The 62,356-nt window shown below is 33.3% G+C and overlaps 5 protein-coding genes across 6 annotated transcripts in view; 4 read left to right on the top strand and 1 right to left on the bottom strand.

Annotated features, from left to right (window-relative positions):
- The window catches only part of LOC139483326 (microfibril-associated glycoprotein 4-like), a 9,334-nt gene extending 3,495 nt beyond the window's left edge, over positions 1 to 5,839 (top strand). Inside the window, exons 5-7 of the mRNA XM_071267352.1 lie at positions 2,592 to 2,688; positions 3,355 to 3,519; positions 5,547 to 5,839. Coding sequence (XP_071123453.1) covers positions 2,592 to 2,688; positions 3,355 to 3,519; positions 5,547 to 5,794 — 510 coding nt within the window. The 3' untranslated portion in view covers positions 5,795 to 5,839. The remainder of the gene's footprint in view (positions 1 to 2,591; positions 2,689 to 3,354; positions 3,520 to 5,546) is intronic.
- A 3,894-nt stretch (positions 5,840 to 9,733) lies between these two features.
- LOC139483334 (microfibril-associated glycoprotein 4-like) lies at positions 9,734 to 21,214 on the top strand. Its single transcript, XM_071267362.1, has 6 exons — positions 9,734 to 9,960; positions 11,864 to 11,992; positions 13,467 to 13,597; positions 18,300 to 18,396; positions 18,977 to 19,141; positions 20,924 to 21,214. Exons 1-6 carry the CDS (start codon positions 9,849 to 9,851, stop codon positions 21,169 to 21,171), a joined length of 882 nt encoding a protein of 293 aa, XP_071123463.1. The 5' UTR covers positions 9,734 to 9,848; the 3' UTR covers positions 21,172 to 21,214.
- Positions 21,215 to 24,264: 3,050 nt separating this feature from the next.
- On the top strand, positions 24,265 to 33,894 carry LOC139512873 (microfibril-associated glycoprotein 4-like). Its single transcript, XM_071300819.1, has 7 exons — positions 24,265 to 24,490; positions 26,644 to 26,685; positions 27,725 to 27,853; positions 29,631 to 29,761; positions 30,961 to 31,057; positions 32,058 to 32,231; positions 33,197 to 33,894. The coding sequence occupies exons 1-7, from the start codon at positions 24,379 to 24,381 to the stop codon at positions 33,442 to 33,444; spliced, it is 933 nt and encodes a 310-aa protein (XP_071156920.1). The 5' UTR covers positions 24,265 to 24,378; the 3' UTR covers positions 33,445 to 33,894.
- A 5,580-nt stretch (positions 33,895 to 39,474) lies between these two features.
- LOC139518641 (putative nuclease HARBI1) lies at positions 39,475 to 40,332 on the top strand. The gene has a single exon (XM_071310139.1). It carries the CDS (start codon positions 39,475 to 39,477, stop codon positions 40,330 to 40,332), a length of 858 nt encoding a protein of 285 aa, XP_071166240.1.
- Positions 40,333 to 41,365: 1,033 nt separating this feature from the next.
- LOC139483343 (uncharacterized) lies at positions 41,366 to 45,600 on the bottom strand. Of its 2 annotated transcripts, XM_071267370.1 has the most exons (7): positions 45,125 to 45,246; positions 44,560 to 44,830; positions 44,155 to 44,412; positions 43,825 to 43,925; positions 43,255 to 43,515; positions 42,382 to 42,475; positions 41,366 to 41,796 (listed from the first exon to the last, which is right to left on the bottom strand). In XM_071267370.1, the coding sequence occupies exons 3-7, from the start codon at positions 44,302 to 44,304 to the stop codon at positions 41,503 to 41,505; spliced, it is 900 nt and encodes a 299-aa protein (XP_071123471.1). In that variant the 5' UTR covers positions 44,305 to 44,412; positions 44,560 to 44,830; positions 45,125 to 45,246; the 3' UTR covers positions 41,366 to 41,502. The 2 variants fall into 2 exon arrangements, with proteins under 2 accessions (XP_071123471.1, XP_071123476.1); XM_071267375.1 differs by having other exon boundaries at positions 43,280 to 43,515; positions 44,560 to 45,600.
- Positions 45,601 to 62,356: the final 16,756 nt, after the last annotated feature.

The following is a 62,356-nucleotide window of genomic DNA, read 5'->3' on the forward strand; positions in this document are numbered from 1 at the left end:
ACGAACGTGATTGCTAATATCGAAAAAAAAAAACGGAGTCAGCATTCGCTATAGATTAAAACAAAAAAACAATACAAAGGTGTTCAGTCAGGATTATTATAAACAACGGAAAGATAACAGATGAACACAAAGGCGAAGTCTGCAAATGGCAGGTAGAGTAATACCTTAGTCGTAATTAATAAACAAATTAAATATTATACATACGAAAGACCGATGGTCTGTTATGTGTACCATGTGTAAATGCATCAATCAACAAGTCTTTCGAAAAGGTCATATAGATATGGAACTCTCAAAATATAAAATATTCGAAATACCGAACTCCAAAGAAAAATTCAAAACGGAAATTCTTTTAATTTCCATTTAAGTCAAACAGACTTAAAAGGAAATTTTGCTTTAAAAAATGATAACAGCAGTTTGTTTATTCAGGTTTCTCATTAAATGAGAAAGTATAATATAATGATGAATCCACCGGTTTTAACTGAAGAAGTTCTTATTAAAAAGAGAATAACATGTGTCATAGGAGTGCAAACATAATAATAATAAAATGTTCAAAGGTTCAGGAAAACACGGAAATTAATTTATTTTAAACATATTTTATTTCAAAAAATCATGTACGTGACATACACATATAAATACAGTGATACAATAATACTAAGGGATTCGGAAACAAGGTTTCCCTTATATTAATCCGTCTCCCTGTAAAAAAAAAGATAAAGGGAAATAACTGCAAATAAAAAAGTAGATTTTTTTTCGTCAGATCTTTCCCATAAATATATGTACCGGCGGCGGAGTGTGTTTACATGACTTTGTCAAGACTGTCTCACCCAATTACGATTCTATTCATGCACGAAGGACGCTATAAGCCAAATCGCTTCGAATCTACCAAAAATTGTTGCACTTGTTTAAACACGAATAGATTTTCCTCTTGATTGAGGTTATTGCGGCCAAATAAGAGTGTTTCTATATTGTATGGAAATGGAAATTTTTCTATCGTACGTTTTCGGACACTCGAGAAGAAAATGCTTACTGCTCTCGAATCTACCACAGGTACAGTTTTTACTTTCTACAAGATTTCTCTTAAATAAATGTTCGTTCAGATTGCTACAATCCATCCGAAGTCTAGCATGAAGTATCTGACCTTTCCTGTCTCCATAAAAATAATAATTTGGTCTTTCCTTTACATTTTGATTAAGGTAACGTTTAAGTGTAAACTTAGATGGACGTAATCTGATATCGTCCGGAATAGCATTCCAGGATCGAATAACTGAGGGAAGAAAAGATTTCTAGTAAAATGCAGTTCTACACTTTATATATTGGGTGTCATTCGTTCGTCTTGTGTCATAATTATGAATATTAAACAATTGTTGAGGGATAATATCGCTTAAATAATCAGGGGTCTTATTATGAAACATTTCATGAAATTTTACTATTTTGTGTTTTTCACGTCTTTCTGATAGTAACTCCCATCCAGTTTCGTCGTATAATTTATTTATGGACGATAACTTAGTACCACCAGTAACTATCCTAGCCGCTTCAAGTTGCATATTTTCTAGTTTATCACTTAAATAGTCTGGAATGTTGTCCCAAATAATATCTGTATATTCAAATAAAGGCCGGATAAAACTTAAATATATAGTTTGTAAATACTTTCTTTTCAATTTGAATTTCAAGGCACGATATAAAATAAATCTAGGTGTTATCTTTTCAATTATTGTATTGACATGAGAATGCCATGAACCATCCTCATGAAAAATTAAACCAAGGTGTTTAAGGCTTTCTACTTCTGAAATCATATCATCATTTATATAAAGAGGTGGTTGATGGGGTTTTACTGATTTCTTGGAAATTGTCATAGCTTCTGTCTTTTTTGCATTAAAGTTTACTAGCCATTGAACTGACCAATTGTTGATAGTCTCTATGTCAGAATTAAGTTTGCTCGCTGCTGCATATTCATCTTCAACTACTATGAAAAGGGAAGTATCGTCAGCATATATTTTTATATTACAGTCTATGTCGTTTACAATGTCATTTATATATTATACTAAAAAAAGTAAGGAGCCTAATATTGATCCTTGAGGGACGCCAGCATATACACCAAAAGTATTCGAGGATTGACCTGAAATAACAACTTTTTGTTTTCGATTTGATAAATAGCTCATAAACCACTTTAATAGGTTTCCTCTTATACCAATATTTTTAAGTTTATAAATTAGACCTTCATGCCAGACTCGATCGAAAGCACGACTTATATCAAAAAAGACAATACGAATCTCTTTTCCTGCGTCAAGAGCTTTGCCAAATAAATCTGTTATGTGTAAGAGTTGGTTAATTGTAGAATCTCCAGGCATGAAACCTGACTGGGCACTTGTTTTTATAACCTGACTGGGCACTTATTATTATATTATGTTTTGTTAAAAAGTTAAAGAAATGCTTAAAAACACAACGTTCCATACTCTTACCAATGATCGACAAAAGTGTCCACTCTTGCTGGAAATTAATTTCAACCAAAATGCTGTAAAATAATGGAAAAAATATATAAATAACCTTCAGTTATTTTTGTTTCACGACCTTTCGTTTAATTTGATTTGTAGGTATTCCAGCGAAGGATGAATGGTAAAATCAATTTCTTTAGAAAATGGGAATCGTATAAAACTGGATTTGGAAATTTGAATGGAGAACATTGGTTAGGTAATAACAATATTGCAAAATAATTTTGCTTTTTTGAATGTTCAATATTTTTTTCTTCCTCTTTCATCACTCACCAAAGAATTTGATAAAATATCAAGTCTTACAATACATAATAAATTAAGATAATTTCACCGAAGTCTGTTTAATTTCTTTCATTTACGATACGAAGGTTTGAAAAATATAGCTGTACCTTAAGAATTCGTATTACTAACAGGATAGCATATATTTTTTGACGGTAATGTTGTTAATAGATGTAGAGCTCGGCAATTAAGAAACGATCCATTTACACTTATTTGTTCTTTACATAAATAGATTTTTAGGGAATAGGGATACTATTTGATTAAACATTATAGTAAGATATTTGAAATTTTTGAGTTTTGTCAGTGGGTGTAAGACGACATCTTTATCCAAAATTGGAGGTTAACTAGATTGATATTATTTTTCCATCTATTAAGCTCTTAAAAGCTTATACTAATGTGTGGTGTTTGTTTTGCTCGGCTCTGAAAGGCACATTTTTAGTATCTTTGGTGGAAAATTGTCTTATTTGTAATAATATTCCTTATTCTAATTCAATTTTATTTTTCAAGCTAATTTGATTAAAACACCTTATTTCATTCCAATCTTTTAAAACCTTGAATTTACAGTGAAAAATGAATTATTTTACAGGAAATGAACACTTGCATAAGCTGACTTCACACGGAAAGTACTCGCTTCGGATAGACATGTCAGACTTCAAAAACAACCACAGACATGCTGTATATAACAAATTCTTTGTTGGAAGTGAAAGCGCAGGATATAAATTAGACGTCACTGGCTACTCGGGTGATGCAGGTGAGATAAACCTATCAAATTGAATATTAATACTACTAAAACACAAACTCTAGACTTTGACCGTTCTTCCGTTTCGTTCCGTCTAACAAGTATATTCCTTCAGGGAATTTTTCAGTCCAACAAGTATATTCCGTCACGGATTTGTTCAGTATTACAGGACAGAATGACTTCATATTTGACGAACAGCTTGGCAGTTGCGAAAGTTCTGGTAAAACACATGTGCAAGTGCCTGTGGTTATCTCTTTGTTCTTGAGAATTCGGTCTTGATGACATATTTTTTATAGTCGCAGTTAATCGCGTTTAAAACTTTTAAAGTGTTGGTGATTAAACGCTTGGTCTAGTGTATAAACACTTGTATTTTGTTAAAATTTGTAGATACTATTTAAAAAAAACCTTTAAAATATTTGAATCATTTGTCTCTCTCTATGGCGTTCACGTCATATATCCTTTTATCCACGAAAAACCCGGTCGTATAACTGTGAGTTAGGGAGGTCGTGTGCCAAATACAAGTCCGAGTCTGTAGTATTGTTATTTTTTAACATAACAATATCTTTATTGCATATTTGCTGTTACGTCTTAATTATTGGTATTTGCTGCTACTCCGCTATGATAGTTATCAAAGGTACCAGGATTATAATTTAATACGCCAGACGCGCGTTTCGTCTACTTAAGACTCATCAGTGACGCTCATGTCAAAATATTTAAAATGCCAAACAAATACAAAGTTGAAGAGCATTGAGGACCCAAAAATTCCTAAAAGTTGTGCCAAATACTGCTAAGGTAATCTACTCCTGGGCATAAGTCATTTAAGTACGAAGTTGAAGAGCATTGAGGATCCAAAATTTCAAAAAGTTGTGCCAAATACGGCTAAGGTAATCTATTCCTGGGATAAAAAAAATCCTTAGTTTTTCGAAAAAGGAGTAGGTTCAGTAAGACCCCTTTTTGGCCCCAAAATATAGCAGTTTTACAAAATTGTTAAAATGTAAACCTTTAGTTATTTATTGGACAGTAGAATGCTTCTGCTACATAAATATGGGCTGTTTTTGACAATACAATGCACATATATCCGGTACTAGCACCATTAAGTCATGCCAAATTACTGAAATCCTCATAATTCTAGCATTTTAGTTAAATTTTAGACGGTTTTCGTGTAAAACGAAAGTGGCCGCATTCGTGTTCATCCTTAATATTGAAATGTAAGTTGTATTTTATGATAATACATAACATATATAAAGATTGAGGATGAACACGGATGCGGCCACTTTCATTTTTACCAAAAACCATCTGAAAAGTGACATTTTCCGGCATATTAGGTAGAATTTTCATATTTGAGCTTGAATCGGATCGTTTTTAATGACCAAATCTGTTAAAATCTTTCACATAAACTAATTAATTCAAATAGAATAGACACTTAAGTGTTTAAAAAGTGGTCAAAATCATTCGTCAGATGAACCTGAAATTTGAGGCCAAAATCGGTCCTTACCGGACCTACTCCTTTAAAGTTTTGTAAACAGGAAATTTATAAAAAAAAAAAAATACCACATAATTGATATTCATGTAAACACCGAAGTGCTGACTACTGGGCTGGTGATACCCTCGGGGACGAAACGTCCACCAGCAGTGGCATCGACCCAGTGGTGTAAATAGTTATCAAAGGTACCAGGATTATAATTTAATACGCCAGACGCGCGTTTCGTCTACATAATGAACGTGATATTAAGAATGAAAATAAAAATAACCTCATTTCTGTGTCAGAATAATGTGTCCACCTTTACGATAACATGTCTTCCTGCAGACTGTTTCCTTTGTTTCAAACAAGTTGAAAATCAGGCTAAGATGTTGATCAAGTTCAAAACAGGGTTCATGGCTAATATAACAGTATCGTCTTAATAATCATGTAATATTTGTCACTGGAAGTTAAACATCATGTGATCTTTATCGTAATCTATTTATCCCGTAGATATAACAATATTATTCAATTTTATATATCAATTTACTAAACCACAGTTGGTATATTAAACTTCTAGGTGATTCTATGGCGGTGCATCAAAATGGAAAGAAATTTACAACGATTGATAAAGATCAAGACGCACATGGCGAAAACTGCGCTAAATATTATAAGGGTGGCTGGTGGTATGGCGCCTGTCACCAATGCAACTTGAATGGCCTTTATCTGAAAGGAAGCAGCACGTATGGTGAAGGGATTAACTGGTATACATGGAAGGGTCTTAAATACTCACTAAAGACAACAACTATGATGATTCGAAGATCATAAACTGATATACCTAATTCAAGAAAAATAAAGAGAACATATGATGATCGAAGTTTTTGTTGTAATTAATTAGATAAATTTGAAGTCATTCAAGCATACATTTTAGCAGTTGAAAAGGTCTTCGTACTTAGTTAGATCAACATTGTTGTCCTCTTAAACCGTTATAACTGTTTATCGCCATTTATGTTTTGTGATTATGACTTTATTGTTATTGGCATAGATCTAATACAATATTCCATCATGTATCTATTGATATTACGGAATCTTCATTTGGACGGTTATCTCAAACCCTACACTTATTCATGTTGCGCGTACAAATACCACATATAATGGTTGCATACGTTAATTAGGTTAATTTGTAATCACCTAAGCAACACGACGGGTGCCACATGTGGAGCAGGATCTGCTTACCCTTCCCGAGCACCTGAGATCCCCCCTAGTTTTTGGTGGGGTTCGTGTTGTTTATTGTCTAGTTTTCTAGGTTGTGTCATGTGTATTAGTAATTGTTTGTCTGTTTGTCTTTTTCATTTTTAGCCATGGCGTTGTCAGTTTATTTTCGATTTATGAGTTTGACTGTCCCTCTGGTATCTTTCGTCCCTCTTTTTTAAGCTTGTATGCTTTAGAATTTCTTTTGTCTTTTATTCTTTCCATATCTAAATCTTGTTAATCCTTTTTCATTATAAAAGAAACCCGATTAAGTTATTATGAAAATAAGAAGATGTGGTATGATAGCCAAAGACGTTAATTTCTGTGTCATTTGGTCTCTTGTGTCCTGTCCTTTTTCCTTTATTGTGACATTATTGAATGCGACTTATCACAGAACTTGCACTTATCATGCATGAAATACACGAATAAATTGGAAGTACAGAAGAACAAACTGATGGTGATTATGGGAGAGAGAGAAAACAAAACAAAACATACACAAAGAACAGCATATAAACACAAAAAGTGTGTCGCGTTTATGGAAAAGGATAAAAAAAATGCTTATAAGGACAATTATATGAAAGCTTTTCGGAGATCGATACATGTGATATACGTCATTTTGCTTCTGGTGTATAGTTGTCTAATTTACAATCTTATCACCTTTTTTTATTTTAATGCTGTAGAGTAGCTTAGATAACAAAATGCTTTAGTTTATAAATTTTGGCAGAAATATGAATGTGGAAAGTCCAATAACTGTGGAACGACGAATTTCAATGTGGACAATTTAATATAAATACAAGTTTTGAAAGTGACAATGAATATTATCCTAGTAAAAGATTATTTTCAATGTCTAAAGAATCGTCGTTGAAAAATCGGAGAAATTAAGACTTTACTCTGGTGTAGGTAAAAGTTTATTTTCTTCTTCTGAAGAATCAGATGCAGATGTCCCTGATGTAAACATCAATGATGTAGAATTTGTGCCTGACATTTGTTGGTGACCTTAGAAATAATAATATTGAAAATATTATAGATGGTGGTGAAAATGTTAATACGAGATCTAATAAAAACGAGGTAAATATAAAACTTTGAATTTATTTGGATTAGAAAAAATTCTAACAGATGATGAACTATAGAATTTTGTTAAAATTCAGGTTTATTGCCTAAAACTGTAAAATGTGATCAATGTGGAGATACTCTAAGTTAAGTATACAAAATTATTCGTAGTGGAAGAAAAAGACAACAGTTTAGATTCCAGTATAATAAAAGAAAGTGTAAACGGACAAAAAAATCCATATTCCTTTGCGTAAAAATACATGGTTTGAAAATGCATTTATGATTCTTTACGTAAAAGCTTATTACTTGTATACTGTTTTGTTCACAAATTTCCATATTATTTAGCTATCGGCGAAACTTCTATTTTTTCACAACTGACTCAGACAACGAAGTACAAAGTAATTTGAAAAAAAGAAAATTAGAAAGTTCAAAAGAAACTGTAAATGACTATTTAAATTATTGTCGAGAAATTTGTTGCTATGTAGTTGACAATATCAAGCCACAGAAAATTGGAGGACCCAGTTTAATGGTTGAAATAGATGAAGCTAAATTTGGAAAAAGAAAGTACAATAGAGGGAGAGTTGTGGACAGAAATTGGGTTCTAGGTGGAATTTGTAGAAAGACCAAAGAAATGTTTCTTATGAAAGTGGAAAAGAGAGATAAAGATACTCTAATTCCAATCATAGAACAACATGTTGAAAAGGGAAGTACAATAATAACTGAATGTTGGGCGTCTTATAAATGTTTAGGAAAACTAGGATATCAACACCAAACAGTTAACCACTCTGAAAACTTTGTTGATCCAACTAGTGGTGCATGCACTAACTTAAGTTGAGAATAGGTGGTGGTGCATCAAACGACAACTGCCAACCACACATACAAGATCTAAAACTTTTGATAAACATTTGATGGAATATATGTGGAGAACATTATATTCGGATAAAACATCACTTTTTGACAGTTTCATTCAGGACATGTGTAAAGTTGTAAAGTTCGTTGATTTGAGATCAATTATTGCACAATATAAATGAATTAATAATAAATTATAGTTCTAATTTTGTTTCATTTTTTCATATTAAATGTTATGACACATATACCTGTTCCAAGAAGTGACGCCCCCTATATCTGTTTGACACCCCCATTTTTCTTAAATCTTACTTAATACCTTGAAAAATAAATATACTAGTATTATTGTTGCACATTAAATATATATCAATTTAATTATATTTTTACAAAGTTTTGGGTGGGGTAGCCATATGGAACTCTTACCGGTTTTTTTTTATCTTACCATTCAGGTAGAATTCACTTCGTTTTTGTTGGTATCTGGATTAACCATTGCAGAATTTTTCAAATCAGAAGTTTTCTTTAAATTTATACAATAATTTGAAATGGTTTGACTTCTTCATCAGTCGATATAAACATTGTCAGGGTATTTTTGTTTACTTTTATCGGACCGATAACACCCCGTAGACTATGAAACAAAAATTCAGAAAACAAACAAAATTTCAAAGCTTTTGCATTAGTCTCAGCAAAGGTGAATGGTTTCGGAAGTAAAAGTCTCAGAGTATATTGAAAAATAATCATTGATCTGTTGATTAAAGTTCCATAACTCTTGTTCAACAATTTTTTTTTCATCGAAAGTGAACTTTCTTTCACACTTTCTCAATACAAGTTTCATGATAATTAATCAAAGCATTTTGTAATTTCTAACGTCAGTTGAACGGACGTACATTGGGACAACGGCAATACTCTACCGTACTTCGTCATGAAAGAGGGGTAAACAATACCAGAGGGACATTCAAACTCATAGATCGAAAATAAACTGACAACGCCATAGCTAAAAAGACAAAGACAAAAACAAACAGACAAATAATAATAGAACATAAGACATAACTTATAGAAAAAAAAAGACTAAGCAAGACTAAAGACACGAACCCAACAAAAATCAAAGGTTCATCTCAGGTATTCAGGAAAGGTAAGCAGATCCTGCTCTACATATGGCATCCGTCATGTTGCTCATGCTATATAAACCCGGTAAATATTCCTCAGAAATATTCTAATACGATAGGTCACATTCGTGAAAAGGGAACGGATTATAGTTACGACATTAGGAACATGTCCGATATTTGTGAAACAGATACTCCATAACGATCAATGTATTTTAAAAAATATCGAATTAGTTATGGTATTCATCAAGGGTCATATAAAATTACAATACAGCCTCCACACCTTCCTTTACCTTAATAGTTACAGAAGAGTACAAATAGTTACCATAATACAGTTATTTAAATCGATAATTTTAAGATATACTAGTATATCAGATACCTTGTAAAGTCTTTGTTATAATTTTTCATCGGTTCACCTTGTAAAGTCTTTATTATTATTTTTCATCGGTTCAAACAAGGTTTAATTGTAGAATGGACATTTACCGTCTTACCTGACTGACTCTTTGTTGTATATAAATTATCTCCTTTTGTCCTATGTTGTGCATAGTAGTATACAACAACAAAAAAGCAAGAAGGTGTGGAATATATCTCAACGCGACAAACAATTTAATGACAAAATCACTTTTAAATAAGGCATGAGCTACGTATCAATATTCACTAATGCTATTGTTGTAGCACTGATGGCCATGTATATATACGAAAATGAAAGAAGAATGGGGGAAATGTCAGTCAAGCTAAATCGAACAGGTAATGAGAAGTAAATTAAATCAAGGACAAACAATAATTTGTGAATGTATTCGACCTTCTTTTTTAAATCATGTTTGAATTTATATAAATAAAGTAAAATAACAAAAATACTGAACTCCATCGAGGAAAATTAAAAACGGAAAGTCTTTAATTTTATCAAAAGACAAAATCAAAAAACGAATGGAAAACAACAATCATATTTCCTTATGTAGAAAATATTATAGATTAACTATTGCTTTATATTCTTAGTCATGGTCCATATTCAGTTCAATCTAATAATCGATATGTATACTTCCTCGTTATAAAAAAAGTAATCAGTATTTACCTCGATGAAACGATCCATTCACACTATGCCTTTCATGTCGAGTTTATACAAATTAAAAAATCCTGGTTATATTTAGCTGGGACACCCACTAAATATTGGGACTATTATACTAGTATACTAGTCCCAGTATTTAGTGAGTTTTGGCCCCAGTCACACTGTCACGTTTCAAAAGCTACGTTTTACTACGTTTTGAAAGCGTAGCGAAACGGCAATATACGTAACGAAGCGAATCGAAACGTAGTGATCCTTTCTTCAAAACGGGACCTGCCCCGTATGTTTTGAAAATTCCACAACAAACGTAGCGAAAATTGAAACGAAGTAGAAACCTATTAAATGCATATCAAAGCCTAGCGGAACGTAACAAAACGTGCTTACTACGGATCGAAACGTATCAATGCGTGGTTGAAACGTGGGTCTAGACGTACTAATACGTAGCAAAGTGGGATAAGAACGTAGCACAAACCTAGTAAAATCTAGCTTTCAAAATAACGGCACACTTTTATTCAAAACGTAGTTGAAACGTAGCATTTAATAGTTATCAAAGGTACCAGGTTATAATTTAGTACGCCAGACGCGCGTTTCGTCTACATAAGACTCATCAGTGACGCTCAAATCAAAAATATTTATAAACCCAAACAAGTACAAAGTTGAAGAGCATTGAGTATCCAAAATTCTTAAAAACGGAATAAAACGTGACAGTGTGATTGGGGCTTAAAACCTTAAACCAGAGCAAAACTCGCCTTCTAAAGTGGAGTTATTGTGAGGTTCTTTACGGCTGGTAATCTACAGAAGTAGAACAATCGGTTCTGCAATAAAAATCGTGCTTTCCAGTTACGCTTGAGTGAATTCATTGACGCCGCTTCGCAAGGTATGCAGATTTCTGAAATCGCAATATTTAATCAGAATTGATCACAGTTGTTGTGTCGAAAAAAGTCACAAAGTAAAAGACTTGAAAAGAATATAACACTTCCCCTCACGCATTCATGATGTCTTCAATCGGAACCGATCCCATTTTGCATCAAATGATTAACATTTACAGTTTTTAGATTTCTTAAGACGTTTATCAACTTCTGACAGCGTGTAAAATGGTCAGTCAGTCCCATGGACAGAAAAATAAGCGCAACTAGAACTAGCAGGTCCATCTAAAGAAATATTTCAAAAGTTTAATGTCACATTTTTTTTTTAATTTCTCGTTGGATGATTTATTTTGCAGGAGTATAACTCCATGCACACTAGTAAACAATACATGTCTTTTAATGAAATCATTAATCACAGATAAGCATTCTTCTATTTGTAATATGTGATCTGTTGGATTATAAAAATTGTAATTTTAGAAATTTACATACCTTGCGAAGTGGCGACAATGACTCAAATCAAGCATAACTGGAAAACCCTCTCGCGATTTTCATTGCAGAACCGATTGTTCTGTTTTTGTAGATTATCAGGGGTGAATTAATTTAATGACACCTATTTGCTTACGTTAGAAATAACAAGGCTCAAGCTAGCAGCCACTCTTTCCTTTACTGTTGATAAATATGTCATTATTGTCGAAGAACACATTTCGAGGTTTCTTTGTAGGTGTAACCGTTCATGGTGAAACAGTAGACAAATTTGTAGAATTACTTTCGAATAGTTGTGGATGCAAACAAAACAAGGAGTTAGTTAACGATATTGAAGACTTGTATGAAGAGAAAGGACCGTGTAAAGGTAAAATGTATACTTCGTTATATACATTTATCAAATAGAAATGAATTTTTACATAAAAAATTATAACGTATTTTGTGACATTTTATTAGTAACACTAGAGTGCAAGTGATATGATACGACAAATACTGGTCAGGAAATTCATATAGGGTTCGAACTTTTCTCTCACCCATAAGAAATATACTGACGTCGTATACATTGTTTTAGGTCACTTGCACTATGTGTAACTAATATGTCACAAAATAAGATTGTACTGAGGGTAGATATATTACTAATAAGATAGAACAAGTTAACAATGGGAAAACCAATATCGTCATATTTTCAGTACGATTATTTTTTCAAGTTCACATATGTCAATTTCAAGAAAATGATCCAGGTATTATTTTAAGAGACTTTTCAGTTTATTTCAAGTTCACGTTGATATTTTCAATCCAAGCACTCGTTAAGACATATGTGAGTTAATGACAGGGCATCAACAATATATATCAACAAGAAAAAGGTAGGACCAATGTCACCTATATTTGTTCAAGCCACATAGTCAAGATTAAAGAGTGGTCAAATCTTTTCGGACTTCGAATATTCAAAAGTCTATTTGAAATACTTACAACATTTTTTCACAGTTTACAATTTCCATGAAATCAATATGTCATCCAACATTAGATATTGCCGTTGTAAATCGAAATTTGACGAATGTTGTAAAATTTACAGTTTTGCACTATATGTAGACCCATTGGTCACCTCTTTATAAATAAGCAACAGCACTGTTAGAATCAAAGAATACAAACATGGAGTTGAAAAACTAGAACATTCAAGTAGAGAATTTCGGAAACAGGTCAGGTGTAAAATGAATTCATAAGAAATTGCCCTACCTCATTTTCCCTTCCTTTTTTTAATTGTTTTTTAAGAGTTGTGCTTCAAATGTAACGCAACGAAGTCGACCAGTAAGGATGCATAATAAATAGCCCTTGGAATATCCACTGTAAGTTGACAGATTAGTTCTCCAAATATATTACACGAGTTTGGGATTTCGAAATATATTTTCAGATGTTGTATTTTTTTTTAAATTGGTATCATGTTTACGAAATGAATGAAATAGGAATTGTTCATAGTCGATATCTGAGTAACACAACTGGTTTTGAAGGCTCATCTTTTACTCTAGAAAGGATAGAAATTCTAAAATTATATGAGTCCTAGCTATAGATAAACTCTTCATAGATACCAGGAATAAATTTAGTATATACGCCAGACGCGCGTTTCGTCTACAAAAGACTCATCAGTGACGCTCGCTCCCAAATAGTTGAAAATGCCAAACAAAGTACGAAGTTGAAGAGCATTGAGGACCAAAATTACTAAAAGTTTTGCCAAATAGAAAGACATCTACTTGTGAATTATTTTTATTCTTTCATTGCTGTTAAAATTTATCAATTAACTGATCATTTGCGCTATAATCTGCAAATACTAAATACATTTATTATAGTCAAAAGACCATCTGACTGTATGGACTTAGATAAATCTACCTGTAAAAGTGGAATCTACACGATTTACCCTGAAAACACGTCCGGTTTCAACGTTTTCTGTGAAATGTGGGAGCATGGTGGGGGCTGGACAGTGAGTATAGATAAAATCAAATATTGCAATTTTTCTTTATTAATGTATTTTATGTTTTAAACCAAACCGATATGTTTCCGAGTTTAAGAGATATCATACATTTGCTGTATACCATTGTAACAAATAAAAAAGATAACAAAAATGATAACAAAATGCCAACAATAACCAAATAATTCAAATAAAAACTAGTACGATATGGACCTCAATTTCACATCATAAAATTAGTAGTTAGAAGATTTTTCTTAACAATTGCCAGGTAAATGGTGGTTGTTATCTAATAGTTCGTTTCTGTGTGTGTTGCATTGTCTTTTGTTTTTTTTTGTTCTGTAGTGTTTCTGTTCTTTTCCTCTTACATGTATTGTTTATGTGTTTCCCTTTGGATTTAGTTAGTAACACGAATTTGTTTTCTCTCAATCGGTTTCATGACTTTTAAACAGCGGTATACAACTGTTGCATTTATTAGGCACAATAAAATCGCAACACCGAAGTTTGAAAAATAATCGAACATAAAAATTGCACAAACTATTGATCGGATGGTGTGTCAGGTACAAAATGTGAATGCATTTACCTACAAGTATTCTAAAATGTCATGAAATTATGAAACTATTTAAACTGTTTTATAATGCATGAAAAAAAGTATTTACAAAAATGTCGAACTTTGAAGTTGATTCCATAAAACGTTATACTGTATCAATCATAGGCACGACTTGACAACAACTGTCATATTCCTGACTTGATACAGGCATTTTACGAAGAAAATGATGAGGGTACATGTAAACATGGTTTTATAGTTGGCCAATTCAATAAACAGTTGTTTATAGTGCCTTTATATTTACAAAATTTGGCGAGCAATGCAAACAGAAATATTAATTAAGGTGGTATCAAGCAGTCTGTTGTTATTTATGTATTATTGTCATTTTGTTTATTTTCTTTGGTTACATCTTCTGACATCAGACTCGGACTTCTCTTGAACTGAATTTTAATGTGCGTATTGTTATGCGTTTACTTTTCTACATTGGTTAGAGGTATAGGGGGAGGGTTGAGATCTCACAAACATGTTTAACCCCGCCGCATTTTTGCGCCTGTCCCAAGTCAGGAGCCTCTGGCCTTTGTTAGTCTTGTATTATTTTAATTTTAGTTTCTTGTGTTCAATTTGGAAATTAGTATGGCGTTCATTATCACTGGACTAGTATATATTTGTTTAGGGGCCAGCTGAAGGACGCTTTCGGGTGCGGGAATTTCTCGCTACATTGAAGACCTGTTGGTGACCCTCTGCTGTTGTTTTTTATTTGGTCGGGTTGTTGTCACTTTGACACATTCCCCATTTCCATTCTCAATTTTACCTTGACTTAAATTAATGAGGTTCGTTTAATTTTTATAAAATTTTGAAAAAAAACATTTTACTTTGACCCTTTGATAGATTTTTGTATTTTATAGTATATACGTTTTATCAAAGGATAATGCCGTACTAGTATACATTATCCCATTAAAGGACACATCTGGTAAAATATAAATGCATGGGGTAATTTACTTGACAAATGAAAGGGTAAAATGAAATGAGAAGTATATTGGCTTATACTGTGGAAGTTCATAAAATAAGGTACTAATAATATATAATTCATATGAATGCAAACAAATTTGTTTTATCAGATTTATCAGTTTTCAGGATAACCCGGAAATTAATTTCAACCAATCTTCTGTAACAGTATAGACAAAATATTATAACCAGTATATTTGAGATGACGTTGAGATGGTCAATTCAAATATTTCTTATATTTCAGGATTAGTTAAAGCAGTAGCTTAAAAAATAATTTGATGTCCATTCGTTTGATATGTTTTATCATTTGATTTTGCCATTTGGATTAGGGACTTTCCGTTTTGAATTTTCCTCGGAGTTCAGTATTTTTGTTTATTTTTTACTTGATAAAAAATTAATATAAATCTTCACAATTTTAGAAAAGTGTAAAGCAAATTATTACGTTATCCCATGAGGGTGACATGACAATTGAGAATTAGGGATTAGAGAGGTGTTATATACAAAAGGGATTTCTTCCTTTTTAAGATAATTTAGGTAATGTCACAAAGAATTGGTATTTGGGAAAACAACTAGTAAGTAGTTATCAAAGGTACCAGGATTATAATTTAGTACGCCAGACGCGCGTTTCGTCTACACAAGACTCATCAGTGACGCTCATATTAAAATATTTATTAAGCCAAACAAGTAAAAAGTTGAAAAGCATTGAGAATCTAAAATTCCAAAAATGTTGTGCCAAATACGGCTAAGGTAATCTTTGCCTTGGATAAGAAAATCCTTAGTTTTTCGAAAATTCAAAGTTTTGTAAACAGGAAAGATAAGTAACCAGGTCAGGAATCAGCACTGGCCTTGGGTATACGACATATGGCAAAATTGGGGTACTTTGCTAATTTGCATAGTGGCCATTTTGCCTTATCATGACGGCAGCCATTACAATAGGATTATAAAAAAATGCCAATATGCCAATTCTTATATCGAATCAACAATTTTCCGCATATAGGTGAATTGTACATATTTTGAGGATTCTGTCCGTGTACAAATGAACATTGTGTACTTTGAAAACTTTCGGCCTTTCTAGTTTGAAAATCGGAAGCGAAACCGTAGTAGATCGTAGTATAACTGCTATATAATGCCTAGGTCACACATTCACTGATCACCTCGCCGGATCCGCTACGGATTAAATATCACGGATGATCTCGAAAATGCAGTTTCCGTAGTCTGATACGGATCCGATACAGATGTACAACGGTATGACAACGGGTTTTGACGTTACTATCACGGATATTGAAGGACGGAGTTCATTTTGGCGACATGAGTGATAAGGGTTCTTACGGTAAGATACGGTTAAATACGGAAATGATACGGTATAGTACGCAACGACACGTGTCGTGACGTATGCACTGCTGATAAACAGCGGTTTGCTACGGTATAAGTAAGTACGAATGAGAACGGTCTTAAACGGAATAGTACGAACGGTCACATTTCTATAATTTACTTGTTATTTATCATTCCTATATGGCAGTTAATCGTAGATTATTTTTCGTTGTTGTTAAATAAATTATTTATCTGTCTGTATGTACTATAATGTGTTATTCGTAATCCTCGGACTAACAACATGTAGCAATTCTTGAAACATATTTAGGACTATTCTTTCAAGGTTCTTAAATGTAGCTGATTTTTCCGCACACAATTGAGTCATGAGGGGCGCAAACTAGCCATGGATAGGGAAATCAATACATAGACCACCATATACTCTGCGTATGTCATCAAGTATCTCGACCCTGCCCTGTCATTTTGTGCCATATCAATATCCAGTTCCAGCCAATTCATTGCAAGCACCAGTTGTTGGTTATTCATGTTGGATAATCATTATGTTTACCACAACGTCAAGAAACCGAATTAGTAGGACCCTATAGGTATGAAGTATTTATACAGAATCTAGCTTTATGTCAGTTTGTCGTCGTTACAGACGTAATACTGTGGATTCGTTATTATTCGTTGGATACAAATATTTGTGGGTTTTATGGGTTTCGTGGGTCTCGTGGGTCTCGTGGGTACAGGTGAACCACGAATTTAAATGTTCAATGAAAAACAATTGTATCCAGACTTTGGCATAACCACGAAATCAAATATCCACGAAAAGTCAAGGATTTCGCAATGCACGAAAATTGGTAACAACGAAAATAAAAAAAAAATCCACAGTATTCCGTATTTTGTCGTGTTGAAACGTAATAAACCGTAATAGACTTTCTGAACTCTGGCTGATACCTAGACTGTTTCTCTGTCCTTTATCTGTTTGGCTTTGGTACCCGTATGTTGCAAGGGAGAGGACCAGCCTAGGCTGATACCTAGCTATCCGTATTGCAACGTAATAAAATCTTGCCGTTACGTGACACATTCGTAACAAATCGTATTGTATCCTTACCAATACGTGGTGTAACCGTACTAGTACGTAGTTCTCCGAAACTAGCCGTAGAAATCATTCTGGTCTACGAATAAGTACGGATTAATACGCCGGGTTTTAATAGGGACTACAACGGATTAGTACGGTCTTGCTAAGGATATACAAGTACTACTACGAATACGTATGACTACGGCAACTATACGGATATCTACTGACTTATACAGATTGCCACGAATGATGCCGACTTGTATCCTTAGCTAATCTGGCGTCAAATACGTGAATGTGTGACCTAGGCATAAAATAACGAAAAATGGTGAAAAGGCAATATTCAAAACATAAATAAAGATGCAAGAATATATTGTTCATGATTAGTCCGCATATAGAGAAACATCTTGGAGTTAAATACCATTTAGCTTACCTGCATTCTTAAGTTTTCGGCCAAATTCTTTTAAAAAGATAATGATTTCAACCTTCTCATTTCGTAAAAAGACAAATTTGAAGCAAGTTGCCTTAGAGTTTGACAACATTTTTGTAAATATTCGCCTTTTTTCAAGACCACTTTAGTTTTAGATTCATGTCGAAAAAGGGCTGGATTATCCGCAAATTTTAAAAAATTTATATTTTCAATCTGAAACTAAGCGAGGTAATATAATCAAAATGGCCAAAGACACATGGTGCAAATCATATGAATAAAGTACCCTTGATTTTGACATATGATAACATTTGTTATAATTGTTTTACCTTTTGTTTAATTTGATTGATAGGTATTCCAGCGCAGGATGAATGGTAAAATTAATTTCTATAGAGACTGGGAATCGTATAAAAGTGGATTTGGTAATATGAACGAAGAACATTGGTTAGGTAACGATATGGATTGCAAATTATATGATTGTCGCATATCACATTTTCTAAACTCTCATTATTTTCCTCTCCCTTTTGATGTTTTCCGTATATCATTTTGATAGATATTTCATATTATTTTTTTTTAATAGAACTAAAATCTAATCTCACAATAAATCACATTTCATGATATTAACCTTTGCCGTTATGATATTTTTCATTAGGTATGAAAGGTCGGAAAAATGTTGAAGTGTCTGTATAAATCTTATCACAAACAACATAACATACCCAAATTGTTTTAACGGTGTTGTTTTTTAGCAGTGCTAGGATACTATCCATTTAAAACTTATTCGGTAATTTAACAAACAAGTTCTTTAAGGATATTAACTTGCAATTGTCGTAAGATCTATAAGTAATGAGGTACCTGTAAACAATTGAATATTTTTGTAAAAGAACACAACCAAACATGTGTTATACAATTGCTTTCGAGCTTTTTTACACATAAGCTAGCTCTTACTTAAGCTTCCTTTCGATACTTATATCTGGAATTTATTTCAGTCCTCTAGCTTGGATAAACATTAATACGTCTTTACTTTTGCAGGCAACGAGAACTTGCATCAGCTGACTTCACAAGGAAAGTACATGCTTCGGATAGACATGTCCGACTTCGAAAACAATCACAGACATGCTATATATAGCCAATTCTCTGTGGGTAGCGAACGCCCAGGATATAGTTTAGACGTCACTGGTTACTCGGGGGATGCAGGTGAGAAAAGCCTCGTATTACTGATCGTATTATATTTATGAATTCAATGTGCATGTAGTTTCAATGCGCTTCATAATACATTGTGCGCAATTTCAATACTTTTATAAACCTATAAACATTTGTATCTTTATGATTACAGTTACAAGCTAAAACAAGTAATCGCGTATTGAAACACGTTTATGATATATAGCTCTTCAATGGTTTCAGTACTTATACATCTTCGGATGTTTGGCTTTGAGCGTTCCTGATAAAGGTAAATCCAGAAAAGCGCTTCAGACGCAGGAAATTTTTAAACGTGTTTTTTTTCAATTTTTTGATAATGTTTATTTCAAAATATTGGTACACATCGTTATAAGGATTCGAGGACATAATGTTCTGTTATATAAAAGAGGTTGCCTTAACTTTAATTGCGACATTAAACATAACTTTTAACACCACGTGATGAAATGTTCTAGTATGATTATATGTCATCATGCTATGACACAATTTGTGTTTTATCAATAACATAAACGGTACCAATCTTAGTGCACTAAATAAACATTTTGACAATACAACGGGAATGTTCGAGGCCAAAATATTTCAAAATCCTAAATTTATTTACAAATTTAGTAGCCTATCAAGCAAAACAAAATAAGACAAAAAGTGTAGCCAAATCTGAGAAAAGCATTAGAAGTTTGATAGGAGAAATATATAATTCCATAATGTAAATTAAAAAGTGTGTTATTCTTTATCACGTGCGTGAGACATTTTATTTTAAAAACAAACAACAAAAACAACAATGGATTAAAATTAATGAATCAGGTTTTCTCGTTTAGAATTTATATGCATTTTCGCCTCTGTTGTACAATCGTCATCATTTTTTGCCTTGTTTGAAGGCCGAATGATATTCTGTGGATTGTAAGGTCTGTCTTTTACTATTTGATTGATAGCTTCTCTTTGCGAATTTTACATCATCTCCTTACTTTCATTTGAAAAAAAAATTAAACAAACTAAAAATAGCGGGTTGGGTCTATTAGTGTGCAATAAAGGGAGCTACATCGAACTAATTATGTCGAAATCAAGGGAAAAAATAGTGTAGACAGCAGATGAACTGTGATAAAAAAAATGCTGGAAATTTTAAATCGGATCGAAAATCGATTGCAATCTGATTTATACCTATCTTTGTATTTTCAGACCGTATTTAAAACCATGTTTATTACACTATTACGATAAAAGATCCTTTCACTTTATATGTGTAAAACAAAATCGTGTTCGACTTTTTGAAAAATAATCAAATTATAAAAAAGACAAATAATAGTTTTGTCAGTAAATGCATCATCATGTGGCTGAAAAGCCTATATACTGTACGACGAACGATAGATTATGTAGAATATAACGGCATGTTATTTTCTAGATCATGCTAGTTTAAACCCTATTTTACAACCTGAACATATGACAATTTCCAGAGTTCATAAACAGTGTCAGTGTTGCTAGGTTGTCATATGGTCAAATAGATAGTTCAGTGGTGATGTAAATTATGATAGTCTCGGTTAATTTCATCCACTACCGTATATACTTGGCTGAGTAATGAGCTTGATTTTCTAGATACCTGTATGTTGCAAGTATAATTAAAAATATAGGTGGTGTTGTTATTTGTGTCAATACAAGGCTCTCTCAATCATGAACGTATACCTCACATTTATCATTTTAGACAGTATATAGTACAATGTTGTTCAGCTTTATACTAAAATATAATCCATTCTCGCTATTGCTTTGTTAAAAAAGTATATGCTTAATATGTAGGAGATGCTATGAATACCCATAATGGACACAAATTTACAACGATGGATAAGGATAATGACATGTATACAGATAACTGCGCTGTATTGTATAAAGGTGCATGGTGGTATAATTCATGTCATCATAGCAACTTAAATGGCCTCTATCTAAAAGGAAGCAACACAACGTATGGTGAAGGTATTAACTGGTATCAATGGCGGAATCAGAAATACTCACTAAAGACAACAACTATGATGATCCGCAGAACATAACACAACATACCTTATTCCTGAAAAATAAAATAATAGTTAATGATCTATGTCTTTATTGTAATTAATCAAATATATTCAGTCATTAAAACATACATTTTAGCAGTAAAGAAATTGTTAAAAATGCCTTCGTGACATCAACATTTCTATTCTCTTATATAACTTTTTATTGCTTTTATTCAATTTAAAAGTATTCCATCATATATCTATTAATATTACTGAATTTATATTTGAACCCTACATCTCACATATAACATACAATGTTTGCATCCCTTAAGATTGTATGCTTTGGTTTACAATTTTGTTTCTTTTGTCTTTTTTCATATCTATGTAGTGTCTTACGCATCCTTTATCCCTAAAAAAGAAACCCGATCACGTTGTAGGGTTATGATAAACAGAAGATGTGTTATGTTTGCCAATGTGACAACTATCTACCAGAAATCAAATGAAATAGAAGTTTACATTATAGGTTGTCGTACGGCCTTCAACAATGATCAAAACCCATAATACCGCATAATCGGGTATAAAAAGCCCTGAAATGCCAAATGTAAAACAAATCAAATAAGACATATAACGGTATATTTTATAAAATGCAACATATGGGGATCTGATTATCCTTACGGTGCACCTGAGATCATCCCCAGTTTTGTTGGGGTTCGTGTTGCTTAGTCTTTAGTTTTCTATGTTGTGTCTTGTGTTATACCATTTGTCTGTTTGTCTTTTTCTTTGTTAGCCATGGCGTTGTCAGATTATTTTCGATCTATGAGTTTCACTATCCCTCTGGTATCTTTGCGCCTCTTTTAAATACAAACAATGAAACAAAAATAAATATGATCTACAGAAACAAACAACAACAATAATTTGAGGCTCTGAATTTGGACAAGCACATACTGAATGCGAGTTGTTTAAACTAGTTTGTTGGAACATTAAATGACCGATGCTTCACTAAATTATATTTGTATACTTGTATGTCAGAGTCGGCTATTCTGTGATGTCTGATCAATACATTCACAGGATTAGCACGTCGGCATTCGAGTCGAATTAATATTGAATTCATGTACACAATTATCGCCGGGTATTTAGAAAAATTGACATTGCCCTTGGACATATAAAATATGTGAAACTCAGGTACATTTAAAATCAGTTCTTTTATTCTTCTCAAAATCAATGTGAACAAAAGTTTGTATCCATACGGAGCTCCTTACGCCATTCACCAGGTTGTAGTTGATGTGCTCATCCTAATAGTCAATTGCCTAGTGTACGATTAAAGGATCCGTATTTTGGAGAGATTATGCAATGTTATTCCCACAAGAAAAGATGAAATCAATGGTCTCTGGATACTTGATGACAATAACTTTGCCGATCTCATCCTTTGTTCATATGAGACGGACTGTCCCTGGTAAGGGTATCGAGGGTTGGGATCCCGCTAACATGCTTAACCCCGACACATTCTGTATGTATGTGTCTGACCCAAGTCAGGAGACTGTTATTCAGTTGTTCATGTTGTTGTTGTTTGTTGCTTTGGTGCATTTTTTTTCGTTCATTTTTTTTGGGGGGGGGGAACATTAATTTGTCCGTAATTTTCTCGTTTGAATTGTTTTACATTCGTGATTCTGGGGTCTTTTATAGCTGACTATGCGGTATGCTATTTGTTCGTTTTTAAATGCCGCATTGTGATCTATAGCTGTTAATTTCTGTATCATTTTGGTGAGTTGTCTCATTGACAATCATACCACATCTTCTTTTTTTATATTTAAACAAGGCTTCTATTGAACCAATACTTCCTAGCGGTATATATGTGTCCTTAATGACAAAGGATACAATGAGTTCCAATTGTAGCCACAATCCTGTCCTCTTTTCCTTTACTGTGACATTATCGAATGCGACTTATTACATAATGTGTACTTACCATGCATGAAATTCACGATAGATGCTATATTTGGGAAGGATATGTTTGCCTTAGAGCATATATAATCACCCCGGATTTGATGGGGCTCGTCTGCCGGTCTGGTCTTATGTTTTTCTATGTAGTGTTTTGTCGACAATTTGTTATCATTGAGTCGTTCTTCTGATTTTTTCATGGTTTGATGAGTTCCATTTAGACTTCTGAACTTTAATGTATATTTGGTGACTTCTGCCTCTATTTTAATATCTATAATGTTTGATAGTTTAATGCAAAAACCTGGCCTGACAATGCCGAATAAATCATTGTCCTATATATGCATGAAATATTTACCACTAGAAGTTAATCAAAATCCAATCTTTCAACCAATCCAATTTTTTTTCTTCAAAAACAGATTACACTGTTCATTCGTGTAATCTTTTTTTTTTGTCTCATTGGAAGTACAAAAGAACAATATGAGGATGATTTTGTGGAGAAAAAAAAAACATACACTGACAACAGCTTATAAATACTAAAAGGGTGTAGCGTTTGTGCAAAAGGATATACCCGCTTATAATGAATAATTTGAAGGCTTTTAAGAAGATGGATAATTGCTTGAATATGATATACGTCATTTTGTCTCTGGTGTATAGTTGTCTAATTTACAATCATATCCCTTTTAATTTTGTTTCTGTAGAGTAGCTTAGATAACGAAATAATTTATCTCAAAAACATTAGCAGCAATATGACCGTTAAAGTCCAATAAATTTGGAACGACAAATAGAAAAACATTCCAAATTGGCAGAAATATTACTGTTAAAACATGTAAAAGGCCATAACTCTTGTACACCCAAAAAAAAATTAACGAAAGTGGGCTTACTTTCATACATTTTCGATACAAGTTTCATGGTGGTTGATCAAGAAATTGTGTTGGTTTTATACGTCAAGTGAATGGACGGACTACGGCAATATGCTACCTCGATACATCGCGCAGATGAAGAGTCTTGGAAAAATTACAACAAAATCTCGACAGCTTCCATTACACGGCTATTCAATATTTCTAAATTTCAAATCGATAGTTTTTTGCATATCGTTGATCATTATGAACTGTTTACAGTCTTTTTTTTTCTTTTGACACACACAAGGTTTAAATGTAGAATGATCGTTTTCTGTGTTTACCGTTTTACCTGACTGCTTATTGGTTATATGTTTAAATTATCTCCCTCTAATCTGTGTTGTGCCTAATTGTATACAACAACTAAAAACGCACAAAAGTCTATATATCAACACCATATTGAGCAGTTTATTGAAGAAATCGCTTGAAAGATATGAGCTATGTATACGTATTCACCAGTGCTATTGTTGTGGCATTGATGGCCATGTACATTTACGAAAATGAAAGAAGAATGGGAGAAATTTTAGCCAAGCTTGATCGAACAGGTAATGAGAAGTAAAATAAATCAAGGACAAACAAAAATTTATAAATAAAATTAACTTATTTTTTAGAAATCCTTTTTTTTTTATACAAAATACAATTTGACACGAAACAATCATCTTAGAATTCCACTAAACTATTTGAAAATCGGTGATAATAAAAATCAAAATACATCTTTACATCTTTTTAATTGTAACTAATTAACTCCATGAAAAACGTCACACAATTCTTTAATGTGCTTTATACAATTATTTGACTTAGGCACACATGTTTTCTATTAAAGGACACACATTTTATTTGGTTTTGTGGCGTTGGGTTGCAATCTCAATGTAATGTATACCCTACTGTACACTTTTATTTATAGGCTTTCATCGTGTATTTCGCAGCTGCGAATTCAGTTCATAAACATTAACGGTATGCATATATACTTGTGATTCTCTGGGGAAAAAACACCGGTAGTTTGGGACAGGACAATTTTGTTTTTACTCCCCTTTATTTCCAAAATATACTGACGAACCTTAATAATACAACACTAGATTATTCTGTTTTATTCCCATTTCAAAATAAGCAATTTTTATGAAATATATCTTATTCATTTCGTAATTGTCCGAAAAAAGTTGGAGTTCAAGAGTTAAAATGATGCAATTCGTGTAACCAACGAAGGCAAAGACTGCCAGCAACCAACGCCAAAATGATTCTGAGAAAGATCACCAATTCTTTTTGGTATGTTTTAAGATCTGTTTTGTACATTCTGAGTTTACCTCTGTCTCGTGCATTACAGTGTGTTTTAGCAATAAATTGTTTTAAACTTTAGTGCTTCAAATGTTTTTTTGCAGTCGTTTCTTTGGCATTTAAAACAATTTTGGCTTTAATCTGTCTACCATGGCATTCGTCGACTTGATGAAGCCGTAAAAATTACGTTGTGTTGTCACTACATATTGATCTGGTCATGAATGGTCATCAACAAATACTGTTTCCCTGTACTGTTGTTGTAAGCAAAATAAAACGTGAAATTGTCTGAAAACTCACGTTAACGTATTTTTGCATGCAATATTTTTATGGCTTGATTCAGATTTTTATTTTTTAGTCTCGGCAATATGGACTATCAATTCCAAGTTTACTATCCACGGCGGTCACAAAAATATTCAAAGATAATTGAAATCAATAGAAAAAAAAGAGAATTTGGTAAAGGGGGAGGGCTTAAAAAATGTACTGTCCCAAGTACCTCTGGAAGTGACAACCCGTTCACACTATGCCTGTTTGATTCAAGTTAACCCGAAATAGTAAATCCTGTTTTGAATTTTTTGTCTAATATATATGATAGTCAAAGTAATTCAACTAGCACGAGGGAACACAGCTTAAAAGGTTCTCCCTGTTTTCATAGTGTAGGAATGTATCCCTGGCTAATTTACTATACAGTTAATTTTGAACCCATACGAAATGATAAAAGAGATTTAAACCAACCTCCCAATGAACCAACATTAAGTTATAAATTGCATACATGTATGTTTAAAGTTAGATGCGGACCGTAACTCTTGCGGACCGTAACTCTTATGTCAATATGATATTTTTTTAATAGGACAAAAACTCTCTGAGTAGTCATTCAATGGTTTTGGTCATGTTGACATTTTCAGAGAAATTGTATTGTGGATCAGTTTTGCTATTTACTGTATTTTTACCTATCTTGATAGTTTCTGCTAAATATCAATATCTTTTTTCAGACAAACAATATACCTTAACACAATTAGGAAATCTTCGACAGTTGACCCGAGAATCTTCGCCGCTTGAACTATTAACGTCATACAACCAACACTTTTCCATTGTATCGTCAGATATTTTGTTTTTTTGACTGCAAAATCTTACTGGAAGCTTTGCGATGTCCAGTAATGTCGGACAAATAGCAATAATGTGTATTACTTTATAGATACCCAATTACATTTTTTACACTCTGTAGATATATAAAGGATCAAAATTATAAATGTTCCTCTACTGTATTAGTTGTTAAGTTGCATCTGCAGAAACACAAAATGTGTTAGAGAAGTACATATTCAGATGTTTTGTATGTTTAAGGATGATCAGTTTGATTTCACTACAATTAAACATGTTAAAGCAGATTTTAAAGTTTGGTAAATACATCACTTTCCATTTATGTTTTCAGGAAATACATCTACATGTGCAGACAAAACTACGCCTGTGGGAGGTATATTAACTTTGCATTATATTTCATCTCGAGTCTGCAGGTATGACTTTCCAATAATAGGGGTCCATTAAAAAAATACCCTTTCTAAAATTATGACTACAGTACGATATAGTCTTGTGTATTAAGTAACTGTAGTTATAAAAAACATCATACTATTTTCTAAACAAGAAAATGTATACATAAAGTCAGGAATATGACATTTTTGTTCGTTAGCTGTGTTTGAGCATTTGTTTTTGCCATTTTATGGAGTTCGGTATCATTTTTTTTATTTGATAACTTTTTCCAATACATTTTTGATTATAGACAATACGAATATTTGCATATATTGATCTTTTTAAAAAGCTTTTGCTAATTCAACTCAATCCAGTACTTATATGATTTACAGTATCTTATTAATCTGGAACACTATACCCGAAAATAAATAATTTCATTTGCTATATCTATTGCCCGTTTCTTACAAAGGAGATACACTAGTATTGTAAGGTTTACAATTCGAATTTATCCTTTCAATCATTGGACGGTTTGGCATGCCGAGAGCATGTAGGAGTTTGACTGTAAAATAAGTTTTATGAGTAGTTTAAGAGATTTCATGATTGAAACTGCGATAAGCCCATACCACATAGTCAGCTATAAAAGGCCCCATAATGACAAAAGTAACACAATTCAAACGGGAAAACTATAAACGGCCTAACTGATGTACTAAAAATGAACAAAAAAACATATAACACAGAAACAAACGACAACCACTGAATAACAGGATCCTGACTTGGGACAGGCACATACATACTGAATGTGGCGGGGTTAAACATGTAAGCGCGATCCAAACCCTCTCCTAACCTTGGACAGTTGTGTAACAGTACAACATAGAAACGAACGATACAAATTCACTTGAAAAATATTAAGACTAAACTCATCACATGGATACAATTAGAGTTTTTGGTTACTATAGTTTATTATAAATCACATCTATATTTTGCTTTGTTTACTCATAATAAAGATGCCATCATTGTTGAAAAACACTTTTAAACTTTTTTTGAAGGTGTGACCTTTCACGGTGCGACAGCGGACAAAGTTGTAGAATTACTTTCCAATAGATGTGGTTGTAAACAAGACAAGAAGTGCAATAACGACAATGAAGACTCGGATGAAGAACAAGGACCATGTAAAGGTAACACTTTTAGACTGCAACATATTTAAACATTACAAATACAAATCAAACTTTTACATTTGCATTTGTCACGTACAGTTAGTCTTTCAATCGAACATCCAGGTTCTATTGTTAAAATGTGTCTGGCTGATTTTCTCCCCAGTTTGATTTACCTGCAATCTCTGTTAACATTTATAATTAATACAATACAATTAATGAATGACATTAAATGCATATAGGTTTTTAGGGTGTTTTTTTAATGTTTTGTTCATTTGTGCAATTTTTTGGTATACAAACTCTTGTAGAATAGCTAATCTGAAATTTTATGTAGAGTTTTTGTCTCACATTCAAACTTTAAAAGGAACATTAGCTAAGAGATAAAAAAAAAATCATTAATGTAAGTGAAAAAGAGAGATAATAAACCAGTTGGGTTGAGTATTGTCAAAACAAGCAAGTTAATTATTCGACCTCATAAAATCCTTTTTTAAGTGAACTTAAATTGAACCCTTCAGCTAGAGATGGGTTACGCCTGAACAAGGCGTGTTCAGCAATCAAAAAAACAAGATTGTCAACATTGGAAGATAAAAAGTGGTAAAGCATTTGGTTGACTGATTCGATCTACAAAATCCCATTCTTATACAGGTAAAAATGATTATTAACATATTTTTCAAACTTATTAATATGAAATCAAACAGACCTAGAAAAATCCAATTACACGTGTTCGCTATCTATTTATATCTATGTTTATGTTACATCGGGTCGTATGACCGTTGGCAGTTTTCGGAGGTCACCTGGATGGTTATTAAAATGGCGTCTAGACTAAAGTTCACACGAAAGGGTGACACATTATAACAAAGTCATGCACTTTTAATTGTTTCTTTTGGACTTTTTGTAATTTGAATTTACGTTTTATTAAATTATGAATCAAAGATCATGCCCCTTTAATTTTTATTGATCTCTCCTTGGTTTCGGTTTTGGCTACTCGCTGTAGTTAGGAATTGGTTTACCTTATGAATTTTTATTAAGACCACCTGTGGTAGCAATACACAGTTAGAAGTTTAGTTACGCATTATGGTCATGGCGAATTCTTTAAATATGAAAGTTTTTGTACAATACAAGTGATTTTTTAGATAGTTGAAGAATAAAATAGCCTCCCTAGTGGGTTTATATGAACATTTAGATTGTTTTCAGCATAATTTATAGGCCATTTTTCTGTTTGAAAGTCCGTAAGATTTGAAATGTTTGACGCTCGATCTTTTCAATTCAATTTTATTTTTTACCTCTTTTCAGATACATGTCTATGTTTGCAGGAAAAGTATCACTCTAATTGATTGAAATTGTCTTTTTTTGAAAATGCACCAAAAAACGTCACCAACCAAAATGAAATAATGTGTATAGCCGAGAGACAATACATATAGCTTTGTTTCTAACAGGACATTGGTTCATGTAAATACGCTTCAGTAACGATCAACCAAAAAAAAAAAGTTTGATTGAAAAATAGAATTATACAGAATCTACATCGGATTGACAACGCTGGTTAAGTAGACATTATCGCAGTATTTGTGAAGGTAAAAAAATAAATTATATGCTTGCCAATGAGACAACTCTCCACAAGATACCAAAATGACACAGAAATTAACAATGCAAATCATGTACTGTTGAAAGAATAATTGTTTAAATTCTAGAAAAATTTGCAGCTGAACATCTGAATGGGATTTTTTTTTTATATTTTACTTATGTTTTAATCTATCTATTAAATCGATCCTTCTACAAATACTACATAGTACATAAATTATAGTCAAGAGACCATCTGACTGTAAGGACTTGGATAGATCTACGTGTAAAAGTGGAATCTATAAGATTTACCCTGAAAAGACTGACAGTTTTAGCGTTTACTGTGAAATGGAGAAGCATGGTGGGGGTTGGACAGTGAGTTGAACTCTATCGGAAATAACCAACATTTGTGTTAATATACTAGTATGCCGTTTTGAGCTAAAATTTCCACACAAATTGAATCAATTGTGAATTTCAATATGATATAGTGCAAATATTAACAACACCTCAATAAGTTTAAATAGAAACAAAACAATAAAAATGAAAATAAGGTAAAGAACTTAGTTCGTAGACATGAAATTAGAAGTGGGAATCGGCTGTTAGGAATACTTAGTCCATTGCTACAATCGGAAATACGAAGGAAACACACTCGATGAATAAAAATAAGTAAAAGCGTTAAAAACAAGATTAATATTAACAACAACAATAAAACAAAGGAACACAGGCTTAAATTGATGGGTTGCACAGATTGTTTCTTAAACAATGGAGAATTGTCTTTACTGAACATTTAATGCGATATATTAAGTTCCAAAGCCTGGAAAAATGTTCAAACAATTTGAAAATACTATAGTAGCAGGCGCATAATTTCAGTATTTGTGCTATTCAAGGATATTGATAATGGGTAAAATTGAGAATGGAAATAGGTAATGTGTAAAAGAGAATATAAGATTTATATTAACCACAACAATAAAACAAAGGAACACAGGCTTAAATTGATGGGTTGCACAGATTGTTTCTTAAACAATGGAGAATTGACTTTACTGAACATTTAATACGGTATATTAAGTTCCAAAGTCTGGAAAATTTTTCAAACAATTTGATAATACTATAGTAGCAGGCGCATAATTTCAGTATTTGTGCTATTCAAAGATATTGATAATGGGTAAAATTGAGAATGGAAATGGGTAATGTGTAAAAGAGACAACAACCCGATCAAATAGCAGAAAACAGCCAAGTCCGCAAAAGAAAAATGTGTACTAGTTCTGTGAAAATGGACGTCAAACTAAACTCCTAAACACATAAATAAACTAAAGTTGAAATAAGATAAAAGACTAACAAAGTCCAGAGGTTCCTGACTTGGGACAGGCACAAAACGGGGTTTAACATTATGTTAGATCTCAACCCTCGCCCTACAACTTAAGCCAACTAAGAATAAACAAACACACGGCAATACGTCCAGCCAAACAAATATATAGTGATAGTTAAACAGTTACAGTATTGTTACGAAATTGATTATTTAAGATATAACCTGATGTATAAATGCTTCACGACTGTTTGTTCAATTCTATGTTTAGATATTCCAGCGCAGGATAAATGGGGAAATCAATTTCTTTAGAGACTGGGAATCGTATAAGCGTGGATTTGGTAAAATGAGTGGAGAACATTGGTTAGGTAATGACTATGAAACTGTATGAGATTGTAAATTTGAAATTATTCCCATGCCACTTTTTCAAACTTTCGTTAATCTTTTCTTTTATTTTGGTATTTTGGGGAGGTATACCCCATACCCTTGATAACTGATATTTATGGTTTTTCTTACAAATTTAAGAATTTATTGTATTATGAACAAATTTTAAAAAATGTGTACTTTTACCTCAACAATAATAAATTCTTTTATTAAATACAAAGATTTGGTCCTACCTGTATCAATCCTACAACACACAGACAGGCATATTATTCTATTTTACGGTGATGATATTTAAAACATGATGAATGTCAGCGTATTGTTTTTTTGCATATAAACTTATTTTTCAAAAACCATTGTATAAAGGATATTACTTCCAGTTATATAGTACATACAATATATAAACCAAACATGTATAATACAGTTGCTATCCAATTGTTAACACTGATGAGGTCAAACAAAAAATACGTGTGTTTTGGATTGATTCCTTAACGATGATAGGGTAAGTTGGTAGGTAAGATTTCTAGGGGCTTATTTCAATACACGGTTAGTTGTGATGTTACGTCCCTTTATAAAAACAAAATGGTACTGAGAAAAATCTTAAAAGTTGAAAGATTGAAATAAATTCATAAAACACATTTAAATCTAACAAGTTGTTACTGGTTGGCGTTTGTTTTTGAATAACCAATGACATATAGTTTCTTAATGCTAACGATATTGAAGACTTGCTCACTGTGATAAAAGACTAGTTTATGGCCATATGTTAAGTTAGTCGGTAAGATAAATTCGTGACATAGTGTACTAGTGATGTAATACGGTAGATATTGGGTCAGTTAAATCAATATTGGCACTCGAGCTTCGCTCTCACCCAATCATAATTTACTGACCCCATATATACCGTATTAGGTCACTAGCACACTATGCCTATATTCCTTTAATGAATTGTTGAATAGCTTGGATGCACGATGATATATCATTTTCTTACAGGTAATGAACATTTGCATCAGCTGACTTCCCACGAAACGTACATGCTTAGGATAGACATGACAGACTTTGAGAACAGTAAGGATAGTAAAAGACATGCTGTTTATAGCACATTCTCTGTTAGTAGTGAACACTCAGGATATAAACTAGATGTCACTGGCTACTCTGGAGATGCAGGTGAGAAAAAGTTCTTTAATTATTATAACCACACTCTAGGTTAGAGGTGGGATTTATTTCATTTACCTTGCCCTAAAAATGTATTACGTCACATTACATTTGAGCGTCTTCTGGATCAGTCAGGCAATCTCTACCTGTTTTCCAATACTTTGTAATACGAGTAGTGTATGCTACATACAACAACGCTTACCCTTTTGTTATATTTAGGAATGTATAGGCACTTAACTTGATAGTTTTGTAGTTTCTCTATTCTTTAATATCGACCACCAACAAAGGATGATATTTATATTTATATGAAACTCTTGTGCAAAAAAAGCTAGGTCACAATATTCATTTGGGTATCTAGTTTACAATATGTGCCCAATGACCTCGCCTGTCATTCAACTTAGCCGACATGGCCAAAGATAGAACATTCAGGTATTAAGCAAATTTTGTCTATTTTGAAACAGTATGAAGGATAAATTCTTTTTTTTAAATTATGTATTTATACAAAGTCATTTGTTTTACAAAATCGGCCATACCGATTTTTGGACAAAATTGCAACTGTTTACAAATATAAAATACAAAATAATAAACATGTATTTAGTCTATGAGGTACTAAATGGTTAATGATGTTGGCCCCTAAGGTGTACTATGGTTTTGATCATGGGTACGAAATGTTGAGTGTTGAGTACGAAACTGTAATTTTGGCCTTTCATCTTGAAACTTGAAAAGCTAGACATGAACTTAATCAGAAACAACGACTAGCTTGTCGACGTGATGTACTATAAAGACTGCATGGCCAGAATCTCAGTCGGTCTCTTATTGAATAAGTTGATATTGATAACGAATTGTATCATCAATATTTTGCGTTAGTGCCTTTATCTTAGCTTTAATGCAAAAATAATCATTATCATCATCCTCATCATAATCATATTTTACTACTTTATAGTCCTATATCGCGTTTGTATTCTATTAATTTGTAGGTGATGCTATGAAGAAGCACCAAAATGGAAGCACATTTTCGACGTTCGATAAAGATAATATAGGAAACTGCGCTGTAGATCATAAGGGTGGATGGTGGTATGGTGCATGTCACGAAAGCAACTTAAATGGCCTCTATCTAAAAGGAAGCCACAAAATCGACAAGTATGCTTTTAGTGTTGTCTGGTATCAATGGAAGGGTTTCATGTATTCACTGAAGACAACAATCATGATGATCCGAAGAATATAAAATAACGGACATAATTCCTGGAAAATAACAAATTTTGATATTAGTCTTTGAAAATTATTTATTATTTATATGCTGGCATTCATGAATATTCGTTAACAATATAACAAAGTGCTGAAAATGTCTTCGTAAGCTATTAACGTGTATGTCTTCATAAAGTTACTTTTATTGCCATTAATAATATAAATTTATATTATGGAATGTATATCAGAATGGTGGCTATCCTTGGAACTTAATACAATAATGGCCCGTAGAAAAATTGAATATCCAAAATTGTAAACTCGGGATGTTTACCTCCACTGATGGCGCAGCCTGAAGTGAATTAATTTGTTAGGGTTGGCAATTTTGGATATTATTGCTTCTAAAAGGCCACAATTGATTTATCATACCGAAGTCACAGTTGAACCATTTGAAGCACGTACCTTACTGTATAGTAACGAACACAGGTAACGCTCTTGCACTTGGAAAGCAGGTCACGGTTTGACCCCAAATTTATCAGCAACAATAGAGTCACGTGACCGTGAAAATTCAGTAAAAAAACAACCTCATTTTAACTCACTAAATACTATTGTCGTAATAAAAACTTATTGACCTAACTAATCTTGAGTATCCATAGTTTATTCTCGTCAAAGCTCATTCATCAAATCAAAGTCCTTTATTCTTTATTTTATCTGCAAACTTGGAGTTTGGGTGAAAATTGTCAAGTCTCCTGATCGAAAAATCTAAATATCTACGAGGAAACTAAAAATGATGGGCTGAATTTAAATTTAATAAAGCATCTCATTAAGACAAACACTCGATATGAATATCTCGGCAATAGAATGTTGGATACGCAAACGTCAAATTGATTTCAAAACGAAGCGGTGGTTTTTATGCCGATTTGTGCAAGTGGTTATCTCCCCTTAATATCACCAGTCAAAAATAAAAAAAACCCAGCAAAATGCATAAAAATTAAAAAAGGAGTTTACTTTACAAAAATTAGAAAGAAAATAAACGAAACTCGATTTATAACTATGTTATGATAATATAAAGAAGAGATGCCGCCCTATTTTTCAGAGAAGGACTAAATGTAAAAAATTAAATGACAAAATATTACTGTACTGTAGATCTAGTAAAAAAAAAACAATTCAGAAAATGTGGATGATGACACCTACATGTAAAATTAAAAACCTAGCTATATTGAAAGAAATTAGACCTGGCGGATGAATACATGTAATTTTTATATGTGGGATCATTCCTAGCAGAATTTTTTTAAACACTTCTGATTATATTTAATGCAATAAAACATAGTTTATACAATTTCAATAATCTTTCTGAAAATTGATATAATTATTAAATAAATAGTACTGATCATATATATTTTATATTCTATAAAGTGTGACCAAGAGTCACAACAAATTTCTTCAAATTAAGAGAGCCTTTAAACTCAAGCCTATGTTTCTTAGTTGAACAGTAACATACAAAAAAGGGATTAATAAGATTTATACCAAAAATATTGACAGAAATTCTGTAAAAAAAATATGCTTTAAATTATAAGTGAAAGTGACACAGTTTTGAATTTCAGAATCATTATTATTGTAAAATTAAACTATTAGATTAGCTTGCACAGTAGCCCTTTGTCTTATTTCTCAGGGTATTTTATAGATTATGAAAGTAAACTTTTTGGAAAAATTGGGCTTCTTCTCTTGAACAGGTTGCTGTATCAGCTGCTTTAATTACATATTAACAAACAAAGTATATATTGTATATATACTTTACCTGAATACTAGTAATAGGAAATGAAATGAAACTGGTGGGACAAATTTTGTGCATTTTACTTCAATAATGATCAATGATGCTTAAATTTGACAAGAATTTGCCATTTGAATAAATTCAATTTTGTAAGAACACACCTCCAGTGGCGGATCCAGGGGGGGGGGGGGTTCCGGGGGTGTGCGCACCCCCCTTTATTTTTGCCGATCAATGCATTTGTATCGGGACATATGTTTTGCACCCCCCCCCTTTTGCCCTGGGTGCCCTGGGTTAGCACCCCCCCTTTCGAAAATTCCTGCATCCGCCCCTGACCTCTATGTTTGGCTGACTTGGCTTGATAAGCTAGTTTTTGCTCTTATTACTATAAAATTGAGAATGGAAATATAGCTTACTAAGTAAAGAGATAATAATATAAACAAGATTTTATTAACTGACCTTCATTTACTTTTTTCATATGTTTTTTTTCCTACAGAATTTTCTTTGCAATGCATTTTCTATTGCTACTTTTGTGCCTTTGTCCATCCAGTAGGCTATCAATAATTTGTCAGATCTGTCAGAATTTTCCAAGACGTTTAGCTTTAACACAATAAAGAGGATCTTTGTTTGTCGTTTCACTTTAATTTCGAATGTGTAAATTTTTACTATGCACATGACCCTGACACATATTTTGTTATAAACGTTTCATGACGTATGTTGAAAAAAGATAACATTGTCACCGTCAATTTGTGTAGGGGATCAAAAGGGGTTTTAGTTACTTTAAAATACAAGTATCGTATGGAATTGTAAAAATCCACAACTTTTAATCAAAATTTCATTCATGTTTTCAATAAAATCAGTATTTTAGAGCACTTTGAAACAGGTACAATTATAAAGAAGCTAAATTTCACTGTTTTGAAGTAGAAACGTAGCTAAAACCAGATACAAATTGACAAGGCTGGTGGTCACTAAAATTGATGTATAAAAGTAAAAAATGATGGCTTCAAAACAGTGTATGAATTTGAAATAGGTTTCCCGGTTCCATTTAAGATTATAAACGTTCTTTTCTGTATTTGGATACGCAAACGTCAAATTAGGAAAAATCGATTTTTTTTGGCGAACTAAAAAGATGCTATTTTTTTTAGAACGGACAGGATAAAGGAATAGCATTCACAAGCTATTTTTTGTAATGTTTGTATGTCGTAAAGAAATTATATTGGTCACAAAACCTACATATTTTAAAATTTAACTATAATAAAAGCATGACAAGTTGCAAAAAATACTTTAAACGTCAATCTTTTAGCCGATTGATTTGGCGGACTTTTTGACGTTACGGACGACTGTAGCGCCACCTAATTAATTCCCCCTGCTATTGTTGCTGATAGAGCTTGACGACAACGGCCGTATCGAAGGACTTGCTTTCCAACTGTTGCTGCCAGAAAATATCCAAGGTTGCATTTTGTGTGACGTTACATGCCAAACAATTACGTCATTCGATATATGACGTCACACCATAATAACCTTTATATGTGAAACCCATTGAAGAAAGATGTTACTCTGTTTAACCTTGGGGCAGCAATGATGAGAAGCTTGCGAAGATTAAAACATGGACATATATGTTCCCCCGGCACCAAGAGGGTTAACGTTCGGAAATAAATTTGTGTCTTTGAATTTCTCATAGGAATAACAAATACATTTTTTCCATACCTTGTATGTTTTAGTTCACCTGCACAACATACAAGAAAACAACTGCCACAAAACCCAAATGCTTATGAATGATCTCGTCTAGAAGGCCCTTTCTTCATGGTGTAGCATTTTTTATGATGCGTTTCAAAGTACTCGTCCAAGCATTTGGGTTTTGTGGCAGTTGTTTTCTTGTATGTTGTGCAGGTTTTCTCACTGTAGATCTGGAATCTGACACAGTCACAGATCTGTTCTCATTTGAATTTTTGAGCTGTTTTTTTTCGATTCTAAGTCCTTATTCAACCCAACTTTTTTGTCATCTTTCTTCCATTTTTCTACTGTTTCTCTACCACTGCCTTTGTTTTTCTTTATATTGTTTATAAAATTTGGAATTCAAAGTTCTTCTTTCTTTAAGCCTTTTTTTGTTAGCTTGGTTTTGTAGGTTTGTTTTTTTTTTTTTTAAGATTGTCCAACTTCCTCTGATCATTTTTCAATTTTATATTCAGCCAGTATTAGCGGGTTCTCTCTTTCCAAGTCTTTTTCTTGAATCATTTCTTCTAGAGAATTTTGCCTGGCTTATGTCAGCAAGTTTAGTGGATGTTTAAGGGAATGGAAGTTTTACCAAAAGTTTCTTCATTTTACTAGCTGTCTTTCAATTATCTGTCCTAAAAATAAAGCTAATTTTCATATTTTTCTTAAATTGTTAAATTCATGTCAGGAGTGTGACGAATTACATCTGAATGGTTAATCCTTGAAACATCTTTAAATATACCATTTTAAATCAAAATAATTGTTCTATTTTGTACAAAATTCATTTCCTCACTTTCCTATATGATATTATAGTTGTACACACTTATTTCCTTTGATAAATTTGCATTACTGTGCACAAAAAATAGAAAAATAACTAATTAAAACTCATTGTGCCAAAACAATCATGATAAATAACACATTGTAAATGATAGGAATATAACTTGGTTTTAACATTTCTAACACAAAGAAACTTGTGGGACTTGTCCTTGTGAAATTATGAATTGACAGAAAATGTCTTAAAAAAAGCGTCACACTCCTGACATATATAATGCACTCCCACATCTATGATATAAACATATCACAGTTGTAATAAATTTTTGTCTTCTCTTTGAAATAGCCACTTCTTAAAAATAAAGAAGAAGAAAACATTTAAGTCCTATCTATTTTTTGGTAGATGTTTAAAGACAGTTGTCACACTCCTGACATTTTTGGGTGCCTCTCTTTGTATATTTTGTAAATGGCCCTTAAAAGAAAGTCCTGTTCTATGGCAAATGATATCAGTAATTGAAATCAATGATAAAGCAATGTGTTAAGTGAATTTTTGTGAAAGTTTAAAGCATTTTTCAATCTTTGTAACATATGTCAGGAGTGTGACAAAATACTGAAAATAGAAGGCTTTTTCTACATACAATTACATAAAAATGGTACAATGAAATGACATTTTTTTTTGCAAATGATCACAAAAACTCAGGGCTTTCAAAGTTTACTATTTTAACTGAAATATATTAAGATTCTTTTTTTATTGGCAAAAACTTCAATCACTAGTTGTTATTATTTTTTTTCAAATTAAGCTATTCAATTTGATTGTTATTATATGAAAAGATGGAAATTTTGGTTTTAAAATTTTTCTTTTTCTATTGACTTTCATTTGGAAAAGGTTTGAGCAATGTTTTTTTAACTGTTTAATAACCAAACTTGTTTATAAGTAGTATGGTTTCTGTTCAAATTTTTTGAGATGTATGTTATTAAAATTTAAGATTATTCAATGTATCTGCTTCATTCTGCCTAAAACTTTGGAATTATAAAATTTAAAGTATCGGTAATAGGGTAAGACAAAAAGAAATACAAAATATTGAGTTTGAAATTGGACCCCACATGTCACACTTTTGCCTCATTTTTTTTAAAAATGGCCCATATGCATGTATCTGGGATCTAATCCTTCTTGCCCGTTTACATAAGCCCCAGTAACACTGTCACGTTTCGGCTATCCCGTTTTGCTACGTTTTCAAAACGTAGCGAAACGGCAATATCCGTAGTGAATCGTATCGATCCGTACTTAAAACGGCTATATACGTAGTTATGCGTAGATTGATCATGTAAAGAAGAATTCACATCATGTAAAGAAGAATTCACATCATGTAAGCAACATTTGCATCATGTCATAGTATTTTCTTATTATAAGGCAGTGATGGCGTTCCATATTGATACGTGATCGGTGCCGTTTGTATTGGTCTGCACAATACAAACGTGACTAAAAATGAAAACGTAGTACTAACGTAGAAAAGCGCAGTAAAACGTAGAAGGAACGTAGAAATGCGTATTAGAAACGTACCTGATACGTTCTAAAACGTATTTGATTATAATCACTAGGTGTTATTACGTTTAAGTACGTATCTGCCACGTTGCATTAGGTTTTTGTACGGTATATTACGCTTCATGGTACGCATTAATAGGTTTCATCACGTTATTCTAGGCATTATTACGTATCGATGCGTATTACTACGCATGATTACATTCTTCTACGTATAATCAAACCACGTGTATCTATATTTCTCGCCATTTGCTAAAATAGTTTGTCAGTCTTACAGCAAGATGGACAGACAACGGATGGAAATGACAAATTATGGATTATTGATACACAATCATATTTTGAAATTGAGAATGTTGTTAAACAGACACAGACATAAACGAATAGATCGCAGAGTGCGCACGGTATGGGTAAGGGATTGTATAGGTAGAAGATCTCAGTTTGGTTTTTATGCACAGCTGTTGGATGAATTGAGATGTGAAGACACCGTTTCTTTCAAAAACTTTTTGAGAGTTGATCCAACCATGTTTCAGGAAATTGTTAATAGATTAACACCAAGGCTACAAAAGAAAGACACGTGGTACCGAAAGGCATTGCCAGTTGGTCTTAAAGTAGCAATAACCCTTCGATATCTAGCCACAGGAGACAGTTATCATTCACTTATGTATTTATTTAGAGTGCCGCACAACACGATATCCAATCTTGTAGTACAAGTCTGTGAAGCAATTATTTCCGAGTCTGCTGAAGATGTTATCAACACACCTACGGAAGAAGCTGAATGGCTAGCCATTTCGCAAGAATTTAGTGATATGTGGCAGTTTCATCATGTGCTAGGTGCACTAGATGGGAAACACGTTGCTATCAAATGTCCGGCTGGTGGTGGTTCTAAATACTATAATTATAAAGGATTCCATTCTATAGTTCTAATGGGCTTAGTAGACGCTAATTATAAATTCAAATGGGTTAACGTTGGCGCACCAGGTGCTTGCTCTGATGCACAAATTTGGAATCAGTCAGACTTAAAAAATCATATAATTGATGAGAATATGCACATACCAAAAGCAGAGCCTCTTCCGAATGATGACAAAGACATTCCGTACTTCATCGTTGGTGACGACGCGTTCGCCCTCAGAGTTGGCTAATGAAGCCCTTTTCTAGGAGGAACATGACCCTTGAAGAGAGAGTTTTTAACTACAGGCTATCGCGATCACGAAGAGTTGTTGAAAACGCATTTGGGATACTTGCAAATCGATTTCAATGCTTACTTTCAACTTTAAAGCAAGAGCCTAACAATGTCGTATCCATTATTCTGGCCTGTGTTTGTCTGCACAATATAATGAGGATAAGATATCCAGGTGATCAGAACATTTTGTTAGACAGAGAAGACGAGAACCACCATCTTTTACCTGGAGCTTGGCGAGACGAAACAAACCTGAAGGACATTGATGATGTGCAAGATCGCAACTATCCTAACAAGGCAGCAAAACAACAAAGACTGTATCTTAAACACTATTATTCGTCACCTGCAGGAAAAGTTCCATGGCAAGAACGGATGGTTCAATAACGTTTTTTAACTGTCTTATCGTAGTATATTTGAATGATAAGTATATGATTTGTACTTTTGTTTATTTAACTTTGAATGTATCAAAAAATATTATCATGATACATGTAATTAAACTTTAAGAAATTCTTCTATCAATACCAGTTTTCTGGTCTTTTAAAAACAATGGCACGCATGGGTCAGCATACTTAGGATAAATTGAAAATTTCATTATTATAACACTAAAACAACAAGACAAATCAAAATCAAAAAAAAAACTTTGGGATCCCGCTAACATATTTAACCCCGCCGCATCATGTATGCATGTGCCTGTCCCAAGTCAAGAGCCTGTAACTCAGTGGTTGTCGTTTGTTGCTGTGTTACATATTGTTTTTCGTTCATTTATTTGTACATTAATAAGGCCGTTAGTTTTTTTTTCGTTCGAATTGTTTTACATTTGTCATTTCGGGTCCTCTTATAGCTGACTATGCGGTATGGACTTTGCTCAATGTTGAAGGCCATACGATGACCCATAGTTGTTAATTTCTGTGTCATTTGGTCTCTTGTGTAGAGTTGTCTCATTGGCAATTACACCACATCTTCTTTTTTTATATTAACCAACAAAATAATCACTCAAACAAAAAAACTTTTAATTTTACAGACAACTGTCATAATACATGAAATAAACAAACTGTCTACATAATAGAGTCGTCTTTTAATGTCATTCATATAAAACTTTAAAACACCTGTACGGTTCCTGGTATGAATAAGTTTATAATGAGAAAAGTGACGATGAGGGTGAATCAACGTTCATTGAATCCGATTGCATTATTACACTGGCAATACTTGATGTTGTAATATCTTGTGCGCATGTAACAGGTGGAGCAGAATGTGCTCTTATAGGTTCAATGTCTGCTTGAGTTTTAGACCGGTTTTGCAGAAAGGCGACGTCCTGTCCAGGTAGCTGATATTGCTGCTGCCATGCAGGTAGGTACCCAACATTACTTGATTGATTACAGAAGCTGCCCATGGGAACATCCAATGCAGATTGTTGACCAGTGAATCCCTGCAACAACAAAAAACATGACCATATAAACAAGTTTGATCAACTGTGTATCATCGGCGTTGGAATTAGGTACTAGAACTGGGGTTATGCGGGGTTTCAAGGAAGGATAATTAACATAACTGTACGGGGTACTGTTGCCTTGTTCGGTAATGCCGATTTCTTAAAGATAAATAAATCCCAGTTCCTAAGTCAAGGATACACAGCAGTGGCGGATTCAGGGGGGGCATAGAGGGCGTACGCCTCCTTTATTTGTACTTTTTCCCCCCTTTTTACGTGATTTTAGCCACAAAAAAAACAATTTCGCCTCGCTCCGCTCGCCAACAAAATATAGTCTACGCCCCTTTCTAAATTCCTGGATCCAATTCTGTAACCATATCGTTTTAATATACGTAGTATATATAAATATATATATATATATGACCGGACGCATGACAATTTCAAAATGCAGCAATTACCTGAGAGTAATTACAACACGAGGCATCCAAAATAGCAGGTGAACTAAAGAAATGTGTATTTCGAAACATGTTCTGACCTTGCAGTCTTAACACAATACTAGTACTAGTAAATAATATGTGAATAATATACCTGCAGTTGCTGAAGACGTTGTTTATCACGGCTGCGTAGCTCCTTACTTTCCTTTTGAAATCTGTCCAATAGATCCATACTCTCTCTTTTAAACCTGAAAGCAAAAATTTGATATAAATTCATTTAAAAAGTGAGAATCAATATCATATTAATGTAAAATATAGCTATAATGGATTATTTTTGATACATCTCATTCTTTTGAGAAAGTGTGAGGAAAATAATTGAAAACGAATCATACTGAAGTTTGATAAACACCAATCTTTACATATAATATTTTTGCAAAGTTTCATGAAAATCTCTCAATCAATAACTTCAAAGTTTCATTTCAAAACGGCTTAACTTAAAAACGAAGTTTTCGATATATCTTAACATTACACTAACTGTCTTGTAAAAGCTCTCTGTTTAGTACTCAACAATTGAGCAAAGTTTCAATAAAAATTATGGATTCGTTTTTAAATGACTACTTGGTAACAGTCGATGACGGACGGACAGATGGACAAGCGGACGAAAGAGCACACAGACAGGCAATACGCAGACGAACGGACACTCAACCAAACGTTTTTTACGAAGGGTATTACACAATGCCTTGCGACTTCGTGTGGCGGGGTATAAAAACTAATGTCATTACCATAGCGTATCATCGGACACAGGATGTTGGTACCAGGCTTAAACGATTTGTATGGTGTTCAATTTTAAAGCTGCTACAGTACATCAAAAAGTTGTTGCACTGCACCGTGGAGTTATGTTTTTCCTCCTAAAAAATCAGAATAGACCCTCTGCTCGATGATACACGATTTTTATATAGCGTATTCGGTCGTGTATAATACACATTCATCAAGTAACAAAACATTAACATACAAAAGCATAGCATACCTCCCCCACAATCTGTCGTCAATACCTGGAAGAATGCTGACCATCCAATGTCCCCAGTTCTGCCTTTCGGGTGTCATGTCCGCGTGACTAGCCAGCTTAGCCTGCACTTGTTTCTGTAATTCAGAAGACTGTTTTATTGCTTCCTGGGTGTCTTTTTCAACTGGAGATTGCATCTTCTGGTATTTCTTTTTCGTTTTTGTTGTAACTATAGGAGAGGGAATATCTATTGTGCTGGACGTCTCCTCAAGATTACATTGCGATCTAAAGAAAAAAAAACCGATGAAAGTTGTATTTTTTGTTCTAAACAATACAAAAAGACACCCTATCTCTACTACTACGGTGGGTTTTGAACGACCTTGACTGGCTTGACACCCTATCTCATAACAAGAAAACAAGAAATTCTGGAAGCACAATCAATCCGATACAATTACTTTTAACTGAAAAGTATTTACAAATGTAAGTGTGATGGACGGACGGACGGACGGACGGACCAAAACATTATAATAAGTCCTGATGTGAAGATATAGTTTCAATTTAACTAATTATACAAAGAAGTAAATGGTTACTGACCTTCTTTCATCGTCTTCTTGACTTTCCTCTTCGTCCTCATGTTCACTGGGAGAATCGACGCAAGCATCTGTTCCGTATTTTGCCTTGAGTTTCTCTTTCAGCTGAAATATTCAGACATAATCGGAACATAATTTATGTATTCGTACAAGATATATCGAGATAAAGTCAAACGTTTGAAATGAAACAGCTGTAAAATGAATTTCGTAGAATCAGAACATTAAGTATCATTTAGAAAAAGAAAAAAGGTACGGGAATTCAACAAAGGAAATAACAATAAAAGGTAAAAAAAGTGAACTGAAATATTAAGTAATAGAAAACTGTATTGCACACGTTTATTCCTCCTCTGGTTTCTATTCTGGCAATATGTGGACCCAAGAAGCCAAATTTTTCTTTGATCCATTTGTCTCTTTGAGTATCATCTTTTCTGCCTGAACCAGATTTATTGCCTTCTCGTGTCAGTCTTCCGAGCTGAGATCTCATTGACTCAACCCATGTCCTGAGAGTCTTCCAATTCCTCTACCCCTAGCTCATTAGCTTTTGCTTGTCATCGTGTATTTTTGAGAGCAGTATCTTTGTACTGATAATGAGCTGAAAGAGAAGAAAAAATCGGTCACATTGATTTTTAAATATAAAGACCATGCTGTAAGTTTATCTATGTCTACTGGTGGGGTTAACATCTTTCGACATTTATTCTCCGTATTAATATTTTAAATTATAGCAAATAAATACATGTACCTTTGTTGTATAGAGGTTCGTTTTCTCTATACCAATCTGCCAACTCATCCTGCTTTTCTTGTGGTATTTCTAATGGCTTGCTTCTTTTGCGCTTCTCTTTATTGGTATTAGCTGGCTGTTCAGTATCACTATTTTGTGTTTGCTCATTTGTTTCTTGTGTATTAGTTGTTTCAGTCTCAGGCGCCACTTTAACTATGCGGCCTCTGCCACACCCACCACGACCCCTTCCTCTGCCTCTGGTCCTCATCAGAACGGTCTGGTTTGAAACACACTAAAAGATAAATCAAATACCGGTAAGAGGAAAATTGGATTTAAAACGGACAATGTGCAACGTAGAATATTTCAAAAGAGCAATTATTATAAAAGGGAAAGCATTGACAATGTTCTAACCAAAGCTTTAAATGTTTTTTCATGATTCATGTATCCACTCAACAAAAATCTTATCTGAAAGAAAAAACAATAAAATCTTTCTTTTGAGTACAAAAAATCTAAATTTTTAGACCATAAAATGGGAACAAAATAATTTAATTACAATGACAGATGTATTAATAATTATAAAGTGTACCTCTATTAATGTCTCCAGATTTGTTTTAGTTACTCTGCTCCCTCTTTGCATCTCTGTCCTTTCTAAATTTTATTGAATAATGATGCCGTTTCATGATAAGTGATCACAGCGTAGTGACACGTAATACTGCGTGCAATAAACTTGCTAAATCGTAGGAAATCGTGCAAAAGCGTACTTGAACCGATTTAGAAACGTACTAAACCCTAGTAATACGTAGTGAAACGTAGTAAACGTAGTAAAACGTAGTTTATACGTACTGAAGCGTATTAAAACCTAGTAGAACGTACCCCTTGTAGTTATAAAAAACCTAGCAAATCGTAACAAAACGAAACAATACGTAGAAGAACGTATCAAAACGTGGCGTAAACCTAGTTAAACGTACGGACCGTTAAAAATGACAAAAAAATGCCATGAAACGTAGCATTTCTACACGTACTAAAACCTAGCTGTCGAAACGTGACAGTGTGACTGAGGCTATAAGGAAATAGCTATTAAATATTTCACCATATATATATATATATATATATATATACAACTCGTCTAAACATCAACCCAACAATGTTAGATCTGTAAATTTGCTTTCGCAAATTTTTGGTTCTTCCCTCGCCGGGATTCGAACCCATGCTACTGTGATATCGTGACACCAAATCGCCTGCACTGCAGCCGTCCCGCTAGACCACACGACCACCTGGCTCAGACGTACTTATGTATATATATATATATAAGCTCACTACCGTCTATATACTACTAACGAAGTCTGTTTAATGTTCACATGTTTAATCATATAAAAGTACATGTATATATGATATATTTAAAAGGTTCACAGCCCAGGTTCACAGTTATAAATTCCAATACAAAACGTTACTTAGTTCCAACTCTATAAAACAACATGTTACTTCATTATAATCTATATCGCAACTTAATTGTTACTTCAAGCTACTACACCAATATAAGTGACCAATGCAAAAAGTTTCTTACAAAATCGTGCTATGAACCGCTGTCCTTAATTAGATTAAACCTTGCTTTGATAAACGTCCAAATGTTATTGCATTTCTACTGTGCAACTCGTGTACCGTATAAACTGTCCCATTTAATAATCAAGATGAAAGATCATTCAACAGATTAAGTATAATTGACCATCAAATCTTTGATGTAGTTGACCACGCCACATCTATGTTAAATTTGTGAAGTGTATAATATTCACTTGCATATATATGTATATAATATGTAGTTTCCATTTCTCGTTTCAGCATTTTTCAAACATTGGCTATACCTTTCATGTAACTATTTATGTGTTGCTTATGAATTTAATTGTAACACTTCTTAGTGACTGGATAGGTTAAACCAATGCCTTTCTAGAAAACTATGACACCAATGAACAACACCAGACTTTTTGCTGTTCCTGCTAATAATGTATGCATGTCTTCACTAGAAAAAGCATCAATTCTTTGGCTTTCCTGGTTGAAGGATTTGTTTTTACAACTCCAGTGTATACACAATTGTTACCATACTATATAGTTGGTTGATCGTTATGGAATAGCCGTTTTACAGATGATATCGGATATGTTTCTTACGTCGTAACTACAATCCCCTTCCCTTTTTATGAATGTGACTTACCGAATAAAGCTAGTTACCGGGTTTGTAAAAACTTGAGCAACCCGACGGTGCCACTGTTGGACATGTGGAGCAGTATCTGCTTACCCTTCTGGAGCACCTGAGATCATCCCCAGTTTTTTGGTTAGGGTTCGTGTTGCTCAGACTCTCGGCCTCTGCCACACCCACCACGACCCCTTCCTCTGCCTCTGGTCCTCATCAGAACGGTCTGGTTTGAAACACACTAAAAGATAAATCAAATACCGGTAAGAGGAAAATTGGATTTAAAACGGACAATGTGCAACGTAGAATATTTCAAAAGAGCAATTATTATAAAAGGGAAAGCATTGACAATGTTCTAACCAAAGCTTTAAATGTTTTTTCATGATTCATGTATCCACTCAACAAAAATCTTATCTGAAAGAAAAAACAATAAAATCTTTCTTTTGAGTACAAAAAATCTAAATTTTTAGACCATAAAATGGGAACAAAATAATTTAATTACAATGACAGATGTATTAATAATTATAAAGTGTACCTCTATTAATGTCTCCAGATTTGTTTTAGTTACTCTGCTCCCTCTTTGCATCTCTGTCCTTTCTAAATTTTATTGAATAATGATGCCGTTTCATGATAAGTGATCACAGCGTAGTGACACGTAATACTGCGTGCAATAAACTTGCTAAATCGTAGGAAATCGTGCAAAAGCGTACTTGAACCGATTTAGAAACGTACTAAACCCTAGTAATACGTAGTGAAACGTAGTAAACGTAGTTTATACGTACTGAAGCGTATTAAAACCTAGTAGAACGTACCCCTTGTAGTTATAAAAAACCTAGCAAATCGTAACAAAACGAAACAATACGTAGAAGAACGTATCAAAACGTGGCGTAAACCTAGTTAAACGTACGGACCGTTAAAAATGACAAAAAAATGCCATGAAACGTAGCATTTCTACACGTACTAAAACCTAGCTGTCGAAACGTGACAGTGTGACTGAGGCTATAAGGAAATAGCTATTAAATATTTCACCATATATATATATATATATATATATATACAACTCGTCTAAACATCAACCCAACAATGTTAGATCTGTAAATTTGCTTTCGCAAATTTTTGGTTCTTCCCTCGCCGGGATTCGAACCCATGCTACTGTGATATCGTGACACCAAATCGCCTGCACTGCAGCCGTCCCGCTAGACCACACGACCACCTGGCCCAGACGTACTTATGTATATATATATATATAAGCTCACTACCGTCTATATACTACTAACGAAGTCTGTTTAATGTTCACATGTTTAATCATATAAAAGTACATGTATATATGATATATTTAAAAGGTTCACAGCCCAGGTTCACAGTTATAAATTCCAATACAAAACGTTACTTAGTTCCAACTCTATAAAACAACATGTTACTTCATTATAATCTATATCGCAACTTAATTGTTACTTCAAGCTACTACACCAATATAAGTGACCAATGCAAAAAGTTTCTTACAAAATCGTGCTATGAACCGCTGTCCTTAATTAGATTAAACCTTGCTTTGATAAACGTCCAAATGTTATTGCATTTCTACTGTGCAACTCGTGTACCGTATAAACTGTCCCATTTAATAATCAAGATGAAAGATCATTCAACAGATTAAGTATAATTGACCATCAAATCTTTGATGTAGTTGACCACGCCACATCTATGTTAAATTTGTGAAGTGTATAATATTCACTTGCATATATATGTATATAATATGTAGTTTCCATTTCTCGTTTCAGCATTTTTCAAACATTGGCTATACCTTTCATGTAACTATTTATGTGTTGCTTATGAATTTAATTGTAACACTTCTTAGTGACTGGATAGGTTAAACCAATGCCTTTCTAGAAAACTATGACACCAATGAACAACACCAGACTTTTTGCTGTTCCTGCTAATAATGTATGCATGGCTTCACTAGAAAAAGCATCAATTCTTTGGCTTTCCTGGTTGAAGGATTTGTTTTTACAACTCCAGTGTATACACAATTGTTACCATACTATATAGTTGGTTGATCGTTATGGAATAGCCGTTTTACAGATGATATCGGATATGTTTCTTACGTCGTAACTACAATCCCCTTCCCTTTTTATGAATGTGACTTACCGAATAAAGCTAGTTACCGGGTTTGTAAAAACTTGAGCAACCCGACGGTGCCACTGTTGGACATGTGGAGCAGTATCTGCTTACCCTTCTGGAGCACCTGAGATCATCCCCAGTTTTTTGGTTAGGGTTCGTGTTGCTCAGACTTTCTTTGTTTTCTATGCTGTTTCTTGTGTACTTTAATTGTATATTTCATGCCATGGTGTTGTCAGATTATTTTCGATTTATGAGTTTGACTGTTCCTCTGGTATCTTTTGCCCCTCTTGAAGTCTATAACTTAGAGAATGATGAAAAATGATAGTTTTGCAATTTAAAATATGAATACAATATAAGGCTGGTTAGAATGTGAACCATTCAGCTTGCTAAATATCTAATAAGTGCTACCAAATATGCAGACATTTAAGACTGGAGGCAAACCATACACAATTACACAAGCTTTCTGAACACCAGCTTGGTTTGACAATACTAGAATGTATGTAAAACTGCAATTCAATAAAACATAGATTGGTATACAAGCAATTAAAGCTTGTATGTATCCATGTAAGAAAAATAAGTTTTCACCGTACACCAGTGTTGTATGCAAGAATACCGTGAACTGAAAATGTCAAATGTGCAAACTTTTATGTTCCAATGTGTATAGGATTATATGTTGGTATGCCGACAATCAAACCCATGAATTCCATTGTTTTACAAGAGTTTATTGAAAAGCAGTATACAGGAATAAACCCCTGAGTGATGCAGTTAAGAATTAAGAGCTTTCTTTCAAATTCAAATGAAGTTGAAGGCTATACATAAGTAATTCCTTACATCCATGTAATTCGACCTTTGATGGACATGCATTTCTTTCACAATCATACTCATCTCCTTTTTTTTTTAAGTGAGGTATGCAAACATAAGTAAATAAGAAATGCTACTACTCAGTGAATGCTTAGCATTCAGGCATACAGACTTGCCAATACAAACATGAAGCCAGAATAAAATTTTAGAATCCATGCAGGCATACAAGTACCTAGCAGAAAAAAAGCCAAAATAAATAACAATTTAGGTCTACATATCCCAGGTTCGTATACAGGCATACATAACTTAACTATGCCAAAATAATTATATTGAAGGTTCTAAATACACCAGATGTGTATGCAGGAATACAGAACTGACAAATACTTATATACGCAGAAAGTGAGAGTTTAACATACACCAGGTCGGTATGCTAGCATACAGACCTGACAAATACTAGTATATGCATAGAGTGAGAGTTTAAAATACACCAGGTCGGTATGCTAGGATACAGACCTGACAAATACTAGGATGTACATAGAGTGAGAGTTGGGCATTAACCAGGTCGGTATGCTAGCATACAGACCTGACAAATACTAGTATATGCATAGAGTGAGAGTTTATCATTAACCAGGTCGGTATGCTAGCATACAGACCTGACAAATACTAGTATATGCATAGAGTGGGAGTTGAGCATTAACCAGGTCGGTATGCTAGCATACAGACCTGATAGTATATGCATAGAGTGAGAATTTAGCATTAACCAGGTCGGTATGCTAGCATACAGACCTGACAAATACTAGTATATGCATAGAGTGAGAGTTTAGCATTAACCTAGTCGGTATGCTAGCATACAGACCTGACAAATACTAGTATATGCATAGAGTTGGAGTTGAGCATTAACCAGGTCGGTATGCTAGCATACAGACCTGATAGTATATGCATATAGTGAGAATTTAGCATTAACCAGGTCGGTATGCTAGCATACAGACCTGACAAATACTAGTATATGCATAGAGTGAGAGTTTAGCATTAACCAGGTCGGTATGCTGGCATACAGACCTGACAAATTCTAGTATACACATAGAGTGAGGTTTTGGCATACACCAGGTTGGTATGCAGGCATACAGACCTGACAAATACAAGTAAGAGAAAAAAAGACTTAGTTTAGCATACTTTTCATTGAAACATCTGAAATAAAGATGGGTAAATGCTATGTTATGTATATATTTAAAAAATGACATAAAAGTATAACAAAAATGCAGAATGAGTATCCTTTTAAGGTTTATTTACTTGAACTATTTCCTTGGTGTTAAAATAGTTCATTCTCGCATCCTATAAAAAAGGTTTATGATAAAATAATGAAATTTTGGATTCGCATCTACAAAGAAAGATCACAAATCTTGCCAAAAGATGACAAACAAATATTATCAATGCTATACAGTGACTTTTTAACGCAAAATATATCAATCATCCCAAATGGTGTAGCCTTTTCACACAAAAATGAGTTAAGTGGCATATGAGAATTTCTAATTTTAGATGAGAACGTGTTTTCTCCATGTTATTGTTGTTTGTTTTTGCTTTTTAATTTTACAATGTTTGTGATGATCTTACAGTGCACAATATTGTCTATATGTTTGTCCTAAAAAATGTGTTTCTATTTCACAAGTTAGAAATTTTTAAATTGTTTCATATATTGCATAACGGATTGTTTAATAATTTGGAAATGTCCATTACTAATTCGGTATAACGTAAACTGATATTAATTATCATCGAATTTAATAGGAGTTAGACTACAAGTGTCACATGTGGAGCAGGATATGCAAGATTAAACCGAGGACATGACATATCATCCACATATTTTTATGGGGTTCCGTGTTGCTCAATAATTTATTTTTGTGTTGTTATTTGTAGACTATTGTTAATCTTTATTTATTTTCCAATTTTCGTTTTTGTAATGATTTTTTTTATCGCTCATTGATATCTGAGATGTGACTCACCCTTTAGTATCTTACTGTCTTTTGCGTATTACATCCTCCTTGTTTGGAATACCTCATGCATAAATATGTGATCAAGTAAGCAAAACATAATTAAAAATTTAATGTTATAGTATAGTGTTATTAATTGGCTTTTTCTGTATTGGCCCCGTTATGGTAAGTAAGGCGTATGAAAATTGAAACCGAAAGTCATGGACCAATACGCCATTTTTCATATTGGCTCTGTCCGAAAAGCAATATTAACTCTTGATTTATATCGACATGGCAACGTCATCAATATTACAGATGCTGATTTAGCCGTGCTATGGCTTATTTGCTCATATCATTAAATAACACGTTGTACCAATCATTGGTTATAATTTTGATTAGGCTAAACATGCAGCACTATAGCGTATGAAAGTATATAAACAAAGCATTTAGCCGAGAAAGTGACAGAATATATATGATCGTAACTGAGTCGAATCCAAGGTTAACAATGCTTCTTCGAGGGGTAGCAACCTCCTTTTTCACTATCTCAGCTATTTTTTATTAAATTTATTGTACTGAATGTTTTGTCATTGGTGTCTTTTCAATATCAATTTAAAGTAACAAACTATGACCTCATGTACATGACAGCTGATCAATCATTAGAAATGTAACACACATAGTCCATGAAACAGACCTGAGACAAGAAAAAAAGAAGTGTATAATTTCCTTTTAAATTACTGATATTGACCCAATTTAGTGTCTTTAAAATCATCGACTCTTGCTTGGTCTGATCAAGAGAATAACATTAAAAACAAGTTTATCCGGGATATTGTAGATTGTCTCCCTCATATTAACCTGGCACATCAAAGTAAAGTATAATAACAAAACAATGACTCAGAGTCAGAATAGTATGTCCGGGTACAGTGGCAAGTCTCCTTGCAAACAGTTTATACCTATTCTAATTGAACGTGAACAAATACGGATCGGAAAATGCCTGTACCAAGTCAGGTATATGACAGTTGTTTTTGTTTGTTCCGTTGATTGGTAGCGTTTGATTTTATCAGTTTTTATGGACTTCCTCTTTTTACGTTTGTCTTAGATTTCTGTATCTGTGTTATTTATTTTTCGGCCTATCGATTTAGTACAATTTACAGGGGACAAACTTATTTCTTATGGTATTATTTAATATTTAAACCGGGCCTATATCGCCTATGCGTGTCTGTTAGATGTTTAAAAACCAAAAAATTATGAACATCTAATGTTATGTTAAACTTTGAATCCGGAATAAAAAAAAGTAGTAAATTTTACCGTACAATATATAATAAATTTATGTGCGGTATGCGTATGAATTTTCGGATCTATTTTAGTCTATTGTTTAACAATGAAATAAACAAGTTATGCGAATTAGTAAGGACTGGTATTTAATAGATTAAAAACGGGTTTTTAAGTTTATCGAAGGCTGGGCGTTGACCACTCGACTTGCAGACAATTTTTCAAGATGTCCGATTCAGAACTAGACCTCGACGATAGAGAATTAACCAAGTCTCCTGACAAGTCAATTGAAGCCTTACGTTCTGCTGCTGTGCCAACGAAGAGAAGAGGTAATTCAGAGTAAGATAAGGCACCTGAAGTTTCAAATGCAGATTTATTTTCTTTAATGACAACTTATTTCAATAATAAACTTTCCGGCATAGAGAAGAATTTCTCAGATACTACAGAGACATTAGTTAAGAGAGCAAAGAAGGCAGAGAATACCTTTAAATTTTAGGGGAATCAAATACAATTTGAGCTTTACTCTGATATTCAAGACAGAATCAGCACGGCAATTGGTTACATTGAGAAGAATCGACCTAAAAAGGCACTCCGAGTTTTAAAAAATTCGTCTGTTCAGCTCAAGAAGAGAAATAAATTAATCAGAATTTTGGATAAGTCCGAGGGCGGTTGGAGAACGGTGAATGAATACCTTTCAGATGAAGATTTGCTAGACTGTAAATTTACGTTTTCTTACATTGTCTACACCTTCAAGGTTAAAAAAACATATTTCTACTATAATTCCTCAAAGGTGTTTTTAACTTTGTAGTCTTATGTTATGCGTTTACTTTTTTACATTGGCTAGAGGCCAGGTATAGGGGGAGGGTTGAAATCTCACAATCATGTTTAACCCCGCCGCATTTTTGCGCCTGTCCAAAGTCAGAACCTATGGCCTTTGTTAGTCTTGTATTATTTTAATTTTAGTTTCTTGTGTACAATTTGGAAATTAGTATGGCGTTCATTATCACTGAACTAGTATATATTTGTTTAGGGGCCAGCTGAAGGACGCCTCCGGATGCGGGAATTTCTCGCTACATTGAAGACCTGTTGGTGGCCTTCTGCTGTTTTTTTTTTCTATGGTCGGGTTGTTGTCTCTTTGGCACATTCCCCATTTCCATTCTCAATTTTATTATGAAAAGATCAATCATTAAGTATATATATATATAAAAAAAAGCTGCCAAATAAAACATTCGATTTCAAAATTTGTTGCATCATGTGAGTATAAAGTCAATAAATACTATCATTCTTATCAATTATACAAGTTTTTACAAATTCTACAGAGTGCATGGATAGGATTGAGAATTTGATACTTATTTCATGGTAAAACCCTCAGTAATATTTGAGTTTTCAGTTTGTAGATTAACCCTTTAGCCTTTACCATTTTTCAGTGGGTGGGTTCCACCCCACGAGAAAATATTCCACCTCCTACCCGACCCCCACTCATGTCATCCAAGGCCGTAACTACCCTTGAGGCAAGTGAGGCAATTGCCTCACTAAAATTTCGACACTGATTATTTTTTTTATACTTTTTTTTTAAAATATAATAGACATTTGTTGTTCTGTCTCAACCTTAATTTCTATAACTTGTCATCATAATGACATTCCTTTTAAACTATTCCTCCTGGATATAACTCAGCATCTCAACGGGTGAAGTTTGTCGATTACATTAACCTAGTAACGATAATCATCATGGATCTCTAGTTAAAAACAGGCTCTTGAAGAAAAAGGAAAAGCGACACTGAAGGTAAAGAAGGAATAATTCTAGTAACTGACTAGTTTTTTTTTTGTGAACAGAGTCTGAGTATTGCATATAACTTCATTAGAACACTCCAAAAACGATAAGTAGACTGACAAATCAAGTACTGCATGGTCTTCGGAATGGGGCAGTCCTGTCTGCATATTCATTTCTCCGTTTCACCAACTTTTGACAAATCAAGTACTGGGCATCGCAAAGGAGGCAGTGCTGTCTGCGTATTCATTTCACGAACTTTAATATATCTCTTACCGATTAGTAAAATATAAATAATATGAAGCATACATGGATTAGTTTTTATCCATGTTTCTTTAACCTTAAAAGTTGAAAGAATACCCGGTATCCCATATTCCAATTTGATTTTATTGAGGAATGGTAGAACCTTTAACACAGGATTTTGTCTTTACTTATTCCGGACTACGGAATTTCGTTTCTTTATATTCGGGGTTTCGGCCGGTATCGGATACCCCCAGCCCCTAACCCCTAAATTTATAGATTCTGGAACTAAAATACCACCAACTATTTCCAGAAATAATTTGAAATTACGGACCTACATGTAAACGCCATAAACTCCATTCCAATTCCCCTGTACCCATATCATATATACTTACTCTATAGAAAGAATCATATACATGTATCTTATTTCATTCTATCCCTAGTTTGTCTACTCTTTGTCAGCATAAAAGCGAGTTTAATATTTGTAACTGCGATTGTATGATGGTGCTTACAGGAAAGCTTAATTCCCTTTTGCAAACAAAACTGTTACTACCGATGCTGCTACCGAATTGCTGATGTAGAAGGAATTGGAAGAAGACATTGATCATTGTGTTGATTATAATGTGCAACTTTAGAAACACAGACTGCCCTGAAACGACTGAAAACTTTTAAAAGAGCCTGCATGAGTTGCGAGAGATTGTGCGGTCTTGCCATGCTCCATGTTCATCGCGATAAGGATATCAGCAGACCAAATTATGATTCTGAAACGATTTGACTGAACCGGTCATAGAAAAATTTGACAAACTCTACTGAATCGATGTTTGTTCTATGTTCTGGCAGCAGACTCAAATCAGTGATATTTGACCTATTTGGATGATTATCTTCCATATAAATTTAAATAAAGTTGTTAAAAATTTGGTGTTAGTAAAAGTTTTAAAATATGAAAAATTTATATAAAAAGTGTCCAAATTCAAAACATTATCAAACTGTCTAAAAATGCCTAGAATGCAGGATTTTGCACCATTCATTTCATACCCTCGAAAAAAAAATTTCACCTCGCTTCGCTCGGCTCAATTATTTTGCCTCACTAAAATATGATGCCTAGTTACGGCCTTGTCATCCGCCCCAAATTCCAATATAAAGTTTAATAGATGAGCATCAGTTACAGCATCAAGAGTCTGCTAATTCGCATATAATTTGCATATGATTGCAAATTTTCGAAAATGCCTAATTTTCCAGAAATCTCTTGGGGCGAACGAGTTAAGACATCATACATATCAAGCAGATGAAGTTTTTCAATAAATTCATAATTGTAATTAATCCCGAAATCCCACAATTATACCTTATGAATTAGAGTACCCATAGCACCCTTATATGCAAACTTCCGTGTGTTGAAAAAAAAACATCTAATTTGACTGTCTATCAATATGCTAGTGAACATTTACAATATACATAAATTATAAATTTTGTTTAATTTTCTTTTCATGGTAATGTTATTGTTTATCTGTCCTTTGAAGTTTTGAAGTAAAAGTAATCATTTGATTTCTTTTTAAATTAAGTTATTGTGAGTTTAAAATAAAGTTACCTATTTTTTAACCACTGAACTTTTTTTACCCAAGAATAGTAAAAATAAACATACATTGTAAGTCTAGTCTTAGAATCATGATTTGTTTTATTAGTTGTTAGTGGCTTTGAACTAGCAGTCAGATTACTGCGAGTACTCTCAGATGTGTTCCTAGTGTCTTTTTTTGTCGGGATATACAAGTAACCGGCCACGTCCACTTGTATTTTTGTCCATCTGATTAGTTAAGCATTTTTCAACTGATTTTTATAGTTCGTTCTTATGTTGTACTGTTATACCACTGTCCCAGGTTAGGGGGAGGGTTGGGATCCCGCTAACATGTTTAACCCCGCCACATTATTTAAGTATGTGCCTGTCCCAAGTCAGGAGCCTGTAATTCAGTGGTTGTCGTTTGTTTATGTGTTTCATATTTTTTTTCGTTCATTTTTTATATAAATAAGGCCGTTAGTTTTCTCGTTTGAATTGTTTGACATTGTCTTATCGGGGCCTTATATAGCTGACTATGCGGTATTGGATTTGCTCATTGTTGAAGGCCGTACGGTGACTTATAGTTGTTAATGTCTGTGCCATTTTGTTCTCTTGTGGACAGTTGTCTCATTTGCAATCATATACAGGAGTGTGCTCCTTACGCAGAAACTGCTCCAACAAAGTTATGAGGAGGACAGATTAAAATTGACACTTCTCCGTAAATTTTATGGACACCATCACGAATTGGTGGATCTATACGATGTGTCTTTGACGAAACTAGCTAAGGACATTTTTACCACATGGTAGATTGTTGTTTGTCATTATGTCGTCTAATCTTTTAATTACCAAACGTGACTTATTCCCGATTTTGACTGTTTTGCTGAGTGTGAATTCGCATTACTATAAGACGTGTTACGGTACTTGTCTATCCATAATTCATGTATTTAGTTTAAATGTTTAATGTTATATTTGTAATTCTAATCGGATTTTGTCAAATGTGTTGCATTTTTTTTTTATTATAAATGTGTTATGGTAAAGAAAATTAATCACCGCATTCATTTATTAGATTTGATTTTGTTCAACGTAATCAGTACGATATATTACGTTTGAAGTTAGATTCAAAACAAACCGGACATAGCTTTATAATATAGTTAATTGCTACCTTAAGCTTAGTTTGCTATTAATAAGTATTGAAATGTGCATTGTTATTAAATGCAATATCAGTATTTAGTTCTAATATAATCTTAAATCAATCATAATTCTATCTTATTCAGTCAAATGTGACGTCATTTTCATTTGTTGATGATCTGTTTTACAAATTCAAATGACGTAATTTTTTTGTCATTTTTTACAATTTCAAATATGACGTCTATTGGCGTTGAGGTTTAAACTTATTCGGATGTGTCTACATTTTGTGTTGCAAATGTCGGGGTATGTAATGTATTTCAGTTGTTTCCTGTAATTAGTTAATACTTCAGTTTTATCATGTACATCTTTTGTATAGTAATTTTATAAATTTACTGTTTGCAAAAGTATAAATTATTCTAAATAATAGGGATGTTCTGGCAACTAACAGAAAACCCTGGCCGTTTTTGGCACAACTTTTTTGATCTTTTGGTCCTCGATGCTGTTCGACTTAGTGCTTGTTTCGGCTTTCAAACTTTTGTATCTGGGCGTCGCTAGTAGATCTTTTTTGGACAAAATGTACTTCTGGCGTATTAAAATTTTGAACTTGTTGCCTTTTGTTGGTTGTTGTTTGTGTGTTTCTTTGAAAATTGTGTTCTCCAATTTATTTATATTGTAGTCCTATGGTGTTGAGTTGTCATTTTAATGTTATATTTCACATGGCTATAAAAGAGGGAGGTTTGGCATGCCACAAAACCAGGTTCAACCCTCCATTTTTTCCTTTAAAAATGTCCCGTACCAAGTCAGGAATATGGCCATTGTTATATTATAGTTCGTGTCTGTGTGTGTAACATTTTAACGTTGCGTCGTTTGTTTTCTCTTATTTTTTAGTGTAAATTCACATTGCGATAAGACGTGTCACATTTCTTGTCTATCCCAAATTCATGTATTTGGTTTTGATGTTATATTTGTTATTCTCGTGGGATTTTGTCTGATGCTTGGTCCGTTTCTGTGTGTGTTACATTGTAGTGTTGTGTCGTTGTTCTCCTCTTATATTTAATGCGTTTCCCTTAGTTTTAGCTTGTTACCCCGATTTTGTTTTTTGTCCATAAATTTATGAGTTTGAACAGCGGTATACTACTGTTGCCGTTATATGTACCACATCTTCTTTTTTTATATAAAATGTATAAGCTTGTGATATCAATAAAAATATACTCAAACAAGCTAGATGTATGCTAGTTACATCAAAACGCAGAATATTTCTTTTGTTTCTTTTCATTAACTATTCCTTTCTCTGTTTCAAGAATAATTCAAAGCCTGATTTATCATTTTTTTCCTAAAGATTAAGCTATCTTCAATGTTTGTTTCTCTGATATTCTTTAGGGGTTATAGCTTACTATCGGACTTTGCCCAGCTTATCAAAGCATGCATATTTCTTTTAGATTATTCAACTATTTAACATTTGTTCTACTAATCAGTAAACAATCATTAAATAGGAACACTTCACGTTGATGTAAGCCTGTCTTCTCTTTCTTATTAGGGTCGTGAACCTCGTACAATCTACAGTAACACACCAGTCGTCTATGAGGTAATGCTAGTTGCTGGAATAAATAATCAACATGTTTTATAATTGTAATGAATCTGATTAACTCACAGACATACCTTTAATGAAATTTGTCTAGACAAAAGCCTTTTAGTATTCAGAATTTCTTTACAGTGCAGAGGGTATTTTCAGACTGAGGAGGTCTGCTTATAGCAGATATGGATGCATTTTTACTGTAAATGTGTTCAAAGTTATGTCAGTTTAAGTTATAATGTAAATGTGTTAGACTTTTTTTCCCAGGTGCATAACCTTCTTAAAGTTGCTGATGATTAAAAACTTACAAAGTAAGCTGTTTATATTCAAATAACTTAAAATATGCATTTTAAACCGGCAAACAACAGTCAAAATACATTAAGATAATATGCGATATTATCGCTATTTTGTGCATTTTTCCTTTGATCTTTTTTTGTGATAATTTTCATATCATGCTACTCGCTTGAGATGGAAAATTATCGCTAGAAACTAAGCATGCACGTGGCGTTGTTAAATGAAATTGACATGAAATTGACAACGTCGTCATAGGTAAAATAGCGATAAAAAGATTATCATTGTTCATCTCAACTCGATTGCCTTTCTCGCTTTCGCCGTCCCGGCTCAAGCGAGAAAATCAATCTCGTTAAGATGATCACCGATAATCTATAAATATCAAATGCATTTATCAGTGAAAATTGTCAACAATGTGATCAAATCCATCATTAATCCCCCTTTCTCCATCAGAAAGAAGAAAGTCACATTACGAACTTCATTTTTCTTCATTTTAAAGACATATTTTTCATGTTTCAATATGTTTTGTGAGTGTAGACATCTTAGACAGGTATACACCTATTTATTTGGATACTTGGTGTACTCAAGACATCCCACACTAGTAACTATGTTCTACGTTTATTTTCTAAGTTTACCATCACTTACTGGTTTCTTGCCAACTATCGTCTGCTCGACCTTCATGACTTGAGTCACATGATCCACGCCAGCACGGAATTTTGTCAGTTTGATTCGGTCATATATCACTGTGTCTAAACCACACCGGCAAAATTTGTTCGGACTCGATGGTATCTAACATCCGGCACAATGACGGAACATTAATAGTCAGAAGAAAGCTAGGTTTCTCCTTATTTTCTTATTTTTTTTTATGATATCGAAGAATATATATACATATACAACTATTTTCTATTGTGATATGCAATATTTTCTACAACCGTTCTATATTAACGGAGAAATAAGTCAAAATGCATGTCAAAATGACGAATTGAGTGAACCTTGCCTCGAAATTGTTTAATTTCTCGTTAAATTGTTCACATTGTACGGAAAGAAAGGTACGGGAAGATAGATATTGACACGGAGATTGCAAATTTAGTTGTTATGAGCATCTCAATAATTGTATTTCTGTGTATGGAACGAAAGAAAAGGGTCATGTCAAATTAAAATAAACCGGTTTCGTCAATGTTGTGACTACACAATCACCCGGTTTCGTCTATATATATCACCCGGTTTTTTTTTGTTTTTTTTAACAAACAATTTATGAAAAGAAACTTTGGCACGGATCTGAACATTGTCTTTCGAGAATTTAAATATATACTTATTGTAAAGTAAAAACTTGGCGTGTTAAAATCTATTTTAAACGGGCACTTTTGGACAAAGTTTATAATTATAATAATACACATTTTCCTAATGAAAGGCGTATCCCTTATTTCACTTAACTTCAAACTAATTTTAAATGGAATATAAATACTGAATAGCAAACACTGGTATCTAATTATTTTGTAACATTATTATATTTTCTTTGTTTATAATATTAGTATGTAAAGATGAAAAATAAAAGGATGTGTTTTGATTGTGCCATAATTTTAATTTACTACTAGAACACACCCGTGATATCGCGGGTCCGTGACTGAATTAAAGTATATAACTATGCGCAAGCCTTATCTTAGTATTAGTACTGTCATCTGATAAAGTCATGCCGATTATAAGATACATAATTTTCTCTGCTTTCAAATCTTTCTGTTTGAACCCGTCGAATTGGAACTTATCAATTATTGGTACATTTGTAATATTAAATATTTGGAAAACAAAAGGACCTGGAATGGAGTATTTTTTAATCAACAGCATTGTCCTATATTAGTTATAAATAAAGTTGAATTCTTTGATTCGCTGTTTTACGTCATGCCCGCTAACAAATTGAAACTTATTTTTAGTCCAGATTTTTAGTATTCGTATTGTTATCTTAGAAAGTCTTACGGATTAAAATACTACAATAGGTAACAATTTGACTATTTAGTAGTGTCAACCCTGTGATTATGACCCGTTTATATAGCATATTAATCCTGAATACACCGTTTGGTGGTGCGCCTGTCAGATGCGGAACGTACAGATAAGGTAATTGGTAACAGGTGATTATACTATTGGTATCGGTATCGGACTCGACCCGGAACTTCCTAATTATTGGCGATATTAATTACGTGGAAAACAAAAGGGCCTGGAGTGGTGTAATTTTTAATCTGCACCTTTGTACTATATTAGTTGTATATAAAGTTGAATTCTTTGATTCGTCGTTTTTACGTGATGACGGCTGACAAATTGGACCTCGTAATTTTAGTATTATAGATACTATATTATATACACTTAGTTTACAATATTTATTATCAATTATTAATACATTTATGCATTCAATCATTGACGAAAAGTCCCAAACCGACTATAGTCTATACTGTTCTGCACAAATTAATCATGCATGCAGTCCTGCCAGATTTTCTGGTACTATATATACTGTGTTACTTGCGCACTAAAGAGAGTTTTCACACTTAAGCATCCATAACATAGCAGTGAGATTTGTAACTTTCTCCCCGTTTCTGGTAGGCACATTTATTTTCATAGGCATGTTTTTCACATTATTTTTACAGTTCAAATTCATTTTTTGTACTGTTCAAATTCATTTTTTGTACAGTTCAAATTCAATTGAAACTTCAAGATAACTTTCGAAAACAATATCTGACAGTTTTGTATTTTCAATGTGAATAAAAATTGGTTTGCGAAACATGACCGTCATTTATATCTAGGTCTTATTAAGAAGAAGTGACGGTAACCACTTATCCCATAAACATTGACAATGAGACAACTTTCTTTTAGACACAAAAATTATGTTGAATTAATCAAGTTTAGGTCAGCGTATGCCTTAAACAATGAGAAGAACACACAAACTGCATGA

The sequence above is a fragment of the Mytilus edulis genome, chromosome 1 (assembly GCF_963676685.1).
Source record: "Mytilus edulis chromosome 1, xbMytEdul2.2, whole genome shotgun sequence".
NCBI lineage: Eukaryota > Metazoa > Mollusca > Bivalvia > Mytilida > Mytilidae > Mytilus > Mytilus edulis.

Bases quoted from the DNA above. Each gene is read 5' to 3' on its own strand.
- LOC139483343 (XM_071267370.1), bottom strand. From the start codon at position 44,304: ATGAGATCTCAGCTCGGAAGACTGACACGAGAAGGCAATAAATCTGGT. The intron at 42,476-43,254 runs GTATGCTATGCT...TTTTGCTTTCAG, and splicing joins GACGACAGATTGTGGGGGAG to GTTTAAAAGAGAGAGTATGG. The intron at 41,797-42,381 runs GTATATTATTCA...TTGTTGTTGCAG, and splicing joins AACGTCTTCAGCAACTGCAG to GGATTCACTGGTCAACAATC.
- LOC139512873 (XM_071300819.1), top strand. From the start codon at position 24,379: ATGAGCTATGTATACGTATTCACCAGTGCTATTGTTGTGGCATTGATG. The intron at 24,491-26,643 runs GTAATGAGAAGT...TTATGTTTTCAG, and splicing joins AGCCAAGCTTGATCGAACAG to GAAATACATCTACATGTGCA. The intron at 29,762-30,960 runs GTGAGTTGAACT...TTCTATGTTTAG, and splicing joins AGCATGGTGGGGGTTGGACA to ATATTCCAGCGCAGGATAAA.
- LOC139483334 (XM_071267362.1), top strand. From the start codon at position 9,849: ATGAGCTACGTATCAATATTCACTAATGCTATTGTTGTAGCACTGATG. The intron at 9,961-11,863 runs GTAATGAGAAGT...GTTTCTTTGTAG, and splicing joins AGTCAAGCTAAATCGAACAG to GTGTAACCGTTCATGGTGAA. The intron at 11,993-13,466 runs GTAAAATGTATA...CATTTATTATAG, and splicing joins AGAGAAAGGACCGTGTAAAG to TCAAAAGACCATCTGACTGT.
- LOC139518641 (XM_071310139.1), top strand. From the start codon at position 39,475: ATGGACAGACAACGGATGGAAATGACAAATTATGGATTATTGATACAC.